At 37.7% G+C, this 60948-nt stretch overlaps 1 protein-coding gene and 3 pseudogenes across 4 annotated transcripts; 2 read left to right on the top strand and 2 right to left on the bottom strand.

The window, feature by feature from the left end:
• Positions 1-1094: 1094 nt before the first annotated feature.
• Positions 1095-16078, bottom strand: SGO1 (shugoshin 1). 4 transcript variants are annotated; one of them, XM_038570728.1, is made up of 9 exons: positions 15884-16078; positions 15186-15577; positions 13420-13575; positions 13140-13336; positions 8635-8711; positions 6943-7001; positions 4959-5768; positions 2436-2622; positions 1095-2215 (listed from the first exon to the last, which is right to left on the bottom strand). In XM_038570728.1, exons 3-9 carry the CDS (start codon positions 13559-13561, stop codon positions 2113-2115), a joined length of 1575 nt encoding a protein of 524 aa, XP_038426656.1. In that variant the 5' UTR covers positions 13562-13575; positions 15186-15577; positions 15884-16078; the 3' UTR covers positions 1095-2112. The 4 variants fall into 4 exon arrangements, with proteins under 4 accessions (XP_038426656.1, XP_038426658.1, XP_038426655.1 ...); XM_038570730.1 differs by lacking the exon at positions 15186-15577 and having other exon boundaries at positions 13420-13568; XM_038570727.1 differs by lacking the exon at positions 15186-15577 and having other exon boundaries at positions 15884-16077.
• A 2538-nt stretch (positions 16079-18616) lies between these two features.
• LOC100684293 lies at positions 18617-19145 on the top strand (annotated as a pseudogene).
• A 15385-nt stretch (positions 19146-34530) lies between these two features.
• LOC100684062 lies at positions 34531-36535 on the bottom strand (annotated as a pseudogene).
• Positions 36536-36619: 84 nt separating this feature from the next.
• Positions 36620-38194, top strand: LOC119877451 (annotated as a pseudogene).
• Positions 38195-60948: the final 22754 nt, after the last annotated feature.

Raw genomic sequence — 60948 nt, 5'->3', positions numbered from 1 at the left:
GAAAAGGAATTAAATTCTGTTAGGTGCGGACATAGATTAAACATTATGCTAAATGCAATAAGCAGACACAAAAGGACAAGGATTGTATAATTCCATTTATATAAAGTCCCTGGAACAATCATTTATAGAGATAGAAAGTAGAACAGTAATTACTAGGGACGGTGGGGGTGGAGTAAATGGAAGTTATTTAATGGGTACAGGGTTTCAGTTGGGGATGATGAAAAAGTTCTGGAAATGGATAATGGTGATGACTGCACAACAATGTGAATGTACATAATATTACTGAACTATACACTTAATGTATATAAACAACAACAACAAAAAAACGTGACTATACAGTACCCAGCCCATAGCTAGACAAAGAAACCAAGAGAAAGAAACCTCGATGTATGTCAAAGACAGCAAGATAGATTAGTCCATGAATAGTGCTGGGACAATTGGGCTATTCTCATGGAAAATGAAATAAAATCAGATCCTCATCTGACAAAATACCATAAGGTTTAAAGACCTACATGAATAAGAAAAACTACAAATTTTAGAGAAAAACCTTAAGGGAAAAGGTGATAGAGAACATTAATATTTAAAATTCCTGAACATCAAAAAACATAAAAAAGGTAAAAATAAAGTGGAAACATAGTTAAAGCCCGTGTAAATAAAAACAAGGAATACTAGCTATAATATATAAAGAATCCATTCTATTAAGAAAAAGACATTTTTAATTGAAAAGTGGGCGAATTACACAATAAGCAATTCATAGAAGGTTAAGTGACTAATAAAACATTTGAATTCTCCAAGTAATTAATGAAATAACATCTCATAAGCAAGTAAAACAAAGAGAATCCATTTCACATTCATTACTTTAGGTAATTTCAATGTCCGATAGTACTGAGTGATAATGTGTGAGGAAACCGGAACTTATAAATTGCTGATAGGGTGATACACTTCTAGTGTCAGGTGAATTGGTACAACCACTTTAGGGAGCAATTCCCCTTCTAGGTACCAACTCCATGGAAACTTATTCACATGTGTGCAAGAATGTAGAATATTCACCACAGCACTAATTTGTAATTATGAAAAAGTGGAAGCAAATTGTCTCTCAGAAGAATAAATCTAGTTTATTTACATAATACTATACAATGATGAGAATGATCTACATCTGCCAACATGGATAAATCTCAAAAACAGTGGTGAATTAAAAGCTGCAAAATAAATATATACAGTGTAACATTCATGTAAAATGTTAAAATGCAAAGCAATTTTTAACAGTGTATGGGTAAACACTACAGCAAGAATACAGAAATATTAAACGTACACATTTGGAATCACCCAATAGAGAGCTTTCTGTGGTGATGGAAATGTTCTGCAACTGCACTTATCCCAATATGGTAGCCACTAATTAAGGAACTATTCTTTAAGTCCAAGACATAACAATTTGGGATTTTGCTGAGGTATCACTGAACAATGTACACATAAGAGCTTGATGTTCAGAGCTAGTCACTTACCCAGTTACTGAGCCTAAACAACCATCAATTCTATAATAATGATCTCCTATTTTATTTGTAATTTTAAATACAACAGTGATATCAGGGATCTACAAACAACTTAAGGTATACCGTACTATGCATGTCAAGGATTTATTTTATTCAAATATTATATAAAGAGTTTCAAAAGATCCTTGGTTTGTCTTCAAAAATCATTCATTCTAATTAATTCCCACTAAAGGCAAAAATAAAGACACCAGAAGCTTATAACGAAAACATCTTAATTTGATTTTCATTTCTAAAATTTTTGCAGAAGATACATTTTGAGTAAAATGAAGAGTTTTAGGCAGTTTAAGAAATAAGGATTAGGCCCAGTTATTTATATTTAAAAGAAAAAAATTTTTCTTTTAAAAAAAAAATAAACCAAATGTATTAGTGGTATGAAGAAAAAGCATCACATTTGAAGTATTGTTTTGAGATTTTCGTGGTCTAGAGTTCGGTCACAGAACATTCCATGGCAATGGTTGAACCCTATTGTGTACTATCTTAGAGACTCTCTATTGGAGAGATGGAGCAATATGGTATAGGATGAATTTAAACAGCATCCAACAAACACTTCACTGTATTTGCTTCATACTTTTTTTTTAGAACTGCGTCTGGAATCCTTTCTCTGTTTGAAAATAGGAGAATTCAAGAAACACAAATCTGTAAAAGGGTCTCCTCTTCTCAGTTTCCTATAAGGATAAAAAGAACTCTTAGGCATAATTAGAAGCATCTCAATACTAACTCACTCTTCATATAAAGTTATTGTAAAATATGCCAGTGCTAATCTTCCCACTTCACTTTTTAATCAAAATTTTATATTTCAATAAGACTCACTCTTGAACAAAGCTCCAAATATTACTCCCCTCACCATGTACCATTAAGAGTGGGTTCCACAAATCAGATACTTACGAAGCGAGTGTGGGTTCCTTATAGTTCATACTGACTGCACACCTGCGCTTTGGCAGAGACACTGCTGGGCTTTCTTTCATTTTTGGAGAAAGAGAAAGTTTTCTGATTTTTGCTTCAGGATATAAGGGGACATTGGTGATATCCTTCAGGCTAAAATGAGTTGAGCAGTGAGTTTCAGGTAGTGCACCTACGAAAACAGCTTTTATTGAACATGGTTCCAAATGAAAGAAAAAAACACAGGAACTAAAATTGTGTGCAATTACATATCCTAAACATATGCAGAATCCAGCATTTTATTGTACAGATTTTTTGATCTATTTATCATTTTTTCATCCCAGTAACACCTAAATATTACTGTAGATGTAAAGAACTGATGCAACAGATTACTAAACTTAAAATTCTTTTTAAAAAATTATAATTTTTTAAGGATAAAGAAGAATTAAAATTTAAAATTTAAATTTAAATTATGGAATTTCATTTTAGTTCCACCTTGCTCCACAGAATCATCAATATCAAAATTTATCAGGTGGCTTCCTATAGTCTTAAAAAGCCACTTAAACTTTATTAAATCCATGAGAATTCTTTATCATAGCCTCTGTGGAGACCAGCAGGAAATGGGTTCCCTCTGGTAAAGCTAACATGTTAAAAAGTTAACCAATGTTTTTCCTATCTTAAGCATCCAAATTTTCTAATTTGAAGCTGTATCTATATTGGGTGACAGGTACGCACCCAGCACATAGAAGGACAATGCAAGACAATCTCTTCAAACAGTTTTAAAAGGCAAATTGTCCAAGACAAACTAAATTATAACTGTAAATGCCTATATTTAGCAACCATGTTCTCCAGGGTTATCTAGGTTTCAAATTCTGTCTTTCTTCTGACCCCACATAAATGTATTATATTACACTAATTATTCCAATTTTTAGATTGGAAAATATGGCTAAGCAACATCCAGTCCATGGTTATATTCTAGAACAATGCTTCTCAAAATTTTGTATATATAAATTCCCCCAGAGCACTTATTAAAAAGATGCAGAATCTGATTCAAGGGTATGTCTTGAGATTCTGCATATTTAAGAAGTTTCAATGCAGTGGTGATGCTGATGATCTGGGGATTAAACTCTCAGTAATACTATATCAGAATGTTATTTTTTTTTAAAACTTACTGTGTAAAATTTCAAGAATACACAAATACAGAGACAACAATATAAGGAAACCCCAGTTCCCCACCTTCAGTAATTACCAACCTTTTGCCAATCTTGTTTGATTTACTGTAACATAATAGCATATTTAAAAAAATGTATTTGCCTACTACCACTGCCTAACTGGTTGACCTTGGAAAGTCATTTAAAATTTTTTAGGCTTTGGGCAGCCCAGGTGGCTCAGTGGTTTAGCGCCACCTTCGGTCCAGGGCGTGATCCTGGAGACCCAGTGGGGCTCCCTGCATGGAGCCTGCTTCTCCCTCGTCCTGTGTCTCTGCCTCTCTCTCTGTGTCTCTCATGAATAAATGAATAAAATCTTTAAAAAAAAATAAATAAAAATTTTTTAGGCTTTAAGAGCTCTTATAAACTATACAAACATGATGATACACTTCATAGAATTTTTCTGAGTATCAAATGAAATAGCATTATAATGTTTTGGGAATGCTACAACCTATATGTATTAGTTCTGTACACTAACTAAATTTCCCAGATGAGAATTTTTGTGGCCAGATGTAGGCTATATCAACTTTTTGTTTCTTTTTTTTAAAATTTTTATTTATTTATGATAGGCACACAGTGTGAGAGAGAGGCAGAGACACAGGCAGAGGGAGAAGCAGGCTCCATGCACTGGGAGCCCGACGTGGGATCCGATCCTGGGTCTCCACGATCGCGCCCTGGGCCCAAGGCAGGCGCTAAACCGCTGCGCCACCCAGGGATCCCTAGATCAACTTTTTGAACCATACCTACTTTTGATAAAACTAATAAAAACAAGATTTTTCTAAGCAATAGTTTTTAGATGTCTTACAAATGTCTTAGAGAAGAATAGGAAGCCCATTGAGTAAAAAGTTTGGTCACCTTTCATTAACTAGAATGAATCAATTTAAAATCATAGTTCCTGTTATATTGAATATAAAACAAAGCCATTAAAATGACAGGTTACTGGATTCAAATTTGTTTTCATTTTCAAGGGCCTGTTTCAGATAAGTGTATAAAAGATGTTTTAATTCGATCTAGCTCCACTAAAAAGTTTTTCCTTACCTTGGAAGCCTTCATTTACTGAAAGTAAAAATGCTTTCTCTGTAACAAGTAGTATTTTTCTTAAAGAAGATTTAAATTAGCTTAAAGCAGGTCATAGCCATACAATTGCGATTTCCACCCCCAAGCCCCCATTGTTTAATCAAACTGTAACTTCCCCCAAAGAGACAGATGGCAAGTCTCTAACCTCCCCCAGAGAAACAGATGGTAAGTATAGCATATAAGCATCAGGAGTGATCATTTATTATAAACATTAAACATGCAAGCGAACAAGTAGATCACTTACTGATAGGAGTTTCTGTAAGCTTAGAATCCTCCATCTCTTTTTCATTTCTGTATTTTTGTGCTCTTTTAGGTCGAGACCTGGCAAGTGGGCTATCTGGTTCACTGGAGAGATCTTGACTGTACTTGCAAGTGGGCAAATAAAGGTCATCAGAATCATCTCCTGAATCACTTGATTCATAGATGCTCACTTCAAATTCCTTATTGTTTTCTTCTCTGTTAGAATCACTGTTCATTTTTTGCCGGAAAGGGGTGAGATGAATACCTTCTACCAAATTAAAATTGTAAGCATCATTGGAAGTGACAGATTCATCCAATTTTTTTTTGGAAACAGTCTTTTTATTTTCACTTTTGCTCCCTTTATACTTTGATCCAGATTTTGATTTTCTCCTTCTGTTAGCTTTTCTTTTCTCCTCTTTTCTTCCTTGTGCACCTCTATGCTTATTTTTAGCTTGTTCAAATTTATGTTGTAAAATGTTTTCTTTTGTTTTATTAGGTCTTCCTGGGTCTGTCAGCTTTGGTGATAAGTTAATTTGATCCTTATTCCATTGACAAACACTTTGTTCCACATTTTCAGATATGTGCATGTTTACTAGTGGGTCTTCACATCTAATTCTTTCAGATTCAGAGGGCTGCTGTGAGAAATGACTGATTTCAAAACCATCCAAGGCATTGAACTGACATAGATTGTTAAAATGTTTCTTTAAACTTCGACGGACAGATACCGTTCTAGGTAAAGCATTGTCGTAAGTAGATTTATCTTCCTCTGAATCTAAATCAAATTCCAGGCTATGTTGAGAAACAAGTATTTGCTCTGAGAATTAAAAAATACATGAGAAAACGTTTTACGTTTTAGTAATCTTAGAACTCAAAACTTAAAAATGGAATTAATAAAAAGTCATTCTATAGTTCTTCCACATTTGCTGTAAGTAAAATACAAATCTGGGGAACTTAATACTCCATTTATTTTGCAATGCTCAATTAATGGTTTCTACTTGACTTGTGAAAGAATCTTATATAACCTTCAAAAATATTCTAAATGGGGTCTCTCTATGTTCCTGGTTTAAAGAAAAACTAATAGGCTATATGTATCTATGTATATAGGATTCAGTGGGAAAGAATCTCATATTCTAAAGTAGAACAAGCATACTGAGAAAGTGGGAGCTAAAGTGTTCTTCGAAAAATGAGTAAGATTGAGATAATTGCAAAGCCCTTCAGGTAAGAAATATAATCTGCATTTTTAGGAAAAGTGAGGATCTTTGGTTCTGCTTATTCAAATGCTATTCCTTCTTCAAAGCTTAGTTCAAATAGAGAGGACTGATATTTGAGAACAGGGACATGTCAATTTAGAAGTAGAAAGAATGCGATGGCTTTGGAGATCAGCTTTGAGTTTAAACATTAGTTTTTACCATTTGGGCTACTTCTTGTGAGATACTTTACTTCTTTGGGTCTACATAAAATGCGACCAACAGCACTTACTTTCTGAGGTTGTTGTGAGGGTCAAGTGAGAAAGTGTATATAAAATAGCTAACACAGGAGCTTGGCACATAGTAGGGCTCAGTAAATTCCAGCCGTTTATAACTGATTATAGATTTGGCAAAATGAATGGATGTATTTTTTTTTAAAGATTTATTAATTTATTTATGATAGACATAGAAAGAGAGAGAGAGAGGCAGAGAACAGGAGGAGGGAGAAGCAGGCTCCATGCCGGGAGCCTGACGTGGGACTCGATCCCGGGACTCCAGGATCGCGCCCTAGGCCAAAGGCAGGCGCTAAACCGCTGAGCCACCCAGGGATCCCTGAATGGATGTATTTTAAAACTGTCATTAGTCCATGTAAAATAAACAGATTTACTTTGAGCAGAAGAATGCCAGATAAACAAAGTTTAAAAGTTAAAAAGAAAAAAATTAGAGAAATTTAACTATGTTACTTGTTCACAAAGATCTCATCTTGCCCTTAACAATATTTTTAATTTTTATTTGAATTACCTTCTATTTGGAATGATTCTCCTTGTTCTGGAAGGTGAGCTTCCTGAAGAGGAACTTGTCTAGCCAATGAAAAATAGAAATTTACTTAACAATATAATAAAAAAAATTTAAGATTTTCTTAAAATTAAGCTTTTCTCTTTCTTTAGTATCATTTCATAATTCTAAATCAGTGTATCTGTTCAGTATTATCAAAGAAAACAACAACAAAAAATTAAGCTGATACAGAGGCTGGTTTGTTATGAATGACATTCAACTCCCACTGGAAGAACTGCCTATCAATGAAGACATGCCATAACTCCTCATTTCATTTAGCTGGAGAAACAGCCAATCAGTACTGACTTACAAAATATATTACAGAAATGCAATTTGATTACTCAACTCTTTAGCAGCCTGCTTCATCATTAGCTGAGCTGTTGATTCTTTTTTTTTTCTTTTTTTAATCTCTTGGTAGTATGTATCTTTAATGGTGCCTAACTACTGACCCCTCTGAAATTAATACTACTTATTTTCTTTAAAAATCTTCTCCCTCTTTGGCTCATGAAAGAATTTCCTTTATGCTTTCATACTATTACTGGCTGTTTCATTCTAATTTTATTCTTTGTTTATTATACAGAATGTTTCTCTAAACATCAAAAATTAAATATAGGTTTAGGTAATAGAGTTAAGGTAACTAATTAGTAACAACTTCGGGAATCTTATAAGAAGTAAATTACCCCATCTTCCTTTTTGATCATTACATAAATATTTTGTCGGGTCTTACAGTTCAGTAGTTTTAAAACAATTCATGATTAAAATTAATATGGGGATGGAAGTCGTCTTAGTGATTACTTTTGTGAAGAGGAGGGCACAGACTTGAAAGGGACAGGAGGAGATGGCATCTGGCAGTAGTTTTAATTGGGGATAATTACATGGATGCATGGTACTATCTGGAGATATTTTTGGTTCTCATAACTGGGGGAGGGAAGTGCCACTGACGCTTAGTGGCTTAGGCCCAGGATGCTGCTAAATGTCCCACAATGCTTAGGATAGCCCTCCACAACAAAGAATGATCTGGCCTAAAATGTCAATGATTCTGAAACTGAGAAAACCCAGCAAGAAGGAGGAGTGCTCTATGTCATAATTGAAATTTTGGTTCCACAGGTGTATGTATTAGTCAAACTCATCAAACTGTGTAATTAAGATTTGTGCATTTTACTGTATGCAATTATATCTCAGTAATTCTAAACAAAGTATACTTGATCCAAGAGAAGGGGAAGAGAGTATATGGGGGTCTGACCTTATTTAGGAATGAACCGGATTAGCAAGACAGGGTGATAGCTGTGTTAAACATGATGTTTTATTTCATTTCTAAACCACATTATTTGTAGTACTGGCAAAATATGGTCATATGAATAACCAATCCTTCTTAGAATTAAAACATGACACAAGAAAAATATAACTGAAAAAATTCAGTTATATTTACATAACTAGCTTATTCCTAGACTCAAAAAAGTAAAATATAAGAAAGGTTTGGCTTGGCTATATGTAACAGAGTATCAACGTACCAAATTTTTTAAAAAGCATTTTTAGTAGAGAAAAACATCAGACTCCAAACACCAGAATCTATACGATGCAAATTTTCTTTCATAAATGTATCACAGAATTAATTCTTTTTTTGTAATTAGTAATCATAATAATGAATTTGATACTAACGGTAAATCCTTCACAGATAAATCCCCAAGGCTGTTGTCATTATTGGAGTCCATTCCAGAGGGACATACTTCTCGGTTCTGTTAATATATTAAAACAAAGAAAACATTGGTATAATTGAAATACTCATAACAAAGCATTCATTTATTCAACAATAAAAATGGATGAGCAGTCTACTGTGGTGCTGGGTGTTGTTCTCAGAACTAGACCTACAGCAGCTAAAAAATAGATTTAGCTAAAAAATAGATTTAAGTCTAACCCTCTTAAAGCTTACATTATAGTGTAGGGAGAGAAAAATTTAAGACAAAAGGAAAGAGAAACATAAATAATTTCAGATATTGATAAAGTGCTAATCAGGAAATACTCAGAGTTGAAGTGACAGAGTACTTGAAGTTGGAGGGTTCTCTTAGCATGACTTTCATCTGAAATGTAAAGAATGCAAAGGAGCCAGTCATTGAAAAAGCAGGGAAAGAAAAAGCAGGGAAAGAAAAAGCAGAGGAAACAGCAAATACAAAAGTCATGATGTAGGAAAAACCTTGCTGTGTTTAGAAAAGAAAGGCCATTGTGGCTAGAGTCATCTATGACCTTTCTTAATAAGAATGGTAGGGGATGTGCATGCAGAGGCCTTGAGAGTTACAAGTTTGGATTATAGTCTAAGTGTGATGGGAAGTCACTTAAATGTTAAGCAAGAAGTAAAATGATCTAAGTTTTAAAAAGACCAGTCTGGCCACTGTGTGAAACATGGGGATTGAAAGGGACCAAGAGCAGAAAGAGTGAGGAAGTCATTGTAGTAAATCTAGTAAGACATGCATATTAGATAGGACTTCAGTCCTATGACTATAGAGGTGAAGCCCAGTGGAAGGTGTTGAAAGACCAAAGTGTGCTGAGAGTGAACAGAGATGGAGGTGGGGACAGTGAGGGAGAGGGAAGCCTCTTTAGTTTTATTTATTTTTAAAGATTTTTATTTATTTATTCATGAAAGACACAGAGAGAGAGACAGAGAGAGACAGAGAGAGGTGCAGAGACACAGGCAGCGGGAGAAGCAGGCTCCATGCAGGGAGCCCAACGTGGGACTCGATCTCAGGACTCCAGGATCAGGCCCTGGGCCGAAGGCAGGCACTAAACCGCTGAGCCACCCAGGGATCCCCGCCTCTCTATTTTTACTTGAACAAATGGATAGGTTGTTTTATGAGATAAGACTTACAGAGAGGCAGAATTACACAATATTTTTGGGAGAGGGAAAATAGAGTTGGGCTTCATACAAAATATGTTTGAAATCCTTTATAAATATTTAGGTGAATATATCAAAGACTAGTCATGTGTGTGTGCCTTTGTAAGTCTTGAGCTATAAATTGGAGGTCATCAGCAGACAGTATTTAAAGCCATGGGAGGAAAAGATAGGTCTAGCTAGGACAAATGACATTTGAAGGTAAAGAACTGAGCAAAACAGACCGATAGGGAATAGTCAGAAAAGCAGGACAACTTAGGAGAGTATGATAGTAAGAAAGGCAAGAGATCAAAGTATGTTGTTTATTAATACAAGGTCAAGAAGAAAGAGAAATGGCCAGTAAATTTGGTCACAAAAATTGGGGTTTGTGGGCACCTGGACAATGACCATAGAATGATGGGGATACAAGAGTGAGTTCAAATGTAAATAGAAACTGAAGAAATGAAGATAATAAGTGCTGTTCTCTTTGCCTTTTTTTTTTTTTTTTTTTTTTTTAAATTTGGTTTGTATTTGTTACAACCTCTTAAAGCAGAATGTGACTTGAGCACTACATTTCCACTCACAAAACTTGGGGAGTTACTTCTTGAATAGCTTCACAACACGCTTAAGGAGGCTTAGAATTTCGCTAAACAACGCTCTTCTTTGGAAAACAAGCCCTATCCGTGGCTACTCCCATCCAGTTGGTTCATTTCACTACTAGTTTCTAGAAGCCTGGTATATGCAGTTGAGAACTACAAGGGACAGAAGATTTAAAAAGACCCTAGAAGGTGAAAGTTGTTTTAACCAGTATTTCTTCTTTTACACATCTGCTGTAAAGGGAAGCAGAGAAATGAGGAGTTAAGGGATATGAAACCAGGAGAGGTTTTATTTATTTTCTTTTCTTCTTAAGGCAAGAGATACTAAAGCACATCTGTATGATAGCTAGAATGATTCAGCCAAGAGGGAAATACATGTTGAAAGAGCACAAACTTTCTAGAGGAAAGTCCTAGAGATGAGAAAAAGGGAATCTGAAGCACAGGGGAGGGCTCAGCCTTCAATAGGAGCAGAGGCTCTTCTACCACTGTGACAGGAGGGAAGATGAAGAACACAGGGTAGACATAGGCAGATTTGTCGATTTGTATTAGGAAGGTGAAAGCTCCAGACAAATTCCATAGAGGTCATTCTAATTCAGTTCAGTTGTTTTTTGAAAATTTTTTAAAAAAGATTTTATTTATTTGAGAGAGAGAGAAAGCATGCACTAGCAGGTGGTAGGGGTTAAGGGAGAGGGCATAGCAGACCCCTGGTGAGCAGGGAGCCAAATGCAGGGCTTGACTCTGGGATCATGACCTGAGCCAAAGACAGATGCCCAGCTGACTGAGCCACCCAGGTGCCCCTGTTTTTTTTGATTTGATGCATATATAAGATGCTGGTATTATGACAGGTTAAAACTTTAAAACTATTCAAGAGAAACAAAACAACTAGAAATTTAATCCTGTTAAAAGTCTTAAATTTAGGGGCATCTGGATCGCTCGGTTAAGTGTCTGCCTTCAGTTCAGGTCATGGTCCCAGAATCCTGGGATCTAGCCCTGAGCCTTGCTCATTCTGTGTCTCTCTAATAAATAAATACAATCTAAAAAAGTCTTAAATTTATTTTCAGTATAGCTAAATATTCTAAATTTAAGTAGTATTATTGCTAAAGATAAATAAAGGAGACTATTTCATTACAGAATAATATAATTTAATAACAAGTTACTAAAATGATTCATTATAAAAGCTAGGGAATAAAAAGCTATTAGAAATTATGTTGTAGGGATCCGTGAGGGGCTCAGCGGTTTAGCGCTTGCCTTTGGCCCAGGGCGTGACAAGTCCCACGTCGGGTTCCCTGCATGGAGCCTGCTTCTCCCTTTGCCTGTGTCTCTGCCTCTCTCTCTGTCTCTCATGAATAAATAAAATCTTAAAAAAAAAATTATGTTGTGATTAATCCTTATAAACTAAGTTAACTATTGATAGGCAAGAAAAATATTCTTATCAAAGCATTTTAAGCTTTTCCATCACTGATAAATTGACTTGATAAACACGGAAGCATGAGTATAGAATGATGGTTGAAAAGGAGTGACACATGTAGCAACTATATGGCAGAAAACAAACTTTGATATCTTAAATGCTAAGGACACTTTTGCCCAGCAACTAATAATATGGTTTAATGAATACTCAAAAATCATTGTAAATGTCAAAATGCCTGCAATAACAATTTTTTTCCTACTGTTCGGGTACTCATTTTTCACTATTCTATATATGATTTCACCAAAAACTTAGGAAAGGGAAAAGGAAGATTCAAATGTCTCTGGAGAGATTTTTTTTTCCCTCACTAGTTGACCGAACAAGGAAAAGAAAAAAAATCAGGAAAGATTATATTCTGAAGGAAAAAAAAACACAACCAACCTTTATAAGCAAGCTAACCCTCACATGAAGAAAAAGCAATTATATCAAATCTTTATAGACAATTCTTTGCTACACTCTATATGCATATATTGTATATATGTATGTATATTCTCTATATGATAGACAAAATATGGAATCATGTTAGTTGCAGGGAAGCAAGAACTCTTTCACTGACTCCCCCTGGCAGCAGAGAGCTGACTAATTCCCTTCCTGAGTCTATAACCTTCCCCTAATCACTATGGTCTGGCCTTTTCTCTGGTTTCCTGGCCTAAGTATCCATACAAATGTCTTTACTAGCATAGCAAACAGATGACCACCCAGAAACAAAGTAAACTTTCTGTTAATACAGAGTTAATGTATACTTTTCCTTAACCAACTAGTAGGTAAAAATGACTCTCCAAGAGAGCACTTCAATTCTTCCCTCCCAAAGTAAGGGAGTTCTTATAAAACCTCACTAGATATAACAAAACTACATAGAAGAGATAAGATTTATACCACTGATTAAAACTTCTGGTCTACATCAAGCTTTTAGACCTTTAGCTATCTTTGACTCACTTAGCTGAACAGTTGAAGGGACTAGCAGTGCAACAGGTTAACCTCATTCTTCTGTACTTTGTCTTGCTACCTACTTTCAGAACCAAGTTATACAAGCTCAAGCCTCAATCACATATGTGCTTGAAGTTTTCTTTAACTGGCCACAAACAAGAGCTGTGCTGAGGCACTGAAGAAAGAGGTTTTGATCAATTCTCTACTAACAGAGCTATCAGTAATTAATTTAAATCAAACATAATTAATTGATCTATCAACTCATGGCTGTCACACTTTTTCCTAAGAACTTCAGTCTTTGTAATGAAAATACCTGAGAAGTTTCTTCTGTTTGTTGTGAAGTCAGTTTTTCTTTTAATGCATACAGCTGACACGTGAGATAATAACATTCTCTTCTCAGTTGCAAGATGATATCTTGGGCTTCTCTCACTTTAGACTTTTCATTTTCCAAAGCTAAAACTAACATTCTGTTGTTGTCTTGGTAGTTTTTTAGCAGTGTAGAAGCGTTGGCTAAAAGAGAATAAAAAAATTTTTTTATTATGTATTAAATCCAAACTTAAAAAGTGATGCAAAAGCACACGAAAATCTCTTACAGATTATTTGGCATGGCGCAGCTATAAAAGACTTTCGTTTGCCAATCTCTGCCAAATTTTTATTCCTTTTCTCTTTCATCCGTCTCTTTATGTCTTCAAGACTATCTTGAAAGGACTTTTTAAGGCACCTTTCCTTGGCCATCTTCTACCTAGGAACTTAAAACAATAAAAAGCATTTAATTTTTCTAAGAGATAATATCAAATACAAAACAAGACTGAAAACACAGGCTGTTTGTAAAATGGATTAAACAGACTTAATAACTGTAGAATTAGCTTAAAGAAGGTGGCTAACCTGGTAATAACTTACATTTTGCAGCTTTTAAATCTCATTAATATTTTGGCATAATATTATCCTCCTCAGGTACTTTATAGGGAAGGTTAATAAATGTGCATTTCAACTCAAAGACTCTGTAATATGCCACTATGTATTAACAAATATCCGTGGGGCTTACTATATAGTAGGCATTATGGGAAATACTTAGTATTCTATTTTGATGTTGTTATGTTTCCTACAGACCATGTTTATGACCAACATTTACTGTTTTAGTATTTACTAGACTTACAGCATTAATTTAGAGGTAATGATATATGTGGGCTTTGTTTTCCAGTTCTTCCCTCACTTGATTAACTTTCTTCCATGCTCTTTTAACCCAACACTTAAGATATGCACACACTCAAGAAAGTCAAGGTAATCTTCAGGTTTTTAAACTATGTAGCACTATATACAGTTTTAATAGACTATCATAACAATTATAGAGCTAGAAAGAATAGGAACTGAGGCAGGGGAACATGCTAGTTTTCTCAAAGTTTATTTTTAAAACTCAGGTCTGTTAGCTCCTAGTAAGTCATGAATATAGCAAACAATCCATTAAATAATGGTTGTTCTACATACTGTTAAAAGTGGCAAAACAAGTGCTGATAGTGTCATATGCTAATACATGAATATACTTAAATTTTTCAATGCTGCAAGTCAGATTTGGTTCAATATTCTGCTACTAAGCCTATCAAACTACTTTTCATGAGCATCTTTTAACCTAGATTGCACTCTGCAGATCTTAAAATTACAAAAGGAAACCGGCAATACAGTTTATAAGAATAAAATTCTTATTCTTACAGTTTATAAGAATAAAATTCTTATTTCCTACAACCATATACACAATTTTCACTACAAAAGATACCTCCATCTCCTCTAAGTTAGTCAAATATTTTACTGTACCTTATCTTTTCTCAGATATCTTCTCCAGACCTTACTTATTTTCCTCTATACAGTGTCTGGAGGTATTAACTATAGATATGTAGATCTCATTTATTATTTTCTGACAGTGGAGGCACAACACATACTGAGATGTTTCTGGTAAAGCAAGCACAACTATTTTTTTTAAAGCACTAACGTTAAGTTGTACAAAACAATGTATCACAATGGAATTTTTCTTTCTTTCTTTCTTTCTTTCTTTCTTTCTTTCTTTCTTTCTTTCTTTCTTCTTTCTTTCTCTCTTTCTCTTTTCTTTCTTCTTCTTTTTTTTTTTTTTTTTTTTTAATTCATTAGAGACAGAGAGAGAGGCAGAGACATAGGCTGAGGGAGAAGCAGGCTCCCGGGTGGCCTGATGCGGGACTCGATCCCAGGGTCACGACTTGGGCCAAAGGCAGATGCTCAACCACTGAGCCACCCAGGCGTCCCCACAATGGAGTTTTTGAAGTTCTAATCGGAGATGTTTGATAGCCATACAGATTAAGTGACCGATCAAGTTAGTTTAGCAAAGCCTTACCTAAATATCTTTCGTGATTCCCTTCAAGCAACTTAAAATCACAGAAGAGATTTGGTGTACCCAAAGTTCCCTGTCTAGCCCATTAACATGGGGTACGGTGGAGACAACGCATGAAACAGGTCACAGCGCAGGACGAGTCCGTCTGTATTCGGGTGAGGGGTCTAGATTCAGAAGAAGCTAGAATATTTGATCTCCGCCATCATTCTTTCAGCATTCCTGCTGCGGAACGCGGCAGCCAGGTAGGGCAGCGATCAAGGGTGACCGAAACAGCAAAACAAGGACACCGACGGAATCGCGCCGCACAAAGAGCTGCCAGTTTGTGTGCCCTTACGTTAAGCGCGGCTTTTGGAGGTGCCATGGATGCCTCTACACATCACCGAATCCACAAAATCCTGCAAGGCGGAAAGTTAGCGTACCCGTGTATTTAACCAGAGTAAACGGGGGCGTGGGAAGGCTCAGGCCGGGTGGGTGAGCAGAGAAAGGCACCGGGTCAACCCGACTCCACGGCCCCCACACCGAACTCAGAACGACAGAGAGATCCCTGGAGGAAGAGGCACGGGGGCCACAACACCCCCGTTCCACACCTGGAAGACCCGCGGCCTCCTCTTTCTCGGAGAGGCTCCCGCGAAGCGGACGTGGGGGTGTCGCCCGGAGAAGGCCCGGAAATCCTCCTCCCGCAGGTACGTCCCAAACAGTACCTTGGTCACCACCTGTGCCGCAGCTGTCGCCCTCCTTGCATCCCAGAGTTCCGCGAGGCCGTCCTGCCGGGGTATCCCGAGCTTCGGACCCTCCAGCCCTAGGCTCCGCCAGCGGGTCGCCCGCCAGCTAACGCGAGCACATTCGAAATTCTCCGCCGCGCTCCCCCATTGGGCGGCGGACGGGCGGTCACGTGAGGCGCCGGCGCCGCCAGGGACGCGGCAGAGCCCCGCCCCGCCCCGCCCCGCCCCGCCGGGCTGCCCACGTGACCCGACCCGAGCCTCCACATCCGGCGTCTGCAGCTCCCCGGCCTCTGGAGGGCGGAGTCTCCAGTCAGCGCGTCGGCCTGGGGGCGCTTTTCTGCGCGCAGTCGTTGGCTTTTAGGGGCGGAGCCGCCGGGAGATCGTGAAGGGTGGGTATTTCGGAGCGTTCGACGAGCTTCCTGTTCACTTTAGTTTTGCGGTTTCCCCGTCTTGGAGATCGTGCTCGCGGGCTCCCTCTTGTGAGGAGAATCTCCAGAGTGGTTTGCCCGCCGAAGCGGTCGGCCTGCTGAAGAGAGGCATCTGGGAGGGATATGAAAGCCAAAGTAGGAAGCGAATTTCGGATTAACGGGACGTTATTAGGGAAGTTCCAGATACCTGAAATATTCAGCGCCGGGTTCTTCGTCTGGCTGCCTGTGGCTCTTCAGCGCGAGCATCCACATGGCTACTGACCGCCTCAGCAGCCTGGGAAATTTTCCTTATTGATTTTTAAACTCTCCCCCAGCCTTTCCATGCCCCGTCGATCACCCGTCCGGTCAGTTCTGCCTTTTAACTTTTTTTTTTTTTTTTTCACGTGCAAACCCCACAATTTTCCATACCCCAATCCGGCCGGATTCCTCCTCCCTTTCTGTGAACTGTAGCGGTACCTACTCTGACCGCAGCCTCCACTCCCTTTTGTTCCTCACAGAGTGATATTTTGATAAAGCAAATATGATGGAGTGCGAAACTCTTAAGTGGCTCTTCACTGCGTTTAAGATCGAGTTCAAACTCCCAAAGATCTTTGGGCTTTAGAGAGCCCTATGGTTTCTACTTTCACTTCTGAATTTCATTGCCTTGTAACTCGTCTTGCTACTTTTTGCCCATGCTGGGTTTTTTGTTTGTTTGTTTGTCAAGAGCAGTCTTTCCTTTACCGGGGTTGCCTTCGTCGTATTCATGCTGCAGGTCTTATTGTAGAGGTGAAATTTTTCCAGAAAGCCTTATCTGCCCCTAAAGCCTCCTTAATCAGCCTGCTTTGTTCATCCTTGGTGCCGTGCACGCACTTTTCCTACTTTTCCTTTCGTACCCCTTGTGGCCTTGACTTATCATTCATTGTCTGTTTATTCAATTTGCATAAAGGTAGAAACTATATGTGCCTGTATGTAGTTAAATATTCAGCATCTACTTAGCAATTTGCCATTAGTAAGTATTCACCGAGACAATAAAAGAATGAGTAAATGAAATGTAAGCAGTTGTTCTGAATTTAGGCATTCAATTCATCATGAAATTTGTTTTTTAGATAACATTTACATCCTTATTCTTTATTTAAAGGATTTTATTTATTTATTTATTTATTCATTCATTCATTCATTCATTCATTCACAAGAGAGACAGAGGCAGAAACATAGGCAGAGGGAGAAGCAGGCTCCATGCAGGGAGCCCAATGTGGGACTCGATGCCAGGACCCCGAGATCACACCCTGGGCCAAAGGCAGATGCTAAGTAGCTGAGCCACCCAGGTGCCCCCACATCCTCAGTCTTGTCTAGACCTCACCCTCATGCCTTCTTGGCTTGATGGAAGAGATCAGAACATCTGTCTTTAGCCAACAACTTGTTCTCCAAGTGTTATGAGCGGGATCACTTCCATTATTCCTGGGGTGTGGCTTATATGTGCAGAAGCATCAAGAAAGGCTTAGTGGTAGGTACAGTACAGCTGCTGCTTGCACTGCAGCTCAGGGTATGGGGCCTGCCACTTACACCAACCTCAACTGATGACATTAATCACTCTGTTCTGTAGGTGTGGGCAGTGGCCCTGGCAAGATTGGCACAGGTGCAGGGTGGGGAGGAGATGCTACTCGGTTTGCACACTGCCCTGGTAGGTCTGCGGGCGTCACGGTCATAACCCTGCACAGCAGAGTCAGGCAGTCATGGACCTACCAGCAGGAGGACATCCTGGCCACAGTGGAAAATTTGTAGCCAGAAATGAGAAACATTGCAAGGCATCATAACCAAGAAGTTGCAGTTCATGCGTATCAGTTGAGGTGGTCCAAAAGACTTGCTAGGCTCACTTATCTAAAGAATATGCAGAGGTGTGGAGTGCCCGGATGGCATAGTTGGTTAAGCTGAGAACTCTTGATTTTGACTTGGGTCACAATCTCAGGTTGTGTGAAAGAGCTCCAGCCTGGGGCTCTGCGCTGAGCAGGTGGAGTCAGCCTGGGATTCTCATTCTCTCCTCTGTCTCTGCCCCTCCCCCCCCTTGACTCTGGCTCTCTTATTATTATTATTTTTTTAAGATTTTATTTATTTATTCATGAGAGACGCAGAAAGAGAGAGAGAGAGAGAGGAGGCAGAGACACAGGCAGAGGGAGAAGCAGGCTTCACGCAGGGAGCCGATGTGGGACTCGATCCCAGGACTCCAGGATCACGCCCTGAGCCGAAGGCAGGTGCTAAACCGCTGAGCCACCCAGGGATCCCCATCTCTGGCTCTCTTAAAAAGAATATGCAGAGGTTTGTTTCAGAGCTGTATGTTTGGCATAACTGCCACCCCTTTAGAGCCAATGAGCTGGTTTGGATTCTGGTTCCATTGTGGGTCTTCATGTCTGTTGCTCTCTGGAATTCTGTCACAGGGGCAACATATTCAGGAGCAAACTTTGCTGTTCAGGAACCAGTTAGCTATCGATGGGGTGCTAGAGTTTCCTGACCTCACTGTACTAGTGGGGTTCTGCCTGTCTCCACTGGTGTCATCGTGGAGATTTTTGCTCTGCAAAAAATTGGAATGTCTCATTTTCAGACATACATCGCACACTTTGTACAGTATTGGTGTTGATGATTCTAACTGCTGTGACAGTACCTTCATTGATGGTCTTCCACTGGTGATGTTCTAGCTTCACGGGACATTTACAGAACCTACTGATGTGTTCTGCTAGGTTTTGCCAACTTTGCCTAATACTGGTGACCAAGTCAGATTCAGACATTCCTTATAAGGACCTCTTTGCTGCCTTTACACTAAGTTCATTTCAAGAAAATGACATGCTTTTCAGTAATTTTCAAACAGTTGCAGTGTCACTATCACAATAGATTTAGGCTTAGAAATTCAGATGTGATTTAATTTGTATTTAAAATCATGAATTGTGTGAAGTGCTGTACGTTAAGATATAATCAAAATATATTTGACAATACTTAAAATCTTTTAAATGCTAGAAATGTAAAGAAAATTTTAGAAATGAAATCCTAAAAAATACAAAAGTAGAATCAAAGTGTCTGGTTCTGCTTATAAAATTACTAGAGGTGCCAGAACTTTGGAAAACAGGATAATATACTGAATGATGTAGAATTATATTGACAAATCCTATACATTAAAGTTTTATAAAATAAGAGAATCCAGGGAAGTGCTTCTTAAAATTTTGGAGGCGTGGAGGATTATGGACCCGTTTACACATTTGCTGAAGGTATGGTTTTCTTTTCAGAAAAATCCTAGGACTCATAACATGACAGCCTTCATTGATGACTCCCCTTGCCCCACCCTAAGTCTTTCTGGTAATTCCTGGTTGAGAAATATTTTTCTAATGGAACACACAATGGTGAGTTAATGTGTGACTTTTATAAAATGGACTTGAGTTATAGGCAATAGAGTAGTGCATGAAGAAGGTACCTAATATGGTAGGTGATGTTGCCTTTCAACACTACTCAGAAAGAATACAAAAAGACACTTAAGATACAAAAAATGTGTTTTTGTAAGATTTTATTTATTTGAGAGAGTGATGAGAGAGAGAGACAGAGAGCAAGCACAGATGAGTAGGAGCAGAGGGAGAGGAAGAAGCAGACTTCTCTACTAAGCCAGGAGCCCAAGATGGGGCTTCATCCCAGGCCCCTGGGATCATGACCTGATCCAAAGGCAGCTGCTTAACTGGCTGAGCCACTCAGATACCTCTAACATGGGAAAAATTAAGAGGTAATATAAATTGTGTGTCCAGTTGTTCGCTTGTTTGATTTGAAAAGATGATAAAACTCATTGCAGTTTGGGATATTTATGATTAAATTTGACAGTCATTTGAGAAGATAAAAAAGGATCAGAAAATTTTTTTAATTTTTAAATTTTTTACATTGCTTGAGGCCAGAGGTTATGAATTGGAAAGTGAGAGCAGGGCTGGCTTTCTGAGCATGTGACCTATCTATGCTCAGAAAAGTCTTGCACTTGGTTTAATGTTCTGCTCTTGCCATTTTGAAATGCTTAATAATGTATCTTTGAGCTTGTGATTTGTAAGTGAAGTCTGAAAAGACAATGGAACATGCACATGAACAAATGAGATAACATGCAGTATATGTGACCATCTTGTCTCTTGTTGCCCCATTGCCATATCGTGTTCAGGAGATTTGCTAAATGGCTTCCATGGCACACATACTTTATACTTGGAGCTCTGTGCTGAGAAGGGCTTCATAACCTGGTTTACTGAAATTCTTGACATTCTTAACAATTTTTAAAAGATTTTAATTCCAATATAGTTGACCTACAGCATTATGTTAGTTTCAGGTATACAATATAGTGATTCAACGTTTTTGTACATTGAGTAATGTGATAAATGTACTCTTAATCCTTTTCATCTATTTCACTCACTCCCACTGGTAGACAACCAGTTTATTCTCTATAGTTAACAGTCTGTTTCTTGGTTTGTTTCTTTTTTTCTTTGTTCATTTTCTCTGTTCATTGTTTTGTTTCTTAAATTCCACATATGAGTGAAATCATATGGTATTTGTCTTTCTCTGACTAGCTTATTTCACTTAGCTTTACACTTTGTAGATCCACCCATGTTGATGCAAATGGCAAGTTTTCATTCTTTTTTTAATGACTAATATCCTACTGTGTTTGTGTGTGTGTGCATGTGTGTGTGTTTGTGTATTTTTCTCTTTATCCATTCATCTATAGATGGACACTTGACTGCTTCCATAATCTGGCTATTGTAAATAATGCTGCAATAAACATAGGGATGCATATGTCTTTTGAATTACTGGATCATACGATAGTTCTATTTTTAATTTTTTGAGGAATCTCCATATTGTTTTCCACAATGGCTGTACCAGTTTGCATTTCCACCAACAGTGCACAGGGGTTCCTTTTTCTCCAGAACCTTGCTAAGACTTGTTTCTTGAGTTTTTTGTTTTAGCTGTCTGACAGGTGTGAAGTGATATCTCATTGTGGTTTTGATTTGCATTTCCCTGGTGATGAGTGATGTTGAGCATCTTTTCATCTGTCTGTGAGCCATTTATATTTCTTCTTTGGAGAAATGTCTACCCGTTTTTTAAATTGAGTTATTTGGGGGTTTTTTGGTATTGAGTTGTATAATTTCTTTATATATTTTGGATACTAACCCTTTATCAGATATGTCATTTACAAATATCTTCTTCCATTCAGTAGTTTCAGTTTTGTTGATTGTTTCCTTTGCTGTGCAGAAGCATTTTATTTTGATGTAGTCCCAATAGTTTATTTTTGCTTTTGTTTCCCTTGCCTCAGGAGACATATCCAGAAAGATATTGCTATGGCTTATGTCAGAAAAATTACCTTTCCTTTCAGGATTTTTATGGTTTCAGGTTTCACATGGAGGTCTTTAATTCATTTTAAGTTTATTTTTTTGTGTATGGTGTAAGAAAGTGGTCCAGTTTCATTCTTTTGCATGTAGCTGTCCAGTTTCCCCAACATTTGTTGGAAGGACTGTCTTTTTCCTGTTGTATATTCTTGCCTCCTTTGTCAAAGATTAATTAACCAGATTTTCATGGGTTTATTTCTGGGCTCTCTATTCTATTTCAAAGTCTCAATGATTTTATCTTTAAACTTGTATATTCATTCTGGGTCTCACTGAACTTTCACACCTCTTAACCTAACCTGACATTGATTACTACCAGATAGTTTTAAGAAGCTAAACTTGACTTTATGGAGTCAATGAAGCCCGTTGGATCATCAGCAAAACTTTAACTGAAATTTAATGTTTTTAAATGTGCATAAAATCACTATTCTTCCTGCACTTGTGTAAATGACTAGGCCAAATTTAATGAGATTATTTCACAAACAACTCAGTTGCTGTAATTGTCTTTAGTAAAAATGGGGTGACTATAGAGAAAAAAAATTGTATTTCAATAGAAAACTATAGTGTGCCCATTTCAATAGAAAACTATAGTGTGCCCAATTCTATTTCTGCTCACTGTCTCTGAGGTTTTCTTATTAACCTGTAAGCTGTATTGTACCCTGAATTCTTCTGATTCTTCTAGTTTGTGTCCTCATATCTGGCCAAAACTCTTCAAACTCACATTTCCAATTCTCTCCTACACCTGTGACTTAGAATCACTAAAACCCAAAACTACCCTTTTCTCCATGCCCTATAAAGGGGGACAACTACATGTGGGCTGGAATAGCAGATTTTAGCTACCACAAACAAATCTGTATGTATGTCTGTATGTATGTACATATGTGAAAATGTAATTTAACTTGTGTGGACAGAGAGGTTTTCTGAATATTTAAGAGTTAAATCACTTTTGCTTATGTTTATGACTGCTTGAGGTTGAGCCTTTCTGAATATTTTAAAAATATATACCAATAAAACTACTCTGAAAAGGTATTTCCACCATTTGTAGACCATGTGACCTTGAAGTGTGTGCTATTTTTAATCCCTGTATCTAACTCAAGTCAAAACTCTACTTTTTTCAAAATTGTATTTTTTTAAAAAAAAATTTGCTTTTGAAACTTGAAGTTTTTAAAATAATGTGATATGATTGCTGTTGTCCTGGTCCCCAAAGAGTTTTCTCTGTCAAATCTTGAAATCAATAAAGATAGAAAGAATAACTTGGAATGTTAAACAAAACAAAATAAAAAACAAAGGAAAACATGCAAAGCTTCAGAGGTATCACCACAACAGATCATATATGTACAGTCTTCATACCTGTCTCTGTATAGGCCACTTAGAGAGTTCACCAAAACACCTTGACGTCATAGACATTAAAGTTGCAAACCAGGAAAATCCATCAGATTGAAACTGCCATCTTCAATCCACCATGTAGAGATGCTTCCAGCTCAAGTCTAGAAATATTCTTCACTGACTGCTCTTTAGACCAGAAACTAATTTTTAAACTAGCTTGTAATTTGCTCTATTAACCTTTGTTTTTCTTTTGTTTCCATAGAAGTATCTCTTATTAAATACCTGATTGCTCACACTATATAGCAATAGTTCTACTTAGAAGAAACTCCTACTTGCAATACTGTCTCTTGAAGTGAGACATCATCTTACTTATCCTGTCCTGAATAGTCATGCCATGATTCATTATTGTAAGACACAAATGCAATATTCAGATACTTATTTCCACCAATCCAAAAAGTTTTCTGAGATCCACTTCCAAAAGGAGACAATGGGTCCATATATTAAAATCTAGAGACTTGGTTTATTGGAAAAGACATCAATGAAAGATTGCAGTTGAACCTTATTAGAAGAGACCTTATCTACTACAAAATCTCTACAGTTACAACAAAAATCTATAAAATTTTTAGCCAGCATTATATTAGAGAACCACATAGCCTTAGGTTATTTACTAGCTGAACAAGAAAGAATATGTATTTTTATTAATAAATCATGTTATGCTTATGTAAATAACTTGGGGGAAATTGAAACCCGATTACATTTTATCCCCCTCAAAATGCAGACTGACTTGGAAAAGTAAAATTTGAATCTAATTGTAACCCAGTTGATCTTTATAGTTGGTTAAGTTTGGATGAATGGACACTTTAGCATTACTCTTGGTCACCGTGTTGTTTTCATGGTCTTTTGAAGATCACGAACCAGGATTTCAGTACTGATCATTCAAGTTCATGTAATTTTTGTTCTCATAAAGATCACCTGATAAGTCAGTAGCTGCTGACAAGTATTTAAGCTTTTGGAAGTATTTTTCCAAACACTTGGTATTATCCTATTGTTAGGATATTGTTTATATCCCTTATATATTCTATTGTCTCAAGAGTCTTTAATGCTTATCTTGATTCCCCCAAGATGCTTAAATAAAACTTAAGCTTTCTTCATGTTAGTGTTACCTCTCAGCTTCCTGGACAATCAGCTACAAACAAGTAAGCTTAGCAGTTATACTTTATAAAAAATGTAAGTTTCTAGTAACCAGTCACATACACACACACAAAGTACCCCCTCATTCATGCCTTATGAATTGAGTTGTAACTGCTGACAGTTGAGCTTCAAAACACTTTTGGTTTGAAGTCTGCCGATTCAGTTTGTCTCTTGCTCGGTAAAATATTCATATCAAGTAAAGCTCTCTGAATTTTCTCTTAGCAATGTGTTTTGAGTCCTCTGAAATGCAGTGCTCAGGTTCCCTGTCAGTACCTCTTTATCTTGGTATATGGGGGACTAACAGCACTCAGAAACCATGCTTTTCATTTGAACCAAAACTTGCTTCAAACACAGAATGGCAATGGTGTTCTATAAAACGTAAATGAAGAACATAATTATTTTCTAACAACTAACACTGAAAATGATGACATAGAAAGAAAAAGACAGGACAACCTAATTCCTTTTCTTTTCAGTCCATCCTATAAGTAAGCTGAAGGTTGAAAGTGTTGATAGAATGTACATACATAAAAACTAAAAACAGTTTAGTCTCGTGCAGCTTTTCTACTGTTCTGGTAAGAATGAAATACATATGCAGGCAAGAGCTATTAAGATGTGAATTATGTGATTTTGGTGATTGTGCACATTTAAGTTAAATGCCATTATGTTTGCATTTAAAACTAGTGTTGTACAATATAAAGATGAATGGTACAATTCATGCTAATGTTTGAAATTTGAAGTTCGCTTTTACTTAGAATGGCATTAAATGTCAAATGAATAAAACACAATGATAAATTGAGAGAGAAACCATGGAAAAAAGGGAAAAGCTTTGTATTCCAGTACCTTTAATTGCACTTTCATCTTACATTTTGAACATGGAGCCCCACATTTTCATTTTGTATTGGTCTGTACAAATTGTGTAGCTGGCCTTGAGCAAGGTCTTGAAGGTTCTGACTTTGGAAGGTGCCTTGCCCGTTCTTATTTTGATAATGGTCAAACTTTAGATTAAGTCTTTTTTATAGGGCGTGGAAGAATAAAATGGCTGAGCCTGGGGGACTCTGATCCACCAAAGAGGGAAAATTTCAGAGTTAGAAGCATAGGTAACTTTTGTTAATTTCAGAGTGACTTTGGCTTAGTTCTTCTTTTCTATGTTTAAACTTAATTATTTGAAATCTATCTTTCTTTCTTTCTCCTTCCTTCCTTCTTCTTCTTCATTCTTCTTCCTTCTTCTTTCTTTCTTTCTTTCTTTCTTTCTTTCTTTCTTTCTTTCTTTCTTTCTTTCTTTCTTTCTTCTCTTTTCTTGTAGGCATTTATTGCCATAAACTTCCCTCTTAGCACTACTTTTGCTGAGTGCCATAAGTTTCAGTATGTTGTATTTCCATTTCTATATGTTTCAAGATATTTTTTTGATTTTCCTTTTTTTAAAGAGTTTTTAAATATTTATTTTATTTATTTTTTATTTTTTAAGTAATCTCTACACCCAACATGGGACTCGAGTTTCCAACACCAATATTAAGGATCATATGTTCTACCAGCTGAGGCAGCCAGGTGTCCTGATTTCCCTTTTTTTTTTTTTTTTTTTCCTGATTTCCCTTCTGAGTTCATTTTAATCCATTGGTTGTTCAGGATTGCTTTAATTTTTACATATTTGTGAATTTTCTAGCTTTCCTCCTACTGTTGATTTCTAATTTCATACCATTGTGGTTGGAAAAGATACTTGGTATGACTTCAGTCTTTGTAAATTTGCTAAGACTTGATTTGTGACTTAAGAAATAGTCTATTCTAGAGAATATTCCATGATGTGCTTGGGAAGAATGTGTGTTCTGCTGCTGTTGGATGGAATGTTCTGTATGTCTGTTAGGTCCATTGAAAATATAGTTCAAGTCCTATGTTTCTTTTTTGATTTTCTATCTGGATTATCATCCACTGTTGAAAGTGTGGTATTAAACCTCCCCCACCCACCCCCAGTTATTAATTGTTGCCTATTAATACCTTCAATGTATTAGCGTTTGTTGAATATATTTAGGTATTCCAATGTTGGATACATTTATATTTGCAATTGTTATGTCCTCTTAATGAACTGACATCTTTTTCATTATATAATGACCTTTTGTCTCTTGTTTTTGCTTAAACTTTATTTTGTCTGAATTAAGTATAGATACCTTCACTTTCTTTTGGTTTCCATTTGTGTGGAATATATTTTTCTATCCCTTTACTTTGTCATGTATGCAAATTCCACCTTCTTAAAATATGTTTAATAGGGTTATGATTAGCTAGACTTATCTAGACGTTCCTGATTTTTATTTTCACTAATGTTGATTTACTTTTAAAAATCCATGGTAGGAGCACACTAAAAACAATTTGAGATATGTAGTAATTAATTGTCACAATAGAAAGGGGTTATTTCCCTTCTTTTTTTTCCTGATGTATATTATTCCTTCGAATATTGGGAATTGCTTACAGTTTGAGTGTTTGTGTTCTTCCCATATTCTTAAGTTTGAAATCCTAATTCCCAGTGGGAATGTGTTAAGAGGTGGGGCCTTTGGAAGGTATTTAGGTCACAGAGGCAGAGCCCTCATGAATGGGGTTGTTAATGTTTTTATAAAAGAGATTCCACAGAACTCCCTGGCCCCTTCCACCATTGAGGACACAGGGAGAAGTCACTGGCTGTGAACCAGGGAGCCCTCATTAAAAACCAAATCTGGCAGCACCATGATCCTTGACTTCTCAGCCTCTAGAACTGTGAGAAATAAAAATCTGTTGTTTGTAAGCCACTAGGACAGTGATATTTTGTTATAGCAGCCTAAACAGACTAACACTCTTATTAAGTAAAATAATTTATAGCGCACTGATAATCTATAAATAAAGAGAAAAAGGTATACATAGGACTTTATTTAGGAAAACAAGGTATACACCTATGTAAAGTTATATAACAATTAGGTAATAACTAAGAATGCTAATGACCTAAGATAAAAAGGAAATTAATATTGTAAAATGTGAGTTAGAAAATGAATGTTGGGACACCTGGGTGGCACAGTTGATTAAGTGACCAACTCTTGGTTTTGGATAGGGTCATGATCTCAGGGTCATGCGGTTAACCCCTACATTGGGCTCTGAACTCAGCCTGGAGTCTGCTTGAGTCTTTCCCTCTACTTTTCCCTCCCCACTCTCTCACTCTCATTCCTTCTCTCTCTAAAATAAATAAATAAATAAATAAATAAAATCTTAAAAAAATTTTTAGTTGAGGAAATTGAAACAATGGAGCGACTTTAATAAAGATTTCATTCATTCACAGAACAATTTTTTTTGAGAGAGAGTGGTGAGGTGGGGGCAGGGAGGGGTAGAGAGAGAATCTTAAGTGGGTTCCATGCCCAGCATGAAGCCCTTGAAGGGCTCGTTCTCAGAACCCTGAGATCATGATCTGAGCCAAAATCAAGAGTTAGATACCTAAGTGACTGAACCACCCAGGGGCCTTAAAGAACAAATGTATTTTTAAATACTAAGGCAGAGACTGCTGTTGCCTACCTAACATCCCTTCTTTCCTCTTCATAATAGAACCACTCTATTATTGGAGTAGTAATATGTACAGTTTTAATAAACATTTCAAACCTCCCTTTTACAATAATATCTAATATGAGTGGAAGTCCTTGTATAGGGAACTATGTAAGTTTCATGACACATTGTCTTAGGCTTCTAGCTTATGAAAAATGTAAATCCTAAACCAGGTATAGCAGAAATGGCCATCTTTCATGTCACTTTACATCATGCCATAATTACTTATTTTGATGTCTCTCTTCCCTAAAATGTGTAAACTCTATCATGACAGGGGCTGTGTCTGTCTTGTTTAATATTGGATCCTGGAAGAGGCACAGAATAAATCTTTGCTTCATGAATGAATGAATGAATGAAGCAACGACTGTCTGAACTTTGTATTGAGAAGGATTCTGAGTTAGTATTATACTGAGGGGAAATAATATCATTGTCAATTTGTTATGAATGTCATAGGCATGCCATAGGAGAGGGGATACGTACCTGCCAGACATGTGTCATTTTCATTAAAGCTTTATCTTATAAACACAAATCACTAATGTTATGTTATTTGATGGCTAATTTTGCTTTTGTGTTATGTGTTGATGTAATGGAAGAACTGATAGATCAGTAAAACAGTTATAAGTATTATAGAAATAGTAAGAATGTTGAAGTTTAACTAAAATTTGTTTTGTTCAATCTCGTTCAAGTTCTAGATTTTGGAGGCATGATTTATTGAAAGTTTCACAGGTTTTTTTTTTTTTTTTAAAGATTTTATTTATTTATTCAAGAGAGACACAGAGAGAGGCAGAGACATAGGCAGACGGAGAGGCAGGCTCCCTGTGGCGAGCCCAATGTGGGATTCAAGATCCCAGGACTCTGGGATCACACCCTGAGCTGAAGGCAGACACTCAACCACAGAGCCACCCAGGCATCCCAGTTTCACAGTTTCTTGAAGTGGTTTCTTGTATTTCTCTTCCGACAATATGTTCCTGCCTCACCTTATTAATGACTTCACCTAATTTAACCACCCATTACAGAGCTGTATGGCTAATTATTCTGGTGCAAAGGAGGGCTAAAGAGAACAGAATCAGAAAGATTATTCTGAAATTGCATGAAAAGACCTAAAACTCTGAAATTTCAGTTGCAACCTTCTTCCAATACATTCTCACTCCAGTTTTTAAGTGAAATTAAATAGAGGTTGAAACTCTCATACAGTTTTTCTTGTCATTAAAAAAAACTTCCTGAATCATACATACTCTATTCATTTTGACTAGAAGCATGTTTATTCAACATTCATTTCTATTATACAAATATTCTCAAGTGTCTACATTTGATACTCTATTTTGACACATTTGTGTTTATCCTTGGAAATCTCAATTCCATTTGATGTTATTATATAATTTCTTTCATAAACAACTTTCTTCAAATAGGATCTTTCTTGGGTATACTTAAAGACTAGACTGGCAATGTACACTAAGAGAAGGCAAGTTTTGCTGTAAAATGGCACTATGTATCAAAGTAAAAAGGGGCTGATGACTGAGAAAGAGGCCTATAGTGAAGGAGGTACAACAAGTAGAATGAGGTTTCTAGAATAGTCAAGAGATGTGCACATACTTATAAAATTCCAAACTAATTATTTCTTAGATTATCTATGGCAGTGCTATTATATTAGCATGTCTAGTTACATATGAAATTATCAGCTTCTTGTGCAAAGTGAAACAATAGAAAAAATTTCAATTTACTAGTTTTCCAGCATTCTTGTCTTTTAAATATTATTTTGCTTAGATAGAAATGCAGTGTTTATTGATAGCATCAAATTTTGATTACAATTTAGTATGGAGTTATAATAAAAATGAAATATGATTTACTCTAGGCACTTGTAGATTTTACTAGCAAATTACCTCATTTACAGAACATTAGTGAATTATCTCATCTGACAGTGGTTGGCTAACTTTGCCAGGTTGGGAGAATGGAAATGTGCACTGAGGGAAGATAAATTTTACCTTACCTAAGAGGCAGATTCTAACATACAGTCCAGTCTGAGGACCACTGCTCTAAATGACCAATTCTGGAACAACTGGTCTCCTTAGGCAATCCACTCTCTTGACCACTTAGATTGTAATCTCCTTTCTGGAGCATGATCTACCTTTCTATCTCTACCTGGGAACAGATCTATTCAATTTGAAAGTAAGTAGGAGACACTGTGCTCCTGTTGCTAAAAACCTTACATATCTCTCCTAGGAAAAAGGAATATTCTCTTGCATAATCTCAGTACAGTGAGCAAAATAAGAAAATTTTACATTGATACAATATTTTCAAGCCTACAATATGTATTTCATCAATTGGTGCAATAATGTTTTTTATAGCTTTATTTTTTCTCAGGTTCATGATCTAATCTAGAATTACTCTATTAGTTTGTTTTTCAAGATTCAGTTTGATTCTAACTCCTTTGCTACAGTATGCTAGAACAGGTTGGCTGGGTTCAGTCCCCTTTAGTTAATTGTCTTTTGCCTTTCAAACTATAGCTTTATTTGTGTTAGTACGCCTTCTTGCCATCAAAGTCTTTACATATAAAAAAGCCACAAATAAATTTGCTTTAACTTCCATTTCAGCCTACATTTACTCCTACAATAACTGTCTTGGATTACAAACATGGCTCTTCAGCGAGCCCTGTGAAATAGTTGAGTCTCACCTATATGCTTTTCAGGTAGGCCATCTTAAAAAAAGGTAAACTACTGGACACCAAAAACATGATCCATGAAAGGAAAAAGCCATCTATTGTATCTTATTCAAATGAAAAAAAAAATTGCTCTGTGAAAGGTCCTGTTAAGAGGATAAAGAGACAAGTTACTGACTGGGAGAAAATGTTTGCAAACCACTTGCAGTAGGTTGAAAAATGGGTACTTAAAAATACCAAGTCCGATCACTGGAACTTGTAAATGTTAATTGGAAAAAGGGTCTTTTTTTTTTTTTTTTTTCCTTTAAAACTTTTATTAGAGGTACCTGGTTAGCTCAGTGGGTTAAGCGTCTGCCTTTGGCTCAGGTCATGACCCCAGGGTCCTGGGATGGATCCTGCATCCACCACCCTGCTCAGCAGGGAGTCTGCTTCTCTCTCTCCCTCTGACTCTCCCTCCTGCTCATGCTCTTGCTTACACACACTCTCTCTCTCAAATGAATAAATAAATAAAATCTTTTAAAAAAACTTTTATTAATTAATGTTTTCAAAATACATAGAATTTGACAAGAAAAGGGGTAATTTTCTTGTATAATGAACACCTAATTAATTAAGCTAAAGATTTTGAGATAAGGAGATTATTTTTGGTTACCCAGGTGGGCCCTAAATGTCATTACAAGAAGCTTTATAAGAGAGATACAGTGATTTGACAAATACACAAAGAAAGAAAGATGATGTGAAGATGGTAGTAGAGAGTGGAGTGATGCAGCCACCAGGCAAACACTCAGAGGAAGAAGGAGATGGGAAGATTGAGCAGAGAGAGAGAGGTGACGGTAAATTTAGGAGTGCTAACAGCCACTAGAAGCTGGAAGAGGCAAAGAAAGTCTTTTATTCCAGAGGTAATTTAATCCTGCTAATACACTGATTTTCGACTTCTAGCCTCTAGAACCGGGGGAGAAACAGAGTTCTATTGTCTTAAGACACTCCCTTTGTGTTGATCTGTTACAGCAGCTATAGGAAAACAATACAACACCAATCCAATAAAGAGCTACATCTTGATTATATAAAGAATGTTGAAACTCAGTAGTAAAAAACAACCTAATTAGAAAATAAGCAAAAGACATGCACAAACATTTATTTCACTGAAGAGGATAAACCAATGGCAGAAAAGCACATGAAAAGATGTTTAACAGAATTAGCCATCAAAGAAATGCAAATTAAGATCACAATGAAATTTCAACTCTACACCTATCAGCAAGAGTAAAATAAAAAAAATAATGGCAACACCAAATTCTGGTGAGGATGTGGATAAATCAGTATAAATGATCCAATCATGTATAAATGATCCAAATTAGGAATGTAAAATGGTAGGAATGTAAAATGATACAGCCACTCTGGAAAAAAGTTAGGTAAGTTCTTAAAAAATGAAATATGTGATTATTGTATAATTCAGCTATTGTGCTCTTGGGCATTTCCCCCAAAGAATTGAAAACTTATGTTTACACAAAGACTTGTATATAAATATTCATAGAAGCTTTATTTGTAGCAACCCAAACCTGGAATCATTGCAGATGTCCTTCAAATGGTGAATGGTTAAACAAATTGTGGTATACCTATACCAAGGGTAACAAATAAAGGAACCTTAATACATGCAACAATTTAGATGAATCTCTGAAGAATTATGTTGAGTGGAAAAAGTCAATACCTAAAGGTTACATACTGTATGATTCCATTTATGTAACAGTTTTGAAATAACAAAATTTTAGAAATAGAAGGCAGATTCCTGATTGTCACTGAATAGAAATAGGGATAGAGAGTGGGTTGGGAAGAAGGTGAGTATGCTTATAAAATTGCAGCATGGGGCAGCCTGGGTGGCTCAGCAGTTTAGCTCCGCCTTCAGCCCAGGGTGTGAACCTGGAGACCTCTGATCGAGTCCCACATTGGGCTCACTCGATGGAGCCTGCTTCTCCCCCTGCCTGTGTCTCTGCCTCTCTCTGTGTGTCTCTCATAAATGAATGAATAAAATCTTCAAAATAAATAAATAAAGTTGCAACATGAAAGACACTTGAGATTTACTTTTTTTCCCTGTTAAAAAATAAGAGCTTTATTGAGTTATGATTTACACACCATACAATTTACCCATTTACAGTATACAAATCAATGGTTTTTAGTCTATTCACAGACACTTGGAACCATTGTCACAATTTTAAAGGATTTTCACTCCAAAAAGAAACATAACTGCTAGAAGTCATTCCCCATTTCTCCCAACCGCCTTCCTCAGCCCTAGGCAATCCCTAATCTATTTTCTGTTTCAATATGTTTGCCTATTTTGCATATTTCATGTAAACGGAATCATATAATATATGGTCTTTTGTGACTGGCTTCTTTCACTTAGCATCATGATTTCAAGATTCACCTAAGATGTAGCACAAATGCATTCTTCATTCCTTTTTATTGCTAAGTAATATGCTATTGTATAGATATGCCACATTTATTTATCCATTCATAAGTTGGATTTAGGTCCTTCCTGCTTTTTTGGCTATTATGAGTAATTTGCTATGAACATTTATGTAAAATTTTTTTTGTGTGGGCATTTGTTTCTATTAGGATCTATACCTAAGAGTACAACTGCTGGGTCATATGGTAACTTCACATTTACCCATTTGAGGAACTGCCAGCCTGCTTTTTGAAGCAGCCACACCATTTTACATTCCTGCTAGTAGAATATGAGGGTTCAGATTTATCTACATTCTCATGACATTTGTTACTATCTTTCTCTTTGATTCTAGCCATCCTAACAGGTGTGACATGGTATCTCAGTTACTTTTAATTTGCATTTCTCTGATGTGTTAATGATATTGAGCATTTTCCCATGTGTTTATTGGCCATTTTTATGTCTTCTTTAGAGAAATGTCTATTGAGATCATTTGTCCGTTAAAAAAAAATGGGTTGTTTCTGTTATTGAGTTGTAAGAGTTCTTTAAGTTCTTTTTTTTAATGATTTTATTTATTTATTCATGAGAGACACAGGGAGAGAGAAACAGAGACACAGGCAGAGGGAGAAGCAGGCTCCCTGCAGGGAGGCTGATGTGGAACTTGATCCCAGGCCCCCCCTCCCTTCCCCCCCCCCCCCCCGTGGATCACAACCTTAGCCAAAGGTAGAGGCTCTGCTCAATCACTGAGCCACCAAGGTGTATTTTAGAATAAATTCTTTTTATCAGATACATGATATATAAAAATGTCTTCCCACTATGTAGGTTGTCTTTTTGCTTTCTTAAAGGTATACATTGAAGTACAAACGTTTTTAATTTCTTTCTTTTCTTTCTTCCACTGGTGTTTGTGCTTTTATTGTCATATCTAAGAAACCATTGCCTCATTCAAGGTCACGAAGATTTACACCAATGTTTTCTTCTAAGAGTTTTATAGTTTTAGTTCTTATATTTAAGTCCCTGTGGTTTATCTTGACTTTGGTGGATACATAAACCTACACAGGTAAAAATACAGAGTTTAATACACATATACACACCTACACACACAGCAGATGAGTACAAATAAAACTGAGGGAATCTTATTAAGATTGGTGGATTGTATTGTCAATATCTTGGTGTGATATAATACTATAGTATTATAAAATGTTACCACTATGGCAAATTGAGCAAAGTGTACAGGGATCTTTGTATCATTTCTTGGAACTGCATGTGAATCTAAAATTATGTCAATAAAACTTTTGATTAAAATTAGTAATCTTTAGAAATTGCTATTTTTCCTCTTTTTGCCCAATTAGTGGTTGTCACTTTTTGAAAAAAAATTTTTTTCCTCTATAAAAGGACAACATAACAAGTATTGCCAGATGAATTAAGAGCATTCTGTGGGTATAGGGTAATTCTTGTCTTTAAAAATAAGAAATAGGTTGGATGCCTGGGTGGCTTAGCGGTTGAGTGTTGAGCATCTACCTTCACCTCAGGGCGTGATCCCAGGGCCCTGGATTGAGTCCTGCATCGGGCTCCCCGCAGGGAGCCTGCTTCTCCCTCTGCTTATGTCTCTGCCTCCTCCTCTGTGTCTCTTATGAGTAAATAAGTAAAATCTTAAAAAAAAAATAGGAAGATTCTTTTGTTCCTCAGCAGGTGTGTGCAGTGCACCAGAGACTGGCTCTGGTGATCTGGTCATTATACTCTGTCATCTCCATCTTGAGGATGTAGGGAATTATGCTATCAAAATATTGACAATGAGGCCAGTAAAAATAAATAAACAAATAAATAAAATGAAATAAATTAAGTTCTGTTACTGTTGGAGCTGATAGCCTGTGGCCAGCGGATATATGAGAATCTGGGCCACTCAGAAGGTGTCTTCTGAGTAGGGTTTCTGAACATAGTCTTGTAAGTCTATCTCTATTTTTTCTTGGACTTTTTCAGTCTGGTTTGTGCTGGTCAAACCTGGATGGTCAGGACTAAAGAGAACTGTAGCTTTAAGGTGTGCATACTCACCGCTGTCTATGTTCAGCTTCACCCTACTGTTAATAGAAGTCCTACTGATGCTTCCAGATGTGCTCCTTGACTTGCTTTATCCAGTAACCAGAAAGTTTATCTTCATTGATGCAGTTCTACAGGTGGTTGATGGTAGCTGCCAGGATATTGGAGAGACTTAAACCTGAGCACACTGGGTGAGGCCAAGGGTGAAGAGCTCATTCCAACAGGACAGCTTGAGGCTGGCGTTGCATCCCTGACCAAGTGTCTGAACTGCTGGGATTGGCCTGGGGTGATGCATGGGGAGGAAAAGCAAGTGTGATGTAGACTTGCAGATGTAGCCCATGTTGAGGTACTCGTATCATTATGAGCTTACATGTGTTCTAAGTGTCTAAAAGGAGGAAGCCTTTGACCTCAATGGTGGGTGGGGACTGGTCTCCAGTGATAACATGGATGCTCCATGGATCCTCCACTGGTGTCTGTCCTCCCTGCTAGGCTTGGAGACATGAAGCTGTCTGTGGTATTAGTGCTTTTGCTAACATATCAAATGCTGAAAGAATCTCACTTTCAGACTGGTTCTCCCATGGTGTTTCCATAGCATTACCATTGTTAAGGGGTTTATATAGGTCTACAAAGGAGGTTACTATATTTGCTAGTATGCCCAGAGCCCCCTTGCTTGTCTCAGGTTTAGAATACATGGTCAGGAGAACTACACCATCCTGGCATATATCAAAGGCTCCTGGATGATTTCAAGTTTCTTAGTTAAAGCAGCACAATTGCTTGGTTTCTCCCATTGCACATTAAATGCCCCCTAACCCCCAAAGGGCTTCTGTTCTCACTGTATAGATTACATTTCCATACCCGTCTCTAAGCATTTTTTTATTCAACAAAACTGACAGCTGTGCTGGTGATGCTTATTGATGATACAGTCTTGGTTGCTTTGACAGATGTAGCTCAAATTTTCCTTGTACCTCTTTTGAATACATTTTGCATTCTTCACAACTGACATCTCCATCCATAGCAACAACCAGGAGCTTTGTGGCCACAGACCATATAGTACTCCACCCCCTGGGGCCGCAGTATGTGGGCCTTCCAGAGGAAATGCTCTGCAGAAGCAGAGTCCCTTATGATTTGGATCCTGCCAAGGATGAGGTTATCCCAGGTGGTGAGAATGAGCTACCTGGCACTGGATGTCTCCAGGAAAGCTGGGATCCCCTTCTCAGTCCCAGCTCCATCTGGAATGGTGCTTTCAGAATCCAGAGGTATCTACCACCACGGTGACTATCTGGATTTTCTGTCTGCTGGTCTGTAGCAACCTGAGCACACTGAGGCCAGGCTACAGCAGAGTGAGCGGAGGTTACCTGGGTGCACCTGGACGGCCTGAATTTCTCATGCCGGAAATTCCTGCAAGAGATCTGTGTGCAGTGCCTCAGCCACCCTGCACTGAACCAGTCTCCCCAAATTTGTAGCTGCCTGGGAAGCGAAATCACCAGAGAAACTCGAGATTTGGCACCCAAGTGGCCTAGAAGCAGGTAAGGTGTCTGTGGAGGCCCTAGGCAGAGGGTAGGGCACAAGAGGCCCAGCTCCCAGGCATTTGGCTGGTGGCAGGAGCCTAGGGTGGTGGGCTGATAAGGCTGTGGGCCAGGGGGCAGAGGGCATAGGGGATGGTTGTGGGGCAGAGGGCATAGGAGATGGCTGTGAGCACCCCGGGGTTGTGAGGAAAGATTGTTATTGTTTTTGTCAATGCAAGGTCAGAGTTCATGACCCCTGTGGCTCTGTAACTGGCTTGCTTTTTTCTTTAAAGTTTGAAAAATTACTTTATGAAGCCTTAGGAACTACTAAGTATAATTGATCTGTAGTCCAGAGTTAAATAAAATGTAATAATAGCGCAACTCCAAAATAAAAGTTGTGAGACCATGAAATTTCCCAACACTTGATTTTAATACATTGTGTTGATTTTCTAAAATGATTCAGAGACAATATTTACAGTAGCTGAAGTATTTATGAAAAAATCTGGCATCAGGTATTTATATATGTGTATATGTGTGTGTGTGTGTATGTATATATAAAACCCAAGATTATATGAACTAGGAAATAATTGTATGTCTCTACAGCAGTACTAGAGTGTACAGTTTGAGACTGAGATTTATATTTGGAAAGGGAGCAGACGTTTCCAAAATCTGCTCATCTTTCCAATGTGCATGGTGATGGTACTGAAGGATAACCCCACACTGGATTTAGAAAACTCCACACATGAATTGATTCCAGCTGTGAGGACCTGCCTTTCAGGCAGACATCTGGGCCTGCAGTCAGATGTGGACAATCCTTGGGTGATTTGCCACCTGCCTCATAGCCCAGATCTGTAGACATTTCTGCACAACTACTAACAACATCCAGTCCCAGGTCACTATGACCTTCACCAAGAGCTAGGTGGACTGAGAAGACTTGTGGATAACTCATGGTGGCTCCATTTCAGGCTTGGCAGAGCTGGGACACGATGTGATTAAGATTCTGATTCTACCATGACTACAGCAGGAAGTGAAGTGGCTCTGCAGTGTCCTGGATGGCCCTGTGCTGAGCAACATCAACTGCATCTGAGTTGACCACATGCAGGGCCTCCTCCTGAAACACTATGCCTTAGTACCAGCTGCTCCCACATCTGATAATTAGGATTCCTGTGGGGCAGAATTTGGGGCCCTGGACTCCTCCTTTCCTCCCATGTGGCAGAGCTCTGGCCAGGTTGCTCTACAGGCTCAGTAGGTCAGCAGGACTGCTCTGATCACCCCTCATCATTGGTCCACAATGACCTCTTACGGGCCCCTCAGCTTGGTCCTAGGACCTCTGTTTTGCTAAAGGTTCCGGTGCCACCATACTGCCCATCCAGACACAGGTGTGTCTGTGAACTGCTGCTCCATCTTACTCTTCCCCTCCTCTAACCAAGTTTAGGATAATGTCATTGTCCTCCATGACTCTTATACCCAATAGGTCTTATCCCTCAGCTGTTCATCTTCTGGTGCAGGTTCTAGCACTACCTCTCCTGTCACCACCACTATCCCCAGTGTGCAGCCCACTGTTATACTACTGATCTCCATGGCCACAATTGCACCCCCACCTTCCTTTGGTCCCTGGTATTGTCCAGAAGTATGTCATGGTCTCTCTTCCCCCAATAGAGGAGGGGCAAAGGATGCCCTATTACCCATCCTTCTCCCAGTCCTCAGCCCCCTCCCAACTTGAGGGCAGTGCCTTCTGTGAGGGAAATAGGAAGCTGGGGACAGCCCTCCTCCAGCTCCAGGGACTCCAAAGGCTAATGGCTTCTAGTCCCCTAGATCTGGCTGCTCACATCACCCTGCTCCTTGATGCTGTTACACATCAGTCTACTTTCTTCTTCCCCCCAGATTCTTACATGCATGCTGGGTGGCAGACTGTTTCTCCCACATTACTTTCTATTTAGATACTGTGCAGCCAATTCCATATCATAAAAGTTTGATTTGTTAAAAAAAAAAAGAAAGAAAGAAAAGACTTCAATGTAAGACCTGGAACCATGAAACTCCTGGCAGAAAACATAAGCAGTGAGGCCCCTTGACAGTGGTGTTGGTGATAATTTTTTGGATTTGACACCAAGAGCAAAGGCAACAAAAACAAAAATAGACAAGAGGGACTACATCAAACTAAAAAAGCTTTTGCACAGTGAAGGAAACCACCAGCAAAACAAATGGGAAAAGATATTTCAAATGATATATCTGACGAGACTAATATCCAAAATATATAAAGAACATATACAACTGAACAGTATAAACCCCAAATAATCCAATTTAAAAATGGGCAGGGAACCTGAATAGACATTTTTCTGTTTTGTTTTAAGTAGGCTCCATGCCCAGTGTGGATGCCAACATAGGGCTTGAACTCACAACCCTGAGATCAAGACCTGAGTTAAGATCAGGAGTTGAATACTTAACTGACTAAACACCCCTGAATAGATGTTTTCCCAAAGAAGGCACACAGCCAACAGACACATGAAAAGGTGCTCAACATCACTAATCCCTGGGAAAATGAAAATCAAACCCACGATGACATACCATGTTACACCTGTCACAATGGCACTACTTTCACAAAGACAAGAAATAAGTGGTGACAAAGATATGGAATTAAGGAGATCCTTATGCATTGTTGACAGGACTGTAAATTGGAGCAGCCACTGTGAAAACAGTATATAGTTTCCCCCCAAAATTAAAAATAGAAATACCATATGATCCAGTAATTCTACTACTAGATATTTTTACCCAAAGAAAATGAAAACACTAATTTGAAAACATATGCACCCCTATGTTAATTGCAACATTATTTACAATAGCCAAATTATGAAAGTCACCTAAATGGCATAGGTGATATATGGGTAAGTGTGTGTGTTGTGTGTGTGTGTGCACACACACAGACACACACACACACACATATATATATAATAGGTATTATATATATAATAAAATGGGATGTAACTCAGCTATAAAAATGAATATGATCTTGCCATTTGCAATAATATGCATGTACCTAGAAAGTATTATGCTAAGTGAAATAGATGGAGAAATTAAGTAAGGAAGTTAAAAAAAAAGGTGAGTTGTTAGGACGGATAGAAAATGGAGACATTTATAAACTTAAAGTTAATAATGCTAATTGGAAGGAGAGGTTGTTAAAAGAGCCTGGGTTGTTTGAAACAGAGATTTTTGAAATGAAGCAATTGAAGGAAATGAAAAAGTTCAAAGTATCACCATGGGAGTAGGTAGCTAGGATAAAGTTATGAAGAAGTTAGGGACCTCTGAGGTCAGTTATTCGATTGATTGCCTATGTGGACAGTGAGCTCCCCCAGCATTTATTTATGGCAGAGCTTGGAGGTGAGTCATGTGCCAAGTCACAGGTGAATGACGGGGAATGACCTAAAAAAGGAAAAACAGGAAGAAATGAGAGGAACAATAGTCTGGATTGTCAGAGGATAATCTACGGTAACCCAAGAGGGCTATAGGGCCAGCCAGCAGTACCCTTGGGGAAGTCCAATTTCAACTAAGTCAAGGTGGTAGATAGAGGAGGGATTGTGGGCCAGGCTGAGATTATAGGGAGTTTGTTGATTATGAATCACCAGGTGTTCAACAGGTGTAGTAGGTTTTGTAGAAGGGAAGTGGACAAAGGATATGAGACCAGGTCATGGCATGCAGTACAAGTATTAAGGGATGGATGGTATCCTGAAATGTTGTTGAGGGGGTGGTTTACATTTTGGATATTGATATTTTAAAGCAAGGACTAGAGCCAAAGTGGATTTAACTCTCAAACCTACTTTTTGAGGATGAGTAGGAACTAATGAGTAGCAGCTAATGACTTTTTTTTTTTTTTTTTTAAGGCCAGATAGCAGCTAACAGAATCAGAATCATTTTCTTTCCTGCTGGGTGAAAAATGATATCTCCTTGCTGATTTAAATTGCATTTCTTTAATTTCAAGTGAGGTTGGGCATATTTTCATGTACTTTTAAAACAATTGTTTTAAAGTAGATTATCTTTTTCTTCTTTTTAAAGTTTGTACCAGCCCTTAGTAAATTGAGGAAATTAGCTCTTTGATATATGCATTACAAATATTTTTTCCCATTATTTATTTGTCTTTGACTTTGTTTATAGTACTTTGTCATGTAGCAGTTTTTAAAAGTTTGTTCTAGATTTACTAATCTTTCTTTTTTATGATTCTGGGGTTTTGTTCCTTTTACTTTCTAATATTATAAATTATTTACTTGTGATTTGTTCTGGAAGTTTTTGGAATTCATTTTAATAGTAAAATCTTTTTTCTATTTGGAATTAAATTTGGTATAAGAGGTGAGGAAGAGATCTAGCTTAATTTTCTTAGCAGATAGATGTTCAATTGTCCCAGCACCACTTAGCTACTGATGTGAAACGTTGTCTTTATCATAAATAAAATTCCAGGCCTATTTTAGGCCCATTTTAGAAGAATAAAGGTTTATGTAAGACTGCATGGTATCCTTGAGAGGCATGTTTGGAGTGAAATAAGACTAAATTCTGATTTTAGCACTTGGTGTTGACCTTGGCCAAGGAACTTCTCTGAGTTCTAGTTTTTTTTTTTTTTTCCATCTTCAAAATGGATATGATCATAGCCTTTGAGGACTATGACAGTGTGTGAAATGCACGCACTAGAGCAATGTAAGCAAGGAAGAGCAAGAAAGGGGAAGGGAGGTCAGAGGAGTAAGGAGCCAGGTTGTCTGATACTCTGTAGGCCATTGTGAAGATTTTGTTTTTTCACTTGAGGGAAATGGGAAACTGCTAAGGATTTTGAACAGATAAGTGGTATGATCTAATGTATTTTTTTTTTGTTGAAAAAAAAAAGGGCTTTTGTGTTGAAATTATACAGTAGAAGGAAGCAGGGCAGAAGGGAATTGCAGTATTGAGAACAGAGGTGATGAAGGATTAGACCAGGATAGGAGCAGAGATTTGGGTAGGAAATGATAGGATTCTGGATGGAGTTGCCATCAACTGAGATGGAAAGACTTGTGAGTAGAGCAGATATGAAGGCAAAGATTGGGAGTTGGGAACTGATCATTAAATGTGTTAAATGTGACAGATTTACCACACATCCAAGTATAGATGTTAGGTGGGCACTGTACACACTTGGGGCTCAGGAGAGAGAGCCGACCTGGAGATGAAATATGGGAGTCATCAGTATATGTACTGTGCTTAATATATTTAAAGTCATATGGCTGAGATAAGATCACCAAGGGAATTTATAAGACTGAGCCCAAGGACTCCCTGACATTGGGGAGAAAGGGGAAATCAAAGAAAGCTGGGTAGTGTCCAGTAAGGTAGAAAATACTGACAAGCAATGGTGCTTTAGATGGTGGAGTGGTAGAGGTGAAAGCCTGATTGGAGTGTTGTTTAAGAGAACGTGAAGAAGAGAAATTGGAGAGAGGGAGTACATACTTTTCTTTTAAGAAGGCTGAAATGAGAGGGGTATGGAGGAGGTGTTGTTGGGGAGGAGGAAGGAGGAAAATGTATAACATTGTTGCCTGGAAGAGTCATGCATTTGTTGATCAACTACAAGTGTTTGAGTGGGTTTCTCTCCAAATGTGTCTAACATACTGCTGTTGGTATGTGAGATGGTTTTCAGTAGTACTTCAGTACATGCTTGGACAATCTTAGTCGTCATACTGTGAGCACACGGTGTATTTTGAAAAATACAACTAGCATTCATAGTGATATAAAAGTAATATAGCATAAAGTTCTTTTTGAAATAAATTTATTTCAATAGAAAAAATGAATCAGTTTAAAGAAAAATATTAAGCAATGCTGGAGCACCTGACTGGCTCAGTGAGGAGAGGATGCAATTTTTGATCCTGGGGTCGTGAGTTCAAGCCCTGATCCTGGGGTTGTGAGTTCAAGCCCCACATTGGGGGTAGATGTTACTTAAAAATAAATAAACTTATAAAAAAGCAGTACAGGTAGTTGATAGATGTGGTAAGTTTACACAAATACTTTAAGCTCAGGAAACACATGCTTAGGGCACTCAAGATTCTTTGTAATCCAGCTCCTTATCTGTGTAAAGTCACACTTTTCTTTCTCAATCCTCCTAAAGAATCTGTCTCATCACTATTTATCTATTCCCATCCTGACTGTGCATGGTGTATCTTCTCTGAATCCTGTATTTTGACATTGGAGTATTGTTATTTGTTTAAATATTGTATCATTTGTGTATTTTATTTTCTCAATGAGAATTTCAATCAGCTTCTACCTTCCCCCACTCACACACAAACATATACATAAATACCCACACACAATTCTCTTTGGAAATGCATTTGCTACGCAGGTTGCTGGAACCTTTGTAATGTTGGGTTCTATGGGAAGATTGGAAAGCCAGACCTAGGCTAGTGTCTAGTAAGATGGGACTTAAGCTGCTGTGAGGTCGATGCAGGCTAGGAGAGCCAGAAAGTTCCAAGTGCAATGTCCAAAAGTCACAACAATCACAGACCTAGCTCAGTGTTTGGCAGGATAAGGTGATGAGAATATGGCAGCAAACGCTCCCAGGTAGCAGTCCGTGGGCAGTCAGGAAAGTGCAATTGTGAAAGCAAGGGATTCTGCACACACTGAATTAGATTAACACTTACCTGCTCGATTATGGGTGGCCTTGGGAAGAAGGCCTGTCAGACTCAGGTGAGTGTCAGGATCTCCCTTCACTACTGAAGAAGACTCCTGGTTGGTAGAGGCTTATTTTAATGAAACATACCTGGATTTGAATCCTAGCTTCATCTATCTATGTGACCTCAGTTTCTTCTCTATAAAATGAAGATAATGATTCTTAATGATTGTTAATTAACTAAACTGCTTACATGTGAAGAGAATCTAATATCATAATCAATAATGGTAATGATACTTTAATTATTAATATAGTTAAGAGAAATTGGAGAATCCTCACAGACAGACTAATGAGTAACTAGGTAATAGCTTTACCAGACTATAGGACTTGGACATGGTAACTTGACTTATGGTCAGTAAAAGGATAAAGTACTTTATTTTCTTAAATCATTGGTGGACTGAGCTGGTCAATATGCCAATCATCCAATAGCATGAAGGGACTGTATTATTTCTAATAGGAATTGGACCTTTGGGATCCTAGATGTAATTCCATTGCTGTATTCAGAATGTTAGATCACTTTTGAGTGCTTTTTCTAGTTTTAAAAATGATGTATAGAAATTAAAGAGGACTCAGCTCATAAGTTATTATGTTTTTTATTTGTTTAACAAGTATTTATCGAATGCTTCTCCAGTAAAGGCAGTGTGCCAACATGCCCCAAGGAAATGGAGGTGAATAAGATAGGGATTGTCTCTGCTCTTATGGAGTCAAATAAGCAACTCATGTCTGGTTAGTGAATTATGATTGTGATACATGCTAGATGAAGTGCAGGATGCTAAGAATGCAGCTAATAAGGGGATCTGGTCTAATCTAGGGGTGGTTGTCAGGGTGTTTAAAATGAGATCTGAAGGATAAATAGAAGTTAGTTGGGTAAAGTAGGGGGAAAAAAGGAGCACTTCAGGAAGAGCATGTGTTAGGGCCTTGAGGTTGGAGGACCATGGGTTTCCCAGGACTAAAAAGATGTTTAGTGTGGCTGGAATACAGAGAAGAATCAATGTCTCAGAATGTGATTGTGATGTGGATGAAGGCCAGTAAGGCAGGGCCTTCTGGGTGAAATTAAGGAGTTGGGATTTTGCCTTTAAAAAAATGGGGAGGCCAATGTACATTAGTGAAATGAACTCAGAGATCACTCTGGCAACAGTGTGGAAGGAGGTGGGGAACAGTGCCAGAATGAAGAAGAGAGACCTGTTAGGAAGCTACTGTAGTGTTCCAGTTAAGACATGATAGGGGCATACACTGAGGTGGTGGCAGCAGAGGAGAGCGCCGTAGACCAATTTGAGATATTTATAATAGCTCCCTTGGGAAAAAAGGCTACTTTTGTCAGAGAAGGAAAGGCAAAGGTTTTATTTTTAGAGTGAAGAGGATATTGGCTGATTGTCTTCTATCTCCACAGAGAAGGAAAGAAGAAATCATCTTACAATTTAATGAGGGAGAATTTGGGATTACTTGTTATAGTTATAGATCTGCCAAATAGAAGCTGTGTGATTTTTAAATGAGGAGCTTTTAAAGTAGGATGGAGAAATCCATCCTGGAGGCAAGAAGATGAATCCAATGACCTCTTGAACTATTTTCTATTTCATAATTTATTATTCCACAGTACATTTGCCTAGTATATCCCTTGTGAATACTAGGATATATTTTTATTTAAAAGTCATCCCAAACTTGAGCACTGAGTATTCCCAGAAGTTTTCCTGGAGCATTTACATATTTTGTCAGTGTGAGAAAGAGAGAAGCAGATCTGGATAGCTAGAATAGCCCTGGAACACACAGCGAGGCCCTGGCATTCTGTGGAACACAAACAACCGTTGACAAGACCACTCTGTGCCTATGGTGGATCCAGACAAAAACAAGACCACTTAGTAATCATGTTTAAGCACAGGGGAAAACATGAACAATATCTAAACCACAAAAACAACCAAATATCTCCCATATCCTGGCTGCTGGGAATGGTTGCTGCTGCTTTACCAACAACAGCCTTGGTATCATTCCATTCTTCTTAGCTTCTACATTAGAGTTATAGAGATGCCCAATCATGAATTACCCACATCCTGATAACATCCAATCCAGAGTAACTTTGCTTTTTGTGAACTCTCCCCCATATCACTTAACTAACACAAGCCTAAATTCTATAATAAAGCCTTTCTAATAATACCTTTCAGGGAGCTGACCTGTGGTTCCCCATAGGTGTATTCTCCATTCCTGCAACAAGTCAAGAAATCCAGCTTTTTCAACTATAGGTGTTTGCACTGGTCTTTGGCTCAAGAGCATTAGTAAGCATAAGGAATAGTCTGCGGGTTTTGTACTTTTCCCACCCTTTTGCTATTGGAATAAAGAGTTCAAATTTTAGGGGCACCTGAGTGACTCAGTCGGTTAAGCCTCCAGCTCTTGGTTTCAGCTCAGGTCATGATCTCAGAGTCCTGGGATCAAGCCCCGCATCAGGCTCCACACTCAGCAGGGACTCTGCTTGAGATTCTCTCTCCTCCGCCCCTCCCCCCTTCCCAAATTGCACTCGCATTCCCTCTCTCTCAAATAAATAAATCTTTAAAAAATTCACATTTTCTATATTCTGCTATATCATATAGCTGATATCTTCTAATTTCATATGCGATGTCTTGACACCTATACAATCACAGCAATTCTGGCCAGGTTCTTGATTAAACATTGTAGCCTACTTCTTTGTCTTTTTATATCACCAAGTTCTTATGTCAGGGGAAACATAATCATTGACAACAATCTTTGACTTTCTTGTTATCATTTTGCAAGTGGAAAATTATGCAAATTGATAATGTGAAAAGTGTAACAATCTTAGTCAAATCATATTGCTTGTTCATAATAATGAGGCTTTTCTATCTTCAGCAAAAGTGGCTCTTTTGCGCTGAAGATTTTTAGTTTGTCCACATCTGTGAGAGATTCCCAAAGGAACTTTGGTCTGTGGTTAAGTATTCATGGATAATGCTGATAGTTCATTACTCGTGCATGGGCAGGCTGACTTCTTGCACATTGCTTTCTTTCAGCGAATTCTGGTGTATAGAACACAGTACCCAGCAACATCCTGTATGCAGTAGATTTGAGACAGACTTTTGGGGAAGATGGGCTGTTTATAAGTACCTACATTAGATGGCTTTCTGTGTTTGAGTGTTGTGCTGTGGGGAGGCATGCTGCAATGCAATGCTGCAAAGGAAACTTACTTCAAAATTACACAACCCTTACTGCAACTTATATTACATGCTGGTGAAATATAAATTCTCGAATGAAAATACCATCTTTCTTTACATGCATTTTGGGTGTTTGTATGATTAAAGTAATTATATATTCATTCTTCATGTACTTTTCTTTAGTCAGTGTACCATCCTCCCACCCCTCTATATTTCTGGATGGAAGGCTCCCCTTTGCGAGTCAGCCAGTAGCATGATGAAAGAATCAACAGGTGATTATTATGTGACACTGGCTGCTAAAGAACCATTTTACCATTGTTTAGGAATTAGAATAAGGATGGGGATCAGAATGAGGAGAAGGTCTAAGGAAAAACAGTTTTTTTTGCAGCTAAAACTATCACTTCCTCTTGTGTAATGTTTCAAATCTTGGATACTCTGAAGATGTCACTCCATTTTAATACTAACAGGGAAGAGAGAGAACCAGGAATGTAAAAAATGGTAAGAACCAAGATTTTGAGTGTCCTCTAGGACATAATTTATATTTTGTTTTGTAACATTATCTTAAATGAAATAAGTTAAACCTTTTGAGTAGTTATGAATAGATATTGAATATATTTGTCAAATTGCTTATGATTCATTAATTCTCAGGCATTAAATGCTAACCAGTAAAAAGTTACTTGTTACTTTTAAATTACTAAATTGAATCTTTTAAGAGCATGTGTTTTTACAATTTAGAATTTTCTTTCTTTTTTTTTTTACTAGTAAAAAGATCACTGAAGGTTTTCTTCTGGAGCAGTTTCATAAAAAGGATGGGACAAATACTCAAAATCTTAAATATTCTCATATTAAAAAGCTACTATTATTTTATTTTTAAAAAAGATTTTATTTATTTATTCATGAGAGACACACACAGAGAGAGAGGCAGAGACATAGGGAGAGGGAGAAGCAGGCTCCCTGTGGGGAGCCTGATGTGGGACTCGATCCCAGAACCCCAGGATCATGCCCTGAGCTGAAGGCAGACACTCAACCACTGAGCTACCCAGGCATCCCTAGATGGACTATTTTAAAACTAGTTTCTATTTTTGTATCATCTTTTTAGAGGATTCTTTCTTTTCTTTATATTAATTTTTAACCTATCTGGTTTTGAAAGAATTCTAAATTTACTGAAAAGTTGCAAAAGCAGTAGAAAGATCCATAGACCTCTGTCTGGATTTTTAAAAAAGATTTTATTTATTTATTTGACAGAGAGCAAAAACAGGGAGAGTGAGAGAGGGAGAAGCAGGCTCCTCACTGAGCAGGGAGCCTGACATGGGGCTTGATCCCAGGATCCTAGGATCATGGCCTGAGTCAAAGGCAGACGTTCAACCAACTGAGCCACCCAGGTGTCCCTTCTGTATGGCTTTTATCAAGATTTTCTAATCGTTAGCATTTTTGCATTCTCTTACTCTATCTCCGCACACGCACACAAACACACAGATATGTACACATGCATATTACCGTGGGCTTTGTTTTTTTCTGAACTACTTGAAAATATGATGCATACATGATGCCCTGGAAAACCTTAATAGTTAGAGTATATTTACTATGCAATAATCAAAATCATGGAATTGACATTTATCTAATATTACCATCTAATGTATAAATCCCACTCAAAGTTTGCCTAGTTCCTCCAAAATTTCCTTAAGGGTCCAAGATCCAGTCCAGAATCATGTATGCATTTAGTTGTTACTCTAGCTTGGAAAAATTTCTAAAGCTTTGTCTTTCACGAACTTGACATTTTTGAAGAGTAAATGCTACTGACATTGCAGTGTCTTCATTTGAGGTCACCTGATATTTCCTCATAATTTATGCATTTGGGGCAAGAGGATCTTTTTTAATTTCTATTTTTGTGTGTGTTACATAATATAGATAATTTGTCAGAAGAGTAGCATGTGTATATAATTTATAAGCAAATAAATGGAGGTCCATGCACAAAAATGTTTCTACTAATGGTGATACATGAAGATAAAGAGTTGGAGGACACTGTGCTAAGTGATAGTTAGGGAAACCAGCCACAGTTTATGAGCTGAATGCTAGAAAGAAGAGATTGAGCATTTTTTAACATGGGCATTGTGGAGCCCAGAAACCTTGAGCCAATGAATTATTCTGGTTCTGGGTTAAGACCATAATTTTATGCCTCACATCTTTGTGTGATCAGATGCTTTACTCTAATTTCAAAATGTGTGATGTAGAAATTTAAAAACCTATGTTTTCCATTTATTTAGATACTTGATTTTTAATGGCTGTCATGGTTGAAAAAGTTCTTCCAACAGTATATAAACTCAAATACAAAGAGTGTATCTTTGATTATGCTTTACAAACTGTGATACTCATCTTTCAAAACTAATACAAATTTACATAAATATTTTTGTTAAAAAAAAGGAAATGTTTACCTATGGAAGGTTTATAATTCAAAAAAATAATATGTATGTTTAATATGTACTGAAACTATTGAAAAATTTTAACAAGTTAAAATAGTTTTCCAAGTTTCTTAAGTGTGCATGTATTAGAGTTTTGATGGGCTATATAAGTTTTGGTAACAATAGCATGTAATAATGGAAACACTTCCAAACTTCTGCTTTCATAAAGCTCTCTCTGTAGCATAAATGTCTTTCAAAAAGTAGTTTATTTTCTCACTTTATTGTTAAATTGAATATTTTGTGGTACGTAGAATTCTCATGTCCATCAACTGTCAGCACATTTGAATCACTTGATTTTTTTGTTGTTAGAGAAAAATGAAGAACTCATCTTTTAGTCAGTCAACTCTTAAGGATTTTGCCAGTCTCACCTGCAATTCTCTGTTTGATTGCTTTACTGGATGCTGTGATGCACTGCTATGTTTCCACTATGTTGGTGGCTGAGAGGTCATTCTCTAGGCATTGCACTCAGTGGAAAGATGTATCACCCCTTCCCATGGGGCAGCTCTCATCTAAAGACTGGTCAGTGCTTGATATAAAGGCTCAGACAGTCTACTGCAAGGTGTAAGAAAACTAGAGTGCCAACCCAATGCCAGAGCTCCCCATGGGATTGGTTGAGGACATTGTGATAACCATCTAAATTTAATTTCTCCCTCTGTTCAATCTTGCCTTCTGTACTTACCCCATGGTTGATCTTGAGGGCACTCTCCAGGAAAATTTTTTTCCCAGGGAATCTGATCTAAGAAAGTTACGTTCTATAAAGATGTACAGAATCCCTTACATTTTTAAGTATCTTGTGTTGAAAGCTAAGGTTCCCTATGGTATCCTATAGCACTTTTCTTTTTTAAAAAAATATTTTATTTATTCATTTGAAAAACAGAGAGAGGCAGAGTCACAGGCAGAGGCAGAAGCAGGCAGAGGGAGAAGCAGGCTCCATGCCGGAAGCCTGATGTGGGACTCGATCCTGGGTCCCCAGGATCAAACCCTGGGCTGAAGGCGGCACTAAACCGCTGAGCCACCTGGGCTGCCCACTTTTCTTTCTTTTTTTTTTTTTTGAGAGAGAGAGAGAGAGAGAGAGAGAGCAAGTGCGCATGTGCATGAGCAGGTAGGGGAGAGGGAGAAAGAGAGAGAATCCTAAGCAGGCTCCATGCTGGGGCATGGAGCCCCACATAGGGGTTTTAATTTCACGACCCTGAGATCATGACCTGAGCTGAAATCAAGAGATAGATGCTTAACTGACTGAGCCACCTTGGAGCCCCTATCCTGTAGCACTTTGATTTCATAAAGCTTCTTTGAAAGCTTTGTTGCAATAGCTTGCCTGTGAATGATAGAGGGAATGCATTTCATGTGCAGTACTTTATACCATTTTTGGGGAACTAAAAAAATTCTGATTCAGATAGTTGCCTAAGATAGTGTAGACGTCATAATTTAGAAGTTATTTATTATTGAGGGAAAATGTTATTTGGTCCTTTTTTTTGGTAGCTCACACACACAAAAGCCCTTCATATGTTTTATTATTGGAAACAGAATCCAGAAAATACCATAGCTGAAATGTGTTAGAGGTATCAGCGTTTCATCCAAGTATATAGCAAACCTTCAACACTAGGTAATTTGTTCCAACATTTGTTTCTTCACTCTTCTATAATGCTTTCCATATATCATTCAACAATATTTGCTGACAAAAATATGCATTTTAGGTTTCTCTACATGCTTTTTGATTTGTTATGTTTCAGCCATTTTAGCTGTAACAGAAAGAATAATTATTTCCCCACTGGGTGTGGCTGTGCCTTTTACCTTTGCTTTAAAATGAGAAACCTCAAAAGAAGCTTCTAAATATTTATTACCACATTTTATGACACTTTGTAAAATTCTATATTAGTGTTGCATGACTTTATCAATCTCTGAATAATTGTAATGGTTTTTCTTCAGGTTTGAGATGCTTAGTTTTAACATATCCCACTAATCTTTATGGCATGATGCTACCATTTGCTACTTCTATTTCTGGCAGTATGACAAACTAGATTATCTGGAAAGCTTTCTGCTGTAAAACACTCACATATGCTAGATAAAATATAAGACAATATCATTTTAAAATATGTAACTGAATGAGAAAGCATTAAGGAAATTCCCAATAAGCAAAAAAATGAAGTACAAACTGAAAACTAGAGCCAAACCACACTGGTTCGTGCTTTGACAGCCTGGGCAGTGGGATTGAGAAAGAGCGATGGAATCCTTGTCTCTGTCACATAGAGGTTTAGATATTAGTGCCTACACAGAAATAGAAGATAATGTCTTGGGGTTTTATGAATTTAAAGATTGCATTTGAGATACCATAGAAAGCTGGGGCCTTTGAAGATTCATACTAGAAAAACTGTCTACTCATGGTGCAGAATCGTGTCTGAAGGGCACTTATATGTCTTCATATAGATTTTAGATAGAAAAAGTCTTTGATGAAAATTAATAACTATATCCCTATCCTTACCCACAGTTGGGATTAAAATATTCCTAGTTGCCAAGTTTTAGAAACTCTGGGCCAATAAATTAAGGTAAGAGTGGCTTGAGTATGTGAAAACCCTGAGCATTTGGCAAAGTAAATATAAAATCTCTTTGGAGAAATACTGTCAATCCAGATTGTGCAAGATTTCCACCAATTGCATCCTGAAGCATCCTGAAGAATTCACAATACAAAATTACAAAGCGCATAAGAAAACAATATACCATAACTGAGAGTCAGTGTACATATATCCTGTCAAGAACTTCAGGTAAGACAACTACTGAACAGTAAAGATAAAATAACTGTGCTTAAAACAGTTAAGGATGTAACCAGAATCAAAATCATGAGAAAAAAGTAGACACCATGAAAAAGTCCAAGAAGATTAGAAAAAAAAGAAGCAAATGCAATCAAACAGAACTTTTAGAAGTGAAAAATACAGTTACATTATAAACTCAGTGGACAGATTGAACAGTAGTTGGTCCCAGCTGAAGACAGACTGAATACATTGGAAGATGGATCTAATTGGAAATGGTGATGCAGTTACTTTCATTTTGCCTGTGGACATTGCACCTTGCCCATCTGGCTTCTTCTCTGTAGAAAGCCTGTTTTGAGTTAGTTTCCCATCCATTGTTCTGCTTTCCTGTGCAAATTCTGGCTCCTTTTCCTCTCAGTCTGGATTTCTATGGGCAGACTATTTTATCGGCTATTCCTGCATGTGGTATGCTTTGATATCCTAAGTGAATCTGGTTTCTTATTGATAAAGGGTACATTTTCCTAATACTGAAAGAAGCTGCGTTTTAGGGGTGCCTGGGTAGCTCAATCAGTTGAGCTGCTGCCTTTGGCTCCGGTCATGATCCCAGGGATCAAGCCCCAGATTGGGCTCCTTGATCAGCTGAAGGTTTGCTTCTCCCTCTCCCTCTGCTCCCACCTCCTCTCCGCCATGCTCTCTCAAATAAATGAATAAAATCTTAAAGAAAGAAAGAAAGAAAGAAAGAAAGAAAGAAAGAAAGAAAGAAAGAAAGAAAGAAGCTGCATTTTAGATCACTGAGCCACTAATGGTCAGCCTAGAGGGAAATAAGAAAACTACAGATGGGCAAAGAGACCTGATTGAAAAAAATAAATAGATAAAACTATTCCATAAAACAGATAATCTAAATTTGCTCACTATCTGGAAAAGATTATAAACTTGATAAATAAGATAACTTAAAATAACTATATTAAGAATTGTACTAACAATTAAGAAGCTCTTAGGAATTAACCTTGTTTCAAAAAAGCAAGTTATCTATCCTAGTTAATTTACTGATATCAGGAATGCTATAGATAGAATATGAGAAAATTCATCTAAGCAGATTAGATAAATGCATTATGTTAGTCAAGGTGCTGGAAATAGTAATTCTTCTAGGTATTTCAAGCAGAAAAGAATTTATCATATTTCATCAAAACTTATCAACTGTTAGATGCACTACTGTGTTTTTTGTAAAGATTTATTTATTTATTTGAGAGAGATATAGAGAGAGACAGACAGACAGACAGAGATAGAGAGCGGGGGAAGAGGCAGAGGAGAGAATCTTTAAGCAGATGTCCTGCTGAGCATGGATCCTCATGCAGGGCTCGATCCTATGATCCATGAGATCATGATCTAAATTGAAACCAAGCATCAGACACTTAACTGACTGAGCCATTCAGGTGCCCCTTGCACCACTGTTTCTAAGAAATACAAAGTGCTATTAAATTATGGCAAAATGGCCTTAGTAAGTCTTTATTTTTTAAATTTAAATTCAAGCTAGTTAACATATACTATAGTATTGGTTTCAGGAGTAGAATTTAGTAGTTCATCACTTACATATAACCCCCAGTGCTTCATCCCAACAACTGCCTTCCTTAATGCCCATCACCCATTTAGCCGATCTTTCCCACCCACTTCCTTTCCAGCAACCTTCAGTTTGTTCTTTTATGGTTCGCCTCCTTCTGTGTTTTTATCTTATTTTATTCTTCTTTCTCTTCCCCTGTTCATCTGCTTTATTTATTAAATTCCACATATGAGTGAAATTATATGATGTTTGTCTTTCTCTGACTTATTTCGCTTAGCATAATACTCTCTAGGATCATCTATGTGCCTTAATAAATCTTGAGTAAATTGATTATATCTGTCTTTTATTGTTTTGAAATTAATCTATTTTGAGAAATTTCTTCTGCTTTTGGTTGCATTGCTTGGCATGAGATAGGCAATCTTTTTATATATACTTCAGTAACAAAACTGGGAAGTTCTGATATAAGGTAGGGATTGGCACATTAGAGCCTGTGGGCCATACCTATAAATAAAGTTTTACTGGCACATAACCATGCCCTTTAGCTTGTCTGTAGTATATGGCTCCTCTTGTGCTACAATGGCAGATTTGAACAGTTGTAACAGAGATTGTATGACTCCTATGGAAAGGCTGGCCATATAGATAAAAAAGTTTGCCAAAGTCTGCTATGGGGAAATATGTGTTATAAAAAGAGCTACCATTTATCAATATTGTGGCACACTGTAGAAAGTACTTTATATGGAGTAGAAGTCTCTTATCCAAGATGGCCAGGACAAATGTTAGTTGATTGGTTGAAACATTCATTCTGTCAGCAAATATTTATAGAACACCAGTCATCTACCAGGCAACAAGTGTAAGGGGCTTGGAATTCAGAGGGTGAACGAAACACACAAAGATCACTGTCTTTGTGGAGCTAACATTCTAGTTGGCCATGGTAGGTCAGGATAGAAGGCCCTAAGTGGAGACAGAAATAACAGAATTAATATGTAAAACAAGTATTACATAGCTCACGACAGGTATGTATGAAAAATAAAACAGGGAAAGAAGTGCTAGAGGGAAGATTTTACCATGAAAATAGAGAAGTCAGGGAAGTCCCACAGAGGAAATGGCATTTGAATGAAGACCTGAAGGAGGTAAGCACAGGGTTTGCAGATATCTGTTGGCAGAGTGTCCCAAGTGCAGGGAACAACATTGTGAAGAAAGTGAGGGAATGTGCCTCATGGTTTAAAGAAAAAGTAAGAAGACTTATATGTTTAGAACAGAGAAGTAAATAGGAAATAAGATCAAAGGAGTAAGAAGAAATGGGAGTAGGGATGGATTATGTAGCGGATTATGGAAATGGAGCAGATTATGGTCCGTTGTGTAAGTCTTCGGTTTTTCCCATGAGTGAGATGGGAAGTCATTGGAAGTTTTGAGCAGTGGAGCAATGTGAACTCACCTAACTGGAGATCTCTGCTGCTTTGTGGATAATAGATGGAAATGGGGCAGAGCCCATTAGAGAGGGGTTTGGAGGCAATTAAGGAGCATTTTCAATAATCCATGTAAGAACTGGTGGTTGCTTAGGCCATTGAGGTGGTGATGAAGATGGTGCAAATATAGATGTAAACTTTTCATGGTGGAAAGCTTTTGATATATAAAAAAAATTGAGAGAACAATTTAATAAGTCCCTCCCATCTTCAAAAAGATTATTAATTTAGGACCAGTTTTCAGTCATCTATAGATGAATGCCAAGTGTTGTTGCATATTAGGACCACCAGGGGGAGATTTAAAAAATCCTAATCCCCAGGTTGTAAATCTGGGCATCCCATACCTATTATATCAGCATGTCTGAGGTGGAGCCAGGCATCAGTACTTTTAAAAAGTTTCCGGGTGATTTCAGTGTGCAGTTAAGCTTGGAAACAGACTGCTTAGCCCCTGGATACTCAAAATGTTGTTTTCTGTCCAGCAAATGTGGTCTTCCTACCATCAGTGTTGGCATACCTGAGTTTGTTGTAAATGCAGAATTTCAGGCCCTACCACACCTCCTGAATCAAAACTTGTATTTTAACAAGTTCTTCCAGTGATTTATGTTCACATTAATATCTGGGAAGCACTGTGTGTATGTCTTATGCTTTTGCAGAAACTGTCTTATCGGACTCACCCTGCTGGTTCAGTCCCATTTATCCTCTAAGATTGACCTTAGGCATGCCCCTCCTGGAAGACATTCTCATCCTTTGACATACTCTGGCTATTCTGGGGACAACCTCTATTTACCTTCACTATATCCCCTATTATATATTAGTCATTGTAGGCTTAGCCAATAGATTGTAGAGATTTTTGCCAAACTCTCCTAAATTTTAAATGCACAGTGGCAGAGATTATATCACTGGTGCTCAGTCAGTGTTCATAGATATGAGTGGCTAAGGTGGAAATTGTTCAGGTGGGACTCACAGGTCTAGATGGGGCCCTGGACCTATCATATCAAACCCCTGGACAGGCTGACTCTAACAAGCAGTGATATGTCACTTTGATCATTGGGCTGCTTGAGGCTGTTGATTTTCTTTTATCTTTCTTGCTGTGGGGAGGGAGACTGTGGCTTGCAGGGTGTGCACTCATAGCCAAGGGGAGCTCTGAATTCCATAGGTGTACCTTGCTCACAGCTGTGACAAAGAATGAGGGGTTAAGATATCTTGAATTTCTTCAAAGGTCTTATTAAAGTGGGTTCCTATAATAAATTTTTTTCCAGCGGTGAAACCAGTACACAGAAAAGCACAGTTGTAGGAAGGTGGTCAGAAAGTACAACCTTGTAGTCTTAAGATAAATAAATACTATGGGTGTAATGTGCAGCATGATGACTATAGTTAATGCTGCTGTATGGTATATAGCAAGTTTTTTTTTTAAGGTTTTATTTATTTATTCATGAGAGACACAGAGAGAGGGAGGCAGAGACATAAGCAGAGGGAGAAGCAGTCTCCATGCAAGGAACCTGATGTGGGACTTGATCCTGGATCCCAGGATCATGCCCTGAGCCAAAGGCAGACGTCCAACCACTGAGCCACCCAGGCATCCCAGTATATAGCAAAGTTAGGAGAGTAGATCCTAAGAGTTCTTATCACAAGGAAACTTCTTTTCTCTTTTTCTTTATATGAGAAGATGGAAGTTAACTTACTGTGATAATCATTTCATAATGTAAGAACCCATTATGTTGTATACCTTAAATTTATACACTAATGCATATCAATTATATCTCAATAAAACTAGAAACAAAAGAAAAGCACAAAGAAAATATACAATATTTGTAATCCTATCCATCAAAAAAAATTAACCTTTTTGGCTTACACTATTTTGGCATTTATATGGAGAAAATAATACAGTTGACCCTTGAACAACTCAGGGGTTCGGGGCGTTGACATCTTTTATCCCCAATCCTGACACAGACAAGAGTTCATTTATAACTTTTGAATTCCCCAAATCTTTACTAATAAGCTACTCTTGACTGGAAGGAAGCCATACCGATAACATAGTCAATCCACACATATTTTTTATGTTCTGTGTATCATACACTGTAGTCTTACATAACGTAAGCTAGAAAAAGGAAAATGTTAAGAAAATCATAAGGAAAATCCATTTACAGTACTATACTATATTTATTGTACTATATTTATACATACTGTACTATATTTTTTTGAGGATTAAGTGGATCCTATAGTTCAAACCCATGTTGTTCAAGGGTCAACTAAATTGTATTACCTGTTTTAGGAGGACTCACATCATCTGCCCCCATCTTAGTACTCTCTTCCTTTTCTTCTTCTTCTTCTTTAAAGATTTTATTTATTTATTTGACAGAGAGAGAGCATAAGTAGGCAGAGCAGCAGGCAGAGGAAGAAGGAGAAACAGATTCCTTGCTGAGCAGGGAGCCCAATGTGAGTCTCCATCGTGGGACCCTCCTATCATGATCTGAATTGAAGGCAGATGCTCAAATAACTGAGCCACTCCTGACTTCCTTTTCTTCTACAGGTTCCCTCTACTTGAGCCACACTCACCTCATTACTATTGTTCATGTACACCAGACATACTCTACCTTTAGGCCTTTGTTTTAGCTCTTTTCCAAGTGGGACCCTCTCCCTAAATACCATTCTCCTTCCAGTCTTTGCTCAGATTTCACACTCTCAAACTAGCCCTGCCTGACAACCCTATTTAAAACTGAAGCCCACCTCCACATTTCCTTAAGCCCACCACTTCCAGTTCCCCTTAGCCTGCTCCACACTGCATTTCTTCAAGAACTTAGGATTTTTTTTTAACATATAGCAGAACATATTATTTTATTACATCTGTTGTTTGTTGCCAGGCTTGCTTTCCTTCTCTTCTACCTCCCTTGCTTCCCCTACCTTCTAGAATGTAAACTCTTACAGGCCAAAGGATCTTTTTGAGTATAACAGTGATTGGTATATGGTAGATTGTCAATAAATATTTGATGAAGGAAGGAATGAATATATAATTTTAATTAAAATAGTAACATACTGTGGCATACTGTTTTGTAGACAGTGATAAGCTCTTGGTGTTTTTAACTTGGCAATATACTGTGTCCATCTTGTCACATAAATAAATATTCTTTGACATGGTTATATCTCTGAAAGTTTTTGATTTCAAACAGTTTCTGATGAAGTTTTGGAATATAGGTGAGGTCTGGAGCCAATGACCGAGAAAGAATTCTTGAAACCTCTTTGGTGCAAAATGGTGGTTTTATTAAATCACAGGGACAGGACCTGTGGGCAGGAAGAGCTGCTGCCCCAGGCCTCTGAGGGGTGGCTGATTATATACCTCGGAGTTGGGAGGGGTTTGAGGATAGGGTACTCCCCAAGGAATTTTGGAAGCAAGGTTTTCAGGACCTTGACGGCCTAGTTATTGTTGGGAAAATGTCACTTATTACCTTTAATAAAACCTGAGTCATGAGACCCTTCAGATGTGTATCGGTGGGCCATGTGCTTGGAGGATAATTGCTAACAAGTATCTTGGGGTTTTAGAGATAAAAGAAATTTCTAAAGGAATTTTTATATGTTAAAGTAGGCTTACAGGTCCTGGGGGTTGGGCTAAGATTGCCTTCTGCCCTTAGCAAAGTATGAACAGTTGAGTCTGTAGAGGAATGTCACTCTCCCTCAAGGACTTGTCAGTGTGCTTTGTCCTCAGCTAGTCCTCTGTTCTCCCATCACTAGGATATACATATTTACATAGTTATATATTCATATATAACACTATTATATTAAAAGAACAGTGGTAGAGAAACTGAGAGAATAAAAGATCTGAATTATATATTGAAATAATAACATTGCAAACAGAAGCCTTACAGAACTTAAACTTTTTTCTCCTCAGTCATTGGTATGTAGCAGAACCCCTCTACAATTCTGTTTGGGGTCATCCATTCTCATGCAGTGGCTGCTCCTTGTCTTGAAAGTATCTGTAACAGCAGCTGCCCTTCTCCCTAAAGGGGAACAAAACCAGCTGCTTCTCGTCCTCCTGGCCCCTGCCCCTGTTTCCATGGTTGACTAGTCCTCTGGTTGATGATTAAATGGCTCCAGACTAAAATACACTTTTTATTTTTAGGTATCATTTTCAGATTTTGGGGGGAGATTGTGTGTCACAGGAAAGAAAGAAGCAAAGGCTCTTGTGATTAATGAAAAGAAAGAAGTCTATTTTGTCTTTAGTCCCTTTCTTTGTTTCTTGTTCTGGCTTATTCTCCCTTCTCCATTGTCCTGTTGCTGACCATTGTGATTGTGAGACCACCTAGGGCTTTTTCATCTACTTACCAGCATGGTTCACGCATTCCAAATGACAGCAGAGACATAGGAAACCATATCTCAAACAGAGAAAATGGCCAGTCTTTCTTACTATTCTTCTTTGGCATTGTGTTGTTTTTAATTTTTCTTTCTCTCTAATTATCCAGGGAGACAGTGAGCATTAAGGGCTTTACATTGGACTTCAAATGAAGTCAGAAATGGCATCTTCTGTTTTCAGAAATGAATTTTTTTAAAAAATGAGCTTTTCTGAAGTGTACATTACTCTTTTCATTAGAAGAAGGAAAAGTTCCAAGAAGGCTGGCATGCTGAATGCCTTAAAGAAGAACTTCAACTGAGATGCCAGATAAAAGTGTAACAAGAATTTCTTATGGCTTAAATAACTGCAGAGTAAGAGGCATCTATTGTTACTATCCTGTCCATTTTTTTCTCTTTATCTTTTCTGTGTTGTGCGTCTATCTTTTTTTTTAAAGTTATATTTCAAAACCCATTACATCTTTCAACCCAAAAAGATTTCTGAGAAGTTCTGTTTTTAATGGAAAGATGAACTTGCATAATAAAATGTAATTCATAAAGATAATTTGAACATAAAGTAGACTACAAGAATATCTTTTTAGAGTTGGAAGATGAATTTGGTAAGTCTGACATGTATGCCTAAAAATTTTATAACATGTATTTGTGAGAAATGAGAGTAGATATCAATATTCTTTCTGAGTAGTCCAGATAATTAGAAAAGAAATAGAGGGGAGAAAAACCCACTAGAAATAAGAAGATTTAATTTCAAGTGTAATCAGAAGAAATATGCCAAGTAATTCATCACTAATTCAAATAGTCAAGAAAAATCTAGGAAAAGCCCTAGGAAGCATAATTAGCTATGCAGAAGGTTGAAACATTTGCAAAATGTCACAATTATGAATTGCAACTTTTTCCCCCCATGAGACCTGAGAAATGCTTCATCAACAAATCCCAGAAGACTTTTCAGCAAGTCTCGACAGGAAATGCTTGTATTTGATGCAGGACTTTTTACCTAGACGGAGAAGTGGCCAACTTTGGAAGGTTTGCTTCTTATTATTTGAAAAGCTTTTTGGAAGTCTGCCATTTACACTTTCTGGGCTTCATTTCCTCTTCATGAAAAATGGGAAGAACTGTGCCTGTCACCCGTTTGTCTCCCGAGGGTGTTGTAGAGCATGTATAGGAAGTCCATTTACCCACAATCCTGTGCTCTGAATGACAGGCCAATGGGCCTCTCTGGCCCAATAATGTATTCCTGGTTTCTTCTGCCTCAGGGAAGGGATTGTCTTATTATCCCCTCACCTCCTATTGATATTATTTATTTGTTACAGTTTCAGACAGCTCTTGAATACAAAACTCAAAAACTTATCTTAGACAGGAACCTTGACCAAAGGATCCATTCCTAGGCCTGGCTGCCATAAGTGCTCTTCACAAAGCATGCTGGGAGTGGTTCAAAAGTTCTGCTCTCTGTGGCTTCCAGGTCTGCTCTGGGCTCTTCCTTGCTGTCACTGGTTATGTCTGAGACTATGTGGAGATGTTATTGGGGGAGGGAGTTGGGGAGGTCTAGGATTATAGGATGTTTTTTATTTCCTAAATTTTCTTTCTGCTGTTTATAGGCCAATTGGAATCTCACCCCTGTGGCTTTGGATAGCAGGCAGGGGGAAATTTACCTTCGCTTTCCTAGAGCTGTATTAAGAGGAAATAAGCACTACGGTGTTTGGGGTGGAAGTGGCTTCAGTTTTCCCTGAGACACAATACTGTCATTGATGATTAGATTCTGTGGGCCTATTAATAACAATATAATTCATCTATAGTATGGGTTAAGAGGACTTCTGTGGGCTGTAATACACTGTCTTTAACATTTTTTCTATGAGAATAATGTATCCCGAGGTACAAAAAATGGACTTAAAATGTTTGGAAGGCAACCCATTTCTCAGTCAAGAACAGGGGAACTGATGTGGAGTTGGCATAATGGAGAGTTGGTGGTCAACTTGGCATTTACATAGATCCTCATTTCCCTACTTGGTTTAGGAGGTTGAATGTATGCAATTCTTTTTTTTTTTTTTTTTTTAATTTTTTTTTTTTATTTATTTATGATAGTCACAGAGAGAGAGAGAGGCAGAGACACAGGCAGAGGGAGAAGCAGGCTCCATGCACTGGGAGCCCGATGTGGGATTCGATCCCGGGTCTCCAGGATCGCGCCC

Source organism: Canis lupus, chromosome 23 (genome assembly GCF_011100685.1).
Source record: "Canis lupus familiaris isolate Mischka breed German Shepherd chromosome 23, alternate assembly UU_Cfam_GSD_1.0, whole genome shotgun sequence".
In the NCBI taxonomy this organism is placed as follows: domain Eukaryota; kingdom Metazoa; phylum Chordata; class Mammalia; order Carnivora; family Canidae; genus Canis; species Canis lupus.
Note: the sequence above shows the minus strand (reverse complement) of the source record. Positions and strands in the feature narration are given on the sequence as shown.

Coding starts and splice junctions, on each gene's coding strand:
- SGO1 (XM_038570728.1), bottom strand. CDS start 13,561: ATGGCCAAGGAAAGGTGCCTTAAAAAGTCCTTTCAAGATAGTCTTGAA. Junction 8,712..13,139: donor AAACAGAAGAAACTTCTCAG/GTATTTTCATTA, acceptor ATATATTAACAG/AACCGAGAAGTATGTCCCTC. Junction 2,216..2,435: donor AAGGAACCCACACTCGCTTC/GTAAGTATCTGA, acceptor TTATCCTTATAG/GAAACTGAGAAGAGGAGACC.